This window comes from Nuphar pumila, chromosome 12, assembly GCF_984573655.1.
Source record: "Nuphar pumila chromosome 12, dmNupPumi1.hap1.1, whole genome shotgun sequence".
NCBI lineage: Eukaryota > Viridiplantae > Streptophyta > Magnoliopsida > Nymphaeales > Nymphaeaceae > Nuphar > Nuphar pumila.
In genome coordinates, this window is record NC_143260.1 from 29,984,925 (window position 1) to 30,057,013 (window position 72,089).

The following is a 72,089-nucleotide window of genomic DNA, read 5'->3' on the forward strand; positions in this document are numbered from 1 at the left end:
ATTAGGCTTTTTTTTATTTGATTAGATTTTTTTTTATTTAGTGCTTTGAATCAAATTTTTTAAGTTAGGGTTTTTTATAATTAATTTGAATAGGGTTTTATTTTATTTGATTATATTTTTTTATTTAGGGCTTTGAATCAAAAATTTTAAATTAGGGTTTTTATAGTTAATTTGATTAAATTCTTTTTGTTTGATTTTCTTTGATTAGGGCTTTGAATCAAATTTTTTAAGTTAGGTTTTTTTATAGTTAACTTGATTAGGGTTTTCTTTGATTTGATTAGATTTTTTTATTTAAGGCTTTGAATCAAAAAATTTAAATTAAGGTTTTTACAGTTAATCTGATTAAAAAAAAATTGTTGATTTTCTTTGATTAGGGCTTTGAATCAAATTTTTTAAATTAGGCTTTTTTTTAGTTAATTTCATTAGGGTTTTCTTTAATTCAATTAGAGTTTTTTTCTTGATTTTTTATGATTAGGACTTTGAATCGAGTTTTTTTAATTAAGGCTTTTTATAGTTAATTTGATTAGGGCTATTTTTTTTCTTTGATTAAGGTTTGAATTAAGTCTTTTTATAGTTAATTTGATTAGGGTTTTTCTTGTATTTTTATTAAGTTTTTTTTTCTTTGTTTAGAGTTTGAATTAAGACTTTTTTATTTAATTTTGTGGTTTATTTTTCTTATAGTTTAGAATTTTTTGGTTTATTTATGATTTATTTTCTTGCATTTTAAGGTTTTATGATTTAACTAGGTATGATAATTTGATTTTAGGGTTTGATATTTTTATGCTAAACTTTGATAATTAGATATAATATGATATTGATTAAATAATTTATATATAAAAAATATCAATGATTATTTTTTTAAAATTACTCAAATTTTAAATATTTATTAGTTTTTAGATGCAATCTGAGATCCGTATCCGGAGCTAAAATCCATAATGTGTTTGTTAAAACACTTGTATGATTGGACTGATTGTGTTATATGATTCCAAACTAAGTTATCCAACCCATTATCTATGTGTGTTCGTGTTGTCCTCACATATTGTAAAACAAACATTAGACATAAGTACAACTTGTTGTATAATCAAAACAAACATTAGCCTTAGTACAATTGTTACTTAATAGCCAATCTTGAATGAGCCATCAAACAAGCCTTAAGAGTGCGCTTGATTGTGCATCTCATGCATCCCTAGGGATGCTGTGGACGTGTGTCCAGGTAACGCACAACATGCTGTTTTGTTTGCACCGACCCACTCCCCTGAAACGGTGGGGATGATATAATTTTAAAAAATAAAATAAAATAAAATAAAATCCTATTCAGGATAAACTGTACAATGTGTCCCGAAAAGGACCACTGTCCTATTCATACTAAGCAAGTTGTTCTATTCTAACTTGAACAGGGAATCACACACTCGAAGGCACGTTTGAAAGCAAAACAAGTGCCCCCACCCGGAGAGAGGCCAAGACTTATTTGGCTAATTTAACCCCATGAATGGGTTCAACATGATCTATTTATGAGGAAATGCACTTTAGATTTGATGGTTAATTTTTGCTTAAAAATAATTTTTTATATTGAATTTTTGAAGCATTGTAAACAATTGAATTTTGTAGCCCTTATAAAATCTGCCTATACAACATGACCCGATGGTCAAAACATAATTTTGACTAAGCCTACCGATCATAACAAATAATAATAAAATATAAAGCAATGGATGGTTTCAAATGGAGGGTAAAACACGCTCGAGGGTAGAAAATATTTTCTCTTTACATATAGGCACCTAACATCATAGTGACAAATCTCGTTATATTTATAAAAATCTTGTGATAATATTGCGAGAAATTACTCGAAAGTTAAATATGATAATTTCTTGTGATCTTTTCAATTTCTCGAGTTTTTCATTAAAAACATAAATATCATGTTTTAAACATGATATTTATGTTTTTATCGACTATTTATCATGAAAAAATTGTGTAGTTTTTATTTTATATTTTCTTATAAAAAACATTTTATATATTTTAAATTTATTTTTTATTGCCAAGATTTTATCAAAAATGAGAGATTTAATAAAATTCAAATTCTTGCTAGTTTTTGGCTGCCGATATTTTAGAGTTTTTAACTTTTGTCACTATCCCTAACATATGTAATTTATGTAGGGTAATGTTTGCTATCCTTGTGAGTAAGGAACTCTCAGTGAAAAAATCTAATATTTTTATTTTTTTGGTTTTTTGCACATATTGTAACGCTTCAAAATTTTCAACTTTAAAAATATAGAATTTTAACTAAATTATTATTATTTTTTAATATCACATTAGATATAATTATATTTTAAAAATTCAAACAATCTCGACAGGTTACATAAATGAAATAATTGCTTGAGAGATAGAACCATCTTTAACTCACAAATTGAAAGAAATGATTTTCATTCCATATGTCTCACATAATTTGAAATATTAAATTATAAATCTCTAAATATCATCAAAACATCTCATTTATAATAAGACACACAAAAGTTTGTCCAAGATCATTAGGATTGTTAGAAAAGGATGGCTTATGGCCTCGCCACACATCGCGCCTTCTCACTGTATCATCATTAATCACCTGCGCCCCATGAAACAGGGTCAAAACTCTTATGAGCCAGTAAGTAAATTTATATAATATGCATCATGATAATTAATCAAACATTTATCATGAATATCATATCATGCTTCATGACAATAGTATAATTGCTGATAATTCATCATGTAAATCATAACATCATTAACAACATTATCATCATTAACATAGAATCTCAAATAAATAAAAATCATGGATAATCATGCAGAAGTAATAACTATGTTAGTCAGTTAGCAATATTAGAAACTTTAGTTTTGATAGGTTACACACCTTTGGGTACGTAGAGATAATTGTCATAATGCCAACTAGAGTATACTATGGTGTTCATTATGCAAATTATATATTTGCCATAGTACCTACTGAATGGATAAACAAACTCAAGCATGTGATTCATAACTAAGAGATTTTCGGTACAATGACACTACTACTATAGCAATTGAGGTATACCACTTTTGGGCAATCTCGACCTCCCTAACTCCGAGTGACTGGAGGTCCAATGACGCATTTGCTCCTTAATTCAAGTCGGTATGATATATAACTCAAACCTACATGCGATATCGTCACTTAGGGTTGTACCATTATACCCACTCTAAGGTGGACCATGGTGTGAATGAGTTACATAGGCGGTTTCATCTTTATTAGGATAATTAGTATTCCATGCTATCAGTTTACGAAGCAAATATGCTCAATAACCTTCATACTATTCTCATGGTAGTATATATGTCATGATATGGTTTTGCCCAACCCAATTCACGTACTCTAGCACCTTTAGCCTATATGAGCACCTCTCTAGTGAAGACAACAATAAGGATATTTAATGTGTGGATGTTTGCATACGAAATGAGACTTTCTCTCACAATGTATGATCACAACCCACCCAAGCTCACCATAGAACATTATCCAGCAATGCATTTCAACAGTTAATTTATTTTTCAAACAATATTCACACACAAGTTTAATGATGTTCATACATTCCTCAATGTGACATGTCTTAATATAATAAAGCTTAACATTTATATGCAAATAGATGTATCTCTACAACATGCGATATATATCATTTATGTGTAGGCTTTATATCTAATTAATTCGGGAGGCAACACTTTATGTTAAAAACATGAACATCATTATTACATGCTTTTATGCATTATATGCTACTTATGTGAGCTTATACAAATTCTTTGAATAAAGTATAAGCTTTATGTCATATGTATTTTTTTTTTATATTTTTTGTATTGCCTTTAAATTTCATCAACAATTTACATTTTGCATACACATGATCAATTGTTGTCATAAGGCACTCAACACTAGCATACACATTGCCTATGCATGTTACAACATATTGCATTTATGTCAAGCATAAGCATAAGTTAAGCATAGTTATTACATGTACTATGTCAAATTACATTTTACAAGTATGAGCATAGATAAACACGTTTTTTCTGTGAGCAATGTCATTGCAATTATCATAAGCATGAGCATAGACAAGTATGATCGTTCCATATGAAATATTATCTTGCATTTATCATAAACATATGTATAAATATGTTGATTCCATGTGCAATGCATTTATCATAAGTATGAGCATAGGCGAGTATGATCATTCCATATGCAATGTCATATTGCATATATCGTAAACATGTGTATAAATATATTGATTCCATGTGCAATGTTATATTGCATTGATCATACACGTATGCATAGCCAAAACAAGTTAATTATATGTGAATATCGTATTGCATTGATCATAAGAATATGCAAAAACATAGTAATTATCATAAGACAATTAAATTATCATTTTTGAACATTCATGTGCATGAGCATCCAATTCACTATGCACTCAATAAGATGATATTCCCACGTTCACGTGCAAAAACTTAGAATATGCGCATAAGAAAATCTTTACAAAGTAGTTTTCTTAGGTTTAGCATATATTATACTTAGACAAATGGGCTGGTATGTGCAACTATAGTATTTCATCCTATAAGCTATAATAAAATTCATTTTTGAACTAAATCAAATCTTCTTCTTCCTCCTGTTCTCTTTTTTTCCTTTGTTTTTCTCTTCTTTTTTTGTTGTTATGGTGCTGACGACTGGTCTCCCCAACCAACTTGGACTAGTTCTGGGTTAGATCAGTCAGCCAGGCCTGGTTCAGACCCTGGCTGGACCAAGCCACTCGGTTCAGCCAGTTTGAACCAGCCCAATGCAGACCACCCAAACCGGTCTGCTTTGTTCTGGGTTGGTCTAAGCCAACCCAATAGACCTAATCTGGTATGTGGCATGGTCCAGACATGGTCTGGACTCTGACTGGTTTAGACTGCCAAATGCATATATTTTTTTGTTTTGTTTTTGTTCTTTCATTCATTAAAACTTGTATAGTGGGGTACTTCACATTGGTAAATCATTTGGTGTTGCAAGCTTTTAAAGACCTAAGTCTCAAACAATGTAAGAAAAGACTATATGAAGTATATATATTTACATGTATGAAAATTTCTCTTTTTGAAACAAACCTCTTTTCTACCACTATCATGTGAGACCATTTTTTTTCTTTTATTTCTTTCTTCAAATGCTTATTCCTAATAATTCGATTATGACATGATTTTTTTAGGATTTGCAAAATAGCTATCAATTATGTTTTTATTCATAAATCATTTTGAACTATTTAACCATGAAGATCATTTTTCTCTTTGAGAACTTTATCATGTTTACCCAAATTTTTCAAAAATGCTACATATGTGGAAAATTTTTATATATTTACTTGTAAAAGTTTCATCAAACATGAGAATTTCATAAGTATGAAGAAAGAAACATAATTGGTGAGATAAACATTCATTATTTTAAGAATGATAAACAACTTAGACATAAAAATGTAAATCACTATTCTTGATTGAAACATAGTTTTGAAGTGATTAAACACCATTAGAGTTGGTGAACATCAATTTCAACCATGATATTTGTCAAAATCGTGTGTGAGTCAAGAGAGTATATACATAAGTGCAAAAATCATGGTTCAAACCATGAAAATTCCTTCTCCATACTCACATGTATTATGAAAAGCATGTTTGTAAGGTTGAGGAGATGGGGGGAGAGAGAGAGAGAGAAGAGTTTGAAAAAAAATTAAAATGCATAAAATATAAATAAACTTACCTCTCTTGTTGTTGCAAAATAGCTTGAACCGATTCACACTTTGATCTTCAACCAACAAGTTGTGTAGGATAAAGTTATTTAAGGGCACCCTACACTATATTCAAGTGGAAAAAGATGATAAAACTCTAAAATAGTGGGAGAGGGAGAGAGAAGAGAGAGAGAAGGCGCTTGGATCTCCTCTTCTTTTTGAGTGGTATTTATAGGCAAAGACTCATGATTACAATGAGATGTGTGGTTTAAATCATATGTAAGAAGATAGAATGTTGAAATTGGTTTAACCTTCTTTTCAAAAAAAAGTTCTCAAATATGACCATTGACTTTCATAATCATGTAAAGACTTTCACCAATTTGAAAACCTACAAAAATGTTATAGTTTTTTAGCTTTTCTAATTTTATTTTTTCTAAGATTTGTAGAGATTTTACCTTGTGATCCTTGTAGAATCCTATTGGCTATAAATACCAAGGTAATGATTAGGCCACCCCCCTCCTAGGTTAGCTTCTAGTGGGTTTCATTCCAACTAGTTCTAACTACTTTGTTACCTTTTTTATATATTTTATTATTTGTTAGTTTTACTATTTCTTGATTTACTCTTAGGAACCTTAATTTATGAATATTTCATATTAGTCCTTACTTTATTTTTAAAAATTCTAAATCATAATTTTTTTTTACTTTGGATCTTTTAGTTGGATCTGATCCAATTAGATTCGGTCCAAATTAGATCCAAACTCTACAATAACATTTTAATAGTATTTTTCTTAATTTAAATTCATAGTTTAGGTAATATTTCAAATGTAATTTATCACTTAAGGTTAATTAGACATAGTTTCTAATTAATTATGATTAATTATCAATTAAACATTGGTTTAATTATTCAGACTAATTAATACTTAAATTTCAAATTTAAAAAATATGAATAACCTTAATTAGCTAAGCTAAACATTAAATCAATATTTTCACAACTTAAATTTTTTACATTAAAATTTCTCTTTATTTTAATTGAAATTTCAGAAATTTTGTGGGTCTTGCGTGTATGACCCTCCATATGAGATTTTATTAAGTTTAGTAGAAATTGACCTTTGGATCTTGTTTTTTCTAAAGTATGTCTCATTTTATGAGGATTGAAAAATTAACGACCTAAAATATACCAAATTTTTAAACCTAAAAAAATATAGTTTTATGTCTCAATTCCTACTACTTTAACCATGTTGAACACATCCATAAGGTCAAATTTAGTCAAAACAACCTCACCTACGAGTTCCAATTAAGGAGTTCCTTTCCCACCAGCAAATGGTATCACATTTATGCATAACCTAAGGTTACCTGAAACATGTTTATCGGGAATCCGTTTATGAAATGAAAGACACAACATTTGGCAAACGCCAAAAAAAATCATGGGAATCACGTTTCTCATGCATTTCCCCCATATTTTTCATGTGTTTCCCTTTCGTGGGATACATATCTTTCATTTTTTACTTTACTAATTTATTATATTACTTTTTCTTAAAAGTTTTTCATGTTTCTCAGTTTGTTTCCTGGTTTGTTTCTCATTTTTCGTTTCACATGTGCTTGAAAAACCGCGTTTCCCTTTTTACCTTTCTCAAGATGTTTTCTGTTTCTGTTTCCCTCTATCAACATTCAAATAACCACATTAGTTGTTAAATATTTAGATAAACACCTACTTTTTAAAAAATACTGAGCGCTTGAGTTACTTTTTATATCACCTACAGTTCACTGTTTGAAAACAACACCCTTAACCATTTCATTTAAGTTATTGAATGTTACTGTTTTTTCTTAAGAAGAATAAGATTTAATAAATAGCAGCAAGAAAGAAATATACAGGTTAGCCAGAAGACAAGGAGTCATCAATAAAAAATCAGAAGCTTACAATTTATAGTATTAGATATCATCCAGGTTGAGTGACTTCCAATACACCGAGTCGCACCAAAGACCCTATCTGAATCCTTTCAATTAAACTTCCACTTGCATAAACAACAGAATTGTCTTGGCATGGCAGGTTTCTTCTTTCTCCTAAAAATTCTGTTGTTTCTTTCTTCCCAAACTCTCCACCAAGCAAGCAGATATTATAAACCACCACCTCTAGACTTTCTTCCACTTGCATGAGAACTTGGTCAACGAAGGCCCAGTTATCAATTGCATTTTAACATTCCGCCACATAAGAAAGAAAATCTCTTGAAAATAGGAGCAGAACCGGAGCAAATGATCAGCAGTTTTATTGTAATTTTTACATAGACAACATCTGTTAGCTAAATTGATTCCAATCTTCTGCAGGGCAGGCAGTACTCTTGAGTGTTTATCTTCCCGGCTGCAGAACCCAAAGCAAAAAATGACCCTCTAGGAGAAGGTCCTTTACAACAAATAGTTTTATCTACCATGTTCATTACATGCCATATATAGCAAGAAGCAGCAGAAAAACAACCATATTTGTCGATAAAATTGGACCAAGGCATCTCCTCAGTGGCAATACGCCACCACCATTTACATAACAAAGCAATATTTAGTAACGATAGCCTCTATCCACCGGGGATGAAACCAATTTCTAATTAAATAATGATTTCGAAGGAGCATGGCCATCCCAAAGAAAACATCTGAATTAACTTTTTTTTTTATTCTCTTTTCAACCTTCTTTGGTATATAAAACAAAGCCAACTGATGCAAATGCATACAATTTAATACATGCTTAATGAGAATCGCCCTCAGCCAGCTTTGATAAAAAAAGGTCTCTCCCAAGATTGTTTTTTCGAAAGCACTTTCTCCTCGAGTGAAATCCAGATTTGCATGCACAATTTTAAGGCCTAAGTGATCTATTGGAAGAAAACTTGAAACCCGACGCTCAAAAACAATTTCAGCAAAGACAATATTTTCACACAACTAACTTGCATTTGTCCTCATTAATTTGTAGGCTAGAAATTACTTCAAAAATCTGCAACAACGACCAAATTCTTGTCATTTGGGACGGAATCGCAATGCCAAAAATCAATATATCATCAGCATATTGGAGTAAACAACACCCCTCAAGGCCGGGAAGATTAAGATGATCAAGAAAATTTGGCTGCGTTGCTTTCCTGAAAAAGAGAATTAAGAGCCTCACCAACAACATTAAATAGGAGGGGCGAAAATTAAGTGCACATAAATAGGACAGCCTTGACGTAGGCCACATTCCATTTTGTAACTACAATTAAGTGCACATAAATCATTTTGGAGAGTAAAAGTAACACAATTGACCAACCAAGCAATTTCTGAAAGTTTGAGGTGTTTTTCTTTAAATATTAAAAACATGAAGCATCTAGAAGTAAACTCTCACCATACATTAGGTGTGCCTATCTCTAAATCGATGTCTCTTCCTTTTTCTTTCCCTCCCTTTTACAAGTGAAATCATACTTGACTTCCTAAAAATGTTTGGGAGCCTTTAGTATCATAGTATGAGAAAGATCTTAGGTGTATACAGAAAGCAGTTGCAACCTTTTACTAAAGTTAATGCAATGCTTTTCTCACCATGTAACTGTTGTAACTCCACTTTTTCTTTTCTAAGTTTTCCTTCACCAAGCTTTTGTGTTTTCCTGTCCCAAGGGGGTTGGCGCAGTGGGGTGTGGTCTTGGCTGCTAGACGAGCAGTCAAGGTTCGATTCATTCACATGGGCGTCACCAAGCCAACCCCTAGCATAGGCCCCCGGGGCAGGGGTCCTAGCCTCAAAGTTTTAGGTTGCTGGCATGATGACCGTAACTATGGAAGGCCGAGCCAGCGCGATCAGGTCTTCGCGGTGGGTGCGGTTTATTTGGGTTATAAATCCAAAAAAATAACTTGTGTTTCCTCATTAGTCAAATCCAAAAAAGGCCTAAATGCTTCATGTACCCTTTGGGATGTCATGTTGGAGGCCTACACGTCATACATTATACTTGCCATCTAGTTTCCTAAAAAAACTCCAATTCCTTTTCTTCTCAAAGGAGTTGAAAAGACTAGAAACGTGTGTCTTTATCTTGGTGTATTTTGCTTCTTGTGGAGGTTGAGAAAGTTAAGTTGGATTATGCTCACTTCCTCACATGGCCCACACTATCAGGGATGACCCAACACCACGGTGAGAAATATCAGCTCATATATTTTCAAATATCATGAAAAAAATGTGATATTTTGGTTACTATTTTAAACAGCCCAAATATCACACTATTTTTAAGGTAATGTGATAATATCATTTTAATGAAAATATCACAATTTCATCTCAATATTTATATTTTTAATTACCAACTATTATGCAAGAAAAAATTGGCTGTCGTATATATATATATATATATATATATATATATATATATAGAGAGAGAGAGAGAGAGAGAGAGAGAGATCAACATTACTTAAAAGTGAAACTCAACAAAGCGTTGAGTCCCACAAACACAAACACAACAACACAACATGGAAACACCATTTACACAAAAAACAGAAAAAATCGAACACAAAACAGAAAACTCATCAAAGACCACAAACATCTAGATGAGGATCGGTTGGAGGCAGGTCTTCGAGATATATACGTAAGATAGCATACACATCACCAAGACCCTATGAGTCAAACAATTAAGGTTGAACGGAACATCCCGAAAAGTAGCATCATTTTTTGCCATCCATATGAACCACCACACTGTAAATAACCAAACTCTCCAAATAGTCCACTTCTTTTCGCATCTAATTATAGTCGGGCCGAGGATAAGATCTAACGCAAAGCAGCCCTCCTGCACAACAACTGATGGAGCCCTCCAAGTTTTAGAAAACAATTCCCGAAACACTTCACAGGACCAAAAAAGATGTTGTGTGGTTTCTTCAGTCTGTCGACAAAGCACACACCAACTAGGAAACTGAAACCCCATCCTCTTGATATTGTTATGGGTTTGTATCCGATCATGAAGAATCAACCAAGTCAATACCTTGGTCCTCGGAGGTGGTCCCTTCACCCATTAAACATGTTTGGGGATCCAGCCTGGACCTGGAGGTAAAAGAGAACGGTAGACCTTGTGGACTTGGAAAACTCCCGCAATTGAGACTGCCCATTGAAGCCAAGATATGTCTACCCCCACGTCCAAATCCCTGTCAAGAAACAAGCTCAATGCCCTAAACCACATTTTTCTTAAACGCGATGTGTATGGTCCACGAGCCCCCCGATGAACAACAAGTGAATCGATTAGACCATATTTCAGTTGAAGGAAGTTTGCATATGCATCCTGTGAAGTATGAGCCAACCAACATTGATTCACAACCAATGCCACACTCCTTTTACGCAAAGCAAAAATTCCTAAGCCAGCCATAGTCCTTGGCATAACGATGGAGTCCCATCCCACCAAGTGCCTCTTATAAGGTCCATTATACCACTTCACAAAAAACTGGACATGACGCGCTTAAGTTGTTGCTCAACGTTGACTGACATGACACAAACCAACATGAAGAATTCCGGAATTGCTAACAAAACATGTATGATCAAAGTAATTATGCTTGCAAAAGACAAATATCTGGCACGCCAAGACTGGAGGTTAAGACACACCTTGTCAACAACTGGTGCACATGATGTTTTAGAGGTTGGCTTGACTTGTAGGGGTAGCCCCAAGTACTTAATCGGCAACGGCCCTAAAGCGCAGTTGAATTTTTTTTCCGTCGTGTTTTGACTGGTCGGATCGCCATTCAGAAGTGTGACCAAACACTTATTTTCATTGAGCTTCAGCCCGGACAAAGCTAAAAAAAACATGATAATAAGCTTTACGTAGATCATTTATTGCAGTGAAGCCCTTTCGAAGACTAGCATATCGTATGCATATTGTATAATATGCCCAGAAAAACCTTGGATATCCAACGATTGTATAAAGCCCCTTATATACGCACGTCTAAGAACCACTGCAAGTCCTTTTGCCACTGTATTAAACAAAAGCGGAGATAACAGACATCTCTATCGTAGGCCGCGCCGCAATGAAAACTGCTCACCCTTTATCCCGTTAATGGACACCATGACTTGTGCATTGGTAAGGAACTCTGACACCCATCTGAAAAAATGACTGTTGAATCTCATGTGATTCACCACTTGCAAAAGAAAAGGCCAGTACACAGAATCACATGCTTTATTAAAGTCAAGCTTCAACACGAAGTAAGGAGTATGACTCACGTGCAAGGAATGAATGACCTCTGAAGCCGATATATATGCTTGTTGAACTCTCCTATTTGGAATAAAAACAAACTGAAAATCAGAAAATAGATTAGATGCCACCAATTTTAGTTTTGATGCTAAGACCTTTGTGACTATATGATACAAGGCTCCCATTATGGAAATGGGACGGAAGCGCATAATATCTGTGGCGATGCTTTCTTTTGGAATAAGGGAGATCAAACTGACATGACACTGCCTAGGCAGTCTAGAGTTACGATGAAACTCATCAAACACTGTACACAAATCACTCTTCACTACTCTCCAAAAAACTTTGAAAAAATCTACAGGGAAACCATCTACTCTCGGTGCCTTCCAACCCGACAAATCTTTAATTGTGTTCATGATTTCTGCTTCTGAAAACCTACATTGCAAGGTTAAGACCTGATCTGGTTGAAGAGAAGGAAATAACTCATGCCCAATATTACCTTCAGTATTTGGCAGAATAGAATAAAGCTTCTCGAAATAGTTAGAGATCACCTTCTCATCGAACAAACATCAGACAATCAAGGAGCGTTCGATTTTGTTTAATTGAGGACATTACCTTGTACACACACGTGGTGACTTCCTCCCAGATGGTCTTCTGTTGCCTCTGACTGTCTGGAACAAGGCCTTGCTCGACATCAGCGGCCAAGTCATCCCCTCTGTGGCGTACTATCAACTGCCACCATCAGCACAATCTTCCTGCAAATGGATGATGTTCATCAATGTCAATGAGTTATTCTTCTCACCATTGTGGGCAAACCTCACTAGCTCTAGAAACATGCTTAGAGTGATGATTTTTGCCACTACCCAAGGCTGCCGAAATCACGAAGATTCAGGCGAGGGGTAGAGAAGCATCAGAGGAGGCGGGGAGGGCAGAGCAATAATAGAGTCAGGCCTAATGTCTGTCTTGTAATTATGCATAAAAACCTATAAATTAACTGAAAATTAAGTTACATTGTGCCCAATGAATTAACCATAATTAAATATTTCTTTGGTCTTGCCCAAACAGCATAACTAATCGCCATTGGTATGCATGCATGTTCAATCCATGTATGATCATACTTCCCTTATTGGACTTCCATGGAGCACTGGGAAATACAAGAACTCATCCAACTTAAACTAATTCTGGATTCGATTTCGCTACTTGAAGACTACAAACTGTACAAATAATCAGTTGACTAGGCTATGAACTTGCTGACATCAAATTCAAACAAAATAGCAGTAATCTAGTTGTTTCTTCTGAACTACTTTGTTTAAGAACAGAATTCTTCTGTTGTATTGGTGATTTCTGCCAATATGTTTTGACAATAGTGAAGGGGGCAAGGGAGGGACGAAGGAAAGGGTGTTCATAGGTTCCAGTATCAAAGAAAGGGGCGGAGTGGGCGAGCGGCGATGAAAGGGTTGAAGGGGGCGGGGAGGGCGGGAGGATCAATAGAGGGGGCATGGTGTTGACCATATTTGGCAACCTAGGTAGCCATGCACCCTCTTCATGCATGGACTCATGCGTTAAGCCAGAGAGAAGGGCCCTCTCTCTGCTTAACACATGGGTTGCCCTTATCTGGGCATATCCAAAATCAATTTAGAAATAGATTTTATAATTGTTTTCTGAAATCCAAAATGTTTAATCTTTATTTCTCACGGATATTGATTCGTATGGCTTTAATAGGGCATTTATGGGTAGGGAAACGATTACCCAAGGAGGGTGCATAAATTCCCCTAACCTGCATGCAAAAGGATCATCCGATAAAAAAGGATTAAACCCCCTTGATAGGGGGTTGTTTCCCTATTCTCTTCTCTATCCCTATCTGCACTCACTTCATCTCTCTATGCATATATTGACGATCTTACAATATCCAACAGTAGTATAAGAGCCTTACCGGTGTGCATAGAGTTTCCGACAGCAGTGCAGTCTCCTTGATACTATCGATCACTGCCCATTGCCAATTGCTCAAACTCAACCATTACAACAAAAAAAATAGCGATTAAAAGGTTGGTACCTAGTTCTTCTTGTTTGATCCTGTCATTGGAAAACCATATTCTGGTAACCGGTTTTCAGGTGCAAAGAAAAAATATATATAATATAAAAATATAGGAAACACGTGAACAAAAAACCCTTCTCGACTTCATCGAAAAAAACTAGATTCTTTCCTTGTCGAAAAAATAAAAATAAAAAATAAAAAAGTGAAAGTTTTACCTAGGATATTCAAAATCCAACACTCACCAAAAAATACCCCTAAGTTTGTCGCTCGTTAGACGATCAAGATGGCCGAGTTGGTCTAAGGTGCCAGTTTCAGGTACTGGTCCGAAAGGGCATGGGTTCAAATCCCATTCTTGAAATGAATTTTCGTCGATCCCAATTGTTTTGGGATGAAGACGTAGTTGTTGTTGTTGTTGTTGTTGTAGACGATCTTCATATCCGACGACATGTTTTTTTAGGGAAGGGCATATATGACCTCTGTCGGCCACCGATCAACTCCGACTGCCTTGAGGACGTTGTCAGGGTTACAGGAAGTGGTGGAGATAAACCCCTCCATCGGCCATCCTTCAAGACTGGACTTGCTTGCTAAGGTTTGAGAAAGGTCGAGAAATTCTTTAGATATTTTTCTTTGAGTAATTTTATGGTATTGTCCTTAATCTTTTTTATTAATTCCTTCTTGTTAAATAGAATTACATAATTGTCCTTGTACTATTATATTAATTCCTTTTTGTTAAAGAGAATTACTTGGTTACCCCTGCTCTTTCTAGTTAATTTTGCATGTGCCTCGTATTTTTCAGAATAAGGGTTTTGTTTATGAAAAATTTCGAAAACATGCTTGTTCTTTGAAAAATATCCAAAACAAGGTTGTAGTTTTTGTCTTTTTAGAACAGCCTCCAAACTTTCTAAAATTTTTAAAAACCATCAAAACTTTTGTAATTAACTTAGAAAGTACTATTTTTTTCTGTTTCAGGGTTCTATTTTGTATTTTTACTCAAAACCTATTTTGACTTTTTAGAAATTGTAGAAAAGTGGTTATTTTGTGTTGTTTGCCTCTTAGAGACTTATTTTGATAAAATAAAGTCAAAACTTGATTGTTTTTTAGATTTTTGATAAATGCATGATTAATTATTGATTAAATTCTAAAAATTTAATAGTATTGTACTCAAAATCATATTGAACACCTAATTTGTTGCACAGATTATAAGAAATATCTTTTTATGTGAAAGTTTTTTTTTTTTTTTGATATCATGGAATGCTTGATAATGAGCATGATATCTTAAACAATCATGATTAATGTTGTGCTATTTAACTTATTCTTCAATGTTGGATATTTGCTTATCATTTTTGCCAACATAAAATAAAAAAATAACTAGTAGGGTGTGCGCTACTGAATTAGCAAAAATTGATAAACTAAATGATATAAACTCACATATGGAAGAGGAGGATTCCTCTCCGCTTTAACTCTAGAAGGCATCGAGAATGTCTTAAACATAGAGATGCATGACTCTGGGGTAGTTGCAGCAGAGGAAAGTAAAAATGCATACATTAAATACAAGAAGGAAAATGTATTGGCTACTATCATGCTCACGTATATGGAAGACAAGCTCATTAGGGTATTCAAGGATTATCCCATTGCTAAATCCTTGTTTAAGGCTATATCCACTAAGTATGACACTACCTTTGAAACTCACATTTAGTTGCTCTTAGAGCAATATAATTTATGCAAAATGTAAGAGAGTGGCAATGTAGTTGATCACATGAACAAGATGCTTGTAATGTCAAAAGACTTAGCAATAGTTGAAAATATAATCTTAGATCGAATGCAAATATCAACCATCTTTAATAGCCTACCATCTTCATGGAGGATAGTTACAACTGCTCTTAGGCTAAACTCTAAGAATCTGACCCTGGAAGAACTACCCACTCAATTGAAAATTGAGAAATAATACATGCAATAAGATAAGAAGAGTGCATTACATTTCGTTAGAGATACTCTCAGTCATAGCTATAGACCTCCTAGGCGCCCCCCAATTTAACCATTTAAAATTTTTGGCAAATTTGATAAGAAAAATGGTTCAACATTCCGCAAGCCACAAGGAGCCACCTCTCAGGTCAAGTGCTTTAAGTGTAGAAAACTTGAGCACTTCAATAGGGATTGCCAAAGTTACCAAAACAAGAACAACAACAATAATAAGAACAAGAATGACAGAGAAAAAGAAGAATCATGACATAATTTGCGTGATATCAGAATGCTTGTATGTGGACAAAGAACTTTATGAATTGTGGGTGGACTCGAGAGCAATGAATCACATTGTCAAGAGCAAGAAAGGGTAGTGGAGATAATGGAACACCAACCTGAGGAACATCAGGTGTATATAAAAAATAACACCTACTTTGATGTTATGGGTGTTTGAACTTATCACATTGAATTTTTTGAAAGTAATGTCTTATTGACTGATGTCTTGTTTGTGCCATCCATGAGATAAAATCTCACTCCAGAAGCTCACAAAAATCATGATAAAGCAAAAAATCTCACTCCAGAACCCAGAAAACCAACCGAATAACTTAGAATCCCACTTACAAACCAGAACACAATGATATCGACGTGAAAATTTCCACGAAAGATTAGAAAAGAAACTCCAGAAGCTCATAGAATATCAAATTACACAGAAAAGAAGGAAATTTCACAAAAAGTTACCTCTTCTCTACTTCCTTGCTCCAGAACCTTCCGATAAACCTCCTGCTTATAGTTTCTCTGAGTTTGTTCCCTTTACAATGCAGTCACGAATTTGAGCGCCCGTCCGCCCAAGGGAAATGCGAGAAACTGGTGGTGCGCCAGCATCACCGCGTAGTCTTGAAGTCGCGCCCACAGGACGGGGCTGATCGGCAGCACCACCACCTAGATCATGCACCCGCCCTCGATGCTCATGTCTGGCTCCATCGGACGGTCCTGGAGCTCGCCGCCCTTTCCCCTCTGTATCTTCCGACGCTGCTTCGACGAGGCCACATGCGGGGAAAGGAAAAAGAGAAGAAGGAGGAGAAGAAGGGAAAGAGGCAGAGGCGGTGGTGGTTATGACGATAGCACCCGACTCCGACCGACTGCGGATGGGGAAGGGGAGGAGGCATCACGGTGGGGTAATTAGAGAGAGAGAAAGGGAGGGAGAATTTAGCGCCTTGGATGGGTAGTTTTTATCGAAAATGAGAGACGGATTTGCGACAAAATTTTTTTGTCGGAAAAGTCATCGCTACTCTCTGTCGCATCGCTACGTTGCAAGGTAGTTTGTGACGGAATTTGTCCGTTGCTAATCCATTGCTAATTAGCGATGGATTTCGCGATGCAATTTTTTCCATCGTTAATCCCGCCTTTAATTTCAATTTTAGCGACAATTGGTTTTCTCTAGCTAATCCATCACAAATATGCAATGGAATTTTTTTGTCGCAATTTTTTGTCGCTAATTCACGTTTTTCTTGTGGTGATATTTAGACATTTGAAAGAAAAACAAATTATAATTGAGTTTTTAAGTAGATAATTTAGAACTGATTGAATATTCTAATGCTATGCAGAGGTGATAGTAAATCCACTTTTGAATATGTTTTTCTCCTTGGAGGAGATGCAATTTTTTAGTTATGTAAGAAACAAAGTTATATAGCTCAGCATACCTATGAAGTTGAGTATGTTGCCTGCAATACAACTGCCACCTTTGTCATTTAGATAAGTCACTTCATCAGCGATTTAAAGCTAGATATAACTAATGGGCCAGTACCAATTTACTATGACAATCAAGCCGCTATCACTCTTATGAAGAGTGAAGCCGATAGTTCAAAAGACAAACACATAATGGTGAAATATCATTATGTTCATGACATGATTGAGAAGAATGAGATTACACTCTGAATAATTGTTTTCAAAACATGTATCCAATATAAGATTAAGATATATATAATTGAGATATCTAGCCAGATGGGTAAAATAGTAAATAAATCATAGTTAAAACTTTGGATGCTAATATAACACTTCAATAGTGAGAGGACAAATCGTGCATCATGATTTGGTTCACATGGTCAAGTGGGAGATGTTGGCCATATTTGACAACCTAGGTGGTCATGCGCCCTCTTCATGCATGGACTCATGCGTTAAGCTAGAGAGAAGGACCCTTTCTTTGTTTAACACATGGGTTGTCCTTATTTGGGAATATCTAAAATCAATTTAGAAATAGATTTTATAACTCTTTTTTGGAAAGCCAAAGGTTTAATCTTTATTTTTCATAGATATCGATCTACATGACATTAATAGGGCATTCATGGGCAAGGAAACAACTACCCAAAGGAGGTGTATAAATCCCCATGCCTTGCATACAAAGGGATCATCCAATAAAAAAAGATTAAACCCCCTTGGTAGCAAAGGGATCATCCAATAAAAAAGGATTAAACCCCTTAATAGCAGGTTGTTTCCCTATTCTCTTCTCTCTCCATCTCTTTGCACTCTCTTTATCTCCCTGCACATATCAGGTCAATCATACAATATCCAACATGAGGAAGGGGGTTTGTAGGTTTTAATATTGAAAAAGGGGGCGAAGGGGGCAAAGGACGAAGGGGGCAGGGAGGGTGGGAGGAGCGACAAAGGGAGAAGAGAGTGTTGACTGTCCAATTTTATAAAATCTGATGTCCAATGGGAGTATCATCTTCTCTCTCTCTCTCTCTCTATATATATATATATATACACACACAAAAAAAAATGATTAGTTGAGCATAGAACAATAGACAAAGAGAGAGAGAGAGTTTATCTAATGTTAATTTTTTTTTAAACTTTAGTAGCATTAAATTAATTAAAATTATGAAACATCTTTGAAGTAATTACATTTTTTCAAATAAGTAGTTGCATTTTGGTGTACAATGAGTCTTTTGTTTTATTGAGATAAAAAAAGTCAAAAGCTATTATTAATTAAAAAGGTGGAGTGAAATTAAGTAGGTTGAATTTAAAAAGTTTAAAAAGTAAACAAGGACTTTTTAGCCTCAAAATGTAATAACATTTTCAAAAGTGTCATTGCTTTTAAAGACATTTTGATCATTTCAATTTATTGATCCGAAACCCCAAGATCCAATGCCCAGTCAAGGGGGTCTTCCAAGTTAAAGTGGAGCCCTAGGAGGTGATGTGACAGGCAGATCTACATGGAGAAGAGGCAATGAACATATGTCATCTTCCTATTCAAGCTAAGGAGGAAGGTATGGGTCCCACGGTTGTAACACATGGCACATTAGAAGAGCTCCCTACAAGGAGAACAACTTTTATGAGTGAAAACACTTGACATCAAGAGGAAAAAAAATGAAGGAATGAGGCTACATGGGAGATAGCCAAAGTCAAACGACGAGGGTCCATAAGTTGGGGCATTTTTAGAACAAAGACACCAAGAATAAAGGAAAGTGAGGGGCACCACCTACTTTCCAAAAAGAGGGGTGGGACACCCCCTCTCCTTCATTCTTTCTATTTTGTGTTGGGTCCAACATTTATCTAGTTTTTATTTTATTTAAGTAGGGTTTTTAACAACTTAGTTAGATCTTTAAAATTTGGTTAGGGAGAGACCCTAGTCAGGCTAATTGACCCCCTCTTTAGTCTAGTTTTGACTATGAGTTAGGATTTTGTTTTAACAGTTAGAGGGTGTATGAGAATTTAGGTTAAATTTTATATTTTGGATTGGAGCTGGACCCAGACCCAGACCAAACACTATAAATAGAAGTCTTGGGTCACCTTTTGATAATATTGAATTTTGGATTTGGCTCTCTCTCTCTCTCTATATATATATAGATATATATATAAATGTTTTTCTCTATCTCTCTCCTTTCTTTTTTCTTTCTCTCCTCTCTCCTTTCTCTCCTTCTATGATCTCTTTCTGATTCATGTGAAGATCAGACCCCCAAGGGTTGGTCATTCACCTCCGTCAAAAGGGCCAAGCTTTCTCGATGTCTTGATTGTGTTGTCTTGCTTTCCATCGAACTCTTCAGCATTGTTGCATTGCAGATCATATGCCAGAGTTGCAGAACATGGGAGACACCATACAAACCTGCTACAGGCTTCTCAGATACTCCTAGGACTCTTTTATAGCCTTAGCTTTATTTTCTCATAATTTTGAGAACCCAAAAACCAAAACTACACCTTACTAGAAACTCGATTTGTCCATTTTGCCTAAACTGAGCTCCCTTGACCTCCTGCAGCTTATCCCTTTGTCCACCACATGTCCCAAACCTCCCTCCACGTTCCTAGACCTCTCTATAGCCCCTAGACTAGGTCCTACTAGTTTTGGACTTTGAACCACCTTTGATTTTCCAACCGAGCCCAAATATCCCATCCATTTGCAGCCCTATTCACAAGTCACCCATACAAGATGAGGGAAGCCCTTGTGGGCTTTTGTAGGCCCAGAACATGAATGCCATGATAATTTTGCAAAACTTATTTTCAGACTAGGAGTACATGGTCATTTCTTGCATGATTATGCCATGTGTACCACCAACCAGTAAATGAAAAAAGAAAAATAATGGTAGAAGCCTATAGAATGGATGACAAATGTGACCAAGTGATGAACTACTATAGATTTAAGGCCAATTATGCAACCTTAAAACAAAAACTGATGCGCACCTTTGCCTAGAGGACTCAGATCTCAAGAAAAGCTTCGAATAAAACAAAGTTTAGACTTGATTCTTATCTCAATTTTTTTTAATAGAAAGTTGTTGTTAGGTAGACCGCCCCTACCAGTTATACAACCATACCATTTAGGGTTCAAACTTGCAACATCCGAACACAAGGTTCACACTCCTGCCAGAAAAGTGGAGCCCTGTGTCAAATATATTTTTTCGGATATGAATCTTTTATGTAAAATCCAAATATGAATTCAATCTAAAACGGATCGGTTTTAGCTTGTTTTGCTCTATTTTTTTTCTGGATTCAGTATTACCACATGTATTTTGTATTTGGATCCAATCTAACATCCTCGGATTGTTTGAATTTTGGATTCACACCTAACAGGATCCAGCCCAAATCCAACCTGATTGCACCCTACTTGTGAATCTCAGTAAGTTGAAAGGATGTCACAAGTTCAAAACTCAAGGGTGTGCATCCCTTACCCCCGAGACTAAAGATGGGTGTACTCCCTATTAGGCAAGGAGAAGCTAGGGGTTTTACACTGAGCTTGCAGGTGAATAAGATGGTTTTCGTTGGCCATTGGAAAAAAAAAAACATGTATAAATGTTTTGAATGACCAACTGATATTGTGAAAAGATAAGGCAACCTTCCACATTGAACATTATTGTTAGACTCGTCACCAAGACTAATAGCTGTCATAGAATATAATATATGATATAACCAATATTTTAAATCAACTATTTTTTTAAATATTTATTAGTTGGTAAGCTACTCATAGTACACTGCAAAAGCCAATGCCTCCGTGATTTTTTGCTTTTAGGGCACATTTGAAAGCGAGAAAAACTTTGATAGGAAAAGAAAGTTTTGCCTATGAGAAGTTTTAATATGATAACTTTTCTAAATGAAAAGTTCTCTTGTTTGTGTAGCATGAGAAAAATTTGCCCGGATCATCGATGGGTGGTGGCGATGGTGGTGGATAATGTGGTGGTGATGAGACGGGTAGTGGGGAGTATAAATCACAATTTTCTCTTGGTAGAAATCACAATTTTACATCACTTTTCCTACATCTTTCTCGCTTCCAAACGTGCCCTCATGGTTAGGACTCGTGTGACAATGAGCAGGTCAATTGCATTATTATAGGTAGAGAGGATGTTGTCATTCACCTACTCGAATCAAGTACTATGATGAAGCACCTTGATGTTAGAGGCGATCTATCCACTTGATTTGAAGAATGACACTACCATCACCCGTTATCAAACATATAAGTGATTACAACATTCATCATCATGCCTTGTTTGATCTACATGTCTATAGCCTTTTAGTTATAGGTTTTTATTCTTTCTTGTTCATAGTTATAAGTCACATAATAGTTTCTCATATCTTCATTTTCATCGAAAAAAAAAAGTTGGTTTGATAAAAATAAAAAAGGCAGATATGGATGTTATTCTGAAAATATTTTAATTTTATTATTTAGATTAAAATATCAAGGAAGCACACCAATCCATCTGTAATTTAGTGGTTAGACTTTACTGCGGTGACTATTATAGGGGAGGTCATGTAGAAAAATAGTTGGATGCCGAGACGATAAAAAGCTTAATACTTCCCTTTATTACTTAATGAAAAGGTTGTATTAATCAAAACTCTAATCATGACGTCCCCTCTTTTCCAAGGAACAACAAACTATTCTATTCTTATAGAGTAAAGAGACACACTTTCACATCATTTCAGCATTTTCTTAATTTAAAATAAAATGGTTGGGAAGAGGAAAGGTTCTTTATAAATGGACTCACTGGAGACAGAGTGGGGCCTATAGCTTAGAGGGCTTGAGTACTATTTATCGATAATAATGACATATTGTATGCCTAGTCTGAATCAGCATATTTGTGTTTTGCTCCCATTCATAAATTGCATGAAACACAATTATTTTATTTAGCAAATTTTTACTTGCTATTTTTTTTCTTTTTTAAAGTTTTAAATTTATTTATTTTGTAATTTAGTTTTTGACACATTAAATAGAGGAAAATATTTCTTACTAGTTAGTAACAAATGATAAAGCAATTGATTCAGTTGCAATAAAGGTCGGAGGTCATTATATCAATAAAAAATGGCTGTGGTATGTCAACAAATTGGTTCATTATAGTACAAATTAATTTTTGAATCTTTCTACCATTCTCTCCTGCCGCCTGGAATGGCCATTCTTTCTCCAAGGACTTTGTGGGGGTCTTGGTCCTTAGCTATGGTCCAAGACCTTTGCTTGGCTTATACAGTTGCATGGTGGAACACTTAGAAAGAGAGGAAAATGTGTATGTTTTCACTACCCCTGAGTCTTTTAGGTGTCTCCTCTTAGTAGACATCTTATACCAGGTCAGGAACCGCTGGGGAATCGAAGACATGACTTGGTTACAACCTTTGTTTCGAACCAATTCTTCTGATTGTCCAGCTTTATTGATTGAGTCCTCCTCAACATAATTTCTGTACTCTTTTCTTTACTGATTAATTAATTTTTCTTTCCCCCCCAAAAAAAATCTTTCTACCTCAGCAAAAGAACCAAGGTGAGTAATCATCCTATGTTGTGGATGATATGACACTAAGTATGTCATATTGCATTTAGCTTGCATTAACATGCCTTGATATTGCCAGAGACAACTGCTTTGTAATCTCATGGTTCATATCAATTGCATTTCCAAAAATAATACCTAAAATTTACCAATGGGGGCTCCGCTTGTCTTGTAGGAGAAGTGAGTGCACGATACCTTGTGTTGGGACGTTACAGGTTCGAATCCCAATGGTATAGTTGTATAACTAGTAGGGATCTGCCTAACCCCAGCTTTCTCTGTCGAAAAAGAGAAAAAAACTAGTCATGAACGGCAGGTACCATCCTTGAAGGATAGGATTTGCAATAGCAAAAAACTAGTGCTTCTTCTCAAGAAGCTGAAAGATGAATATCTGAAATGCTTACCATGCAATAAAAATCAACAAAGGTTTACAATTTTCTGCTCCAATTCCAAGTAAAAAATAATAATGTATACAATGCCTAACATAAATGAAGGCCGCCTATGCGAGATGGAGACTGCAGAATTAAGGAACCGGCCCCAAATGTTTAGCAGTACCAAAAATGTAAAGCAGAAAGTGAAACCAACTGAAAAGGAAGCAAAAAACACACTGACAAACATTAATATGCAGCTGAGTGTACATTGATCACAGTTCCTTCTGCTACATCTGAAGATTCATTGTATGGTACAAATTAAACAGAACATAGAATTCCAGAAATCCTCCTTTCTCCAACCAAAATTTTAACTGCCTCCTCACAACCATCCCCTTCTTCACAGAAAAAATAGAAAAAAATGGAAGGTATAAATTTTTAAATCCAAGTTCTGTAGATCACAAGAAATGACATGTTTATGCACATTCTTATGTGCCAACCATAAATCAAATATATTCATATGAAGGAAACCATAGAGAACCATTATCTCATCTTCCATGAATCATAAGGTCTGACATAAATTTCCACCAAAGCATTGAGTGACGTTCATCCACAAATCACAAGATGTCCATAGAAGAGATTTTCAAGGTACCCCAACTAATAAAGAATTAGTCATCACGTAGAAGATCAGCTTGTGACCTGAATTTTCGGAATGGTGGAATGTGTTGTGATATAGCAATGAAAGCCATAAGCAATGTCAACTGCATCATATCATACAAATAACGAAACATAAGCTAAACTACTACAAACTTGTTTAGGGTAACATGCACATACACAGTAAAAAGCATACTACCAGAAGAGGTAAGGTCAAGAAACTCCAAATCGTCCATAATGCAACAGAAAACCTGTAATCACACATCTCCATGAACCTGAATGCTTGAACAAAAGAACAAAATGGCAAATTCAAGACGTTTCTTACATTGTAAAACAGAGGAGTCCAGTCATGACCACTATTTGTATAACAGTGGAGGTGGAGCCATCAAATGTTTCATCATCTTTAATCCGCCAACATGTTGTATATAAGACAATAGCACAGTTCAAAATTAGACATATAAACCCAAGGTTGAGTGCCGCCCTGCAGGAATGGTAGAAAAAATCACCATCAAGTCCACGTGGAAACATAAACCACAAACTCAATCTGTAGAAAGCTGATGAAGTCTAAGGATTCGCCAACATGTCCAATGCTTTTCGGTAATACCAACAATGCAACATGTCTGTAGGGCTAATAATTATCAGTATAACCATTTTTCCAAAACTCTACACAGATAATCGTCCTCAAGCTAAGTGACCAATAAACCATAAATATGCAACTCTTAGAAGGAAAGATGAGCTACAAAATTTTCTTGGATATTTAGGATGTCTACTGATGTTTCTTGTTCTATGTCATTACTTTAAAATTCATTCCATCATGGTTCCTTAATTCCTGAAGTACCACAGCTAGAAGAGCCCTCAGAACAGAGTTTCATGATCAGCAAGTTTGTGAGACTTGGTTACGAATTGGAAAATGCAGCTAACGTCATAAACCATAGAACTTCATCAGAGGATAGAATCTTTAACTAATGATATCCTTATTGATTGACTTCACTGCTTGACTTGTATGAATATATCTCCTGGTAGACACTCAAGAGTGAACCAATTCTATGGCAATTCTATGGTTTAAAAATACATGAACGTTTCGCCAAAGAAGAAAACCATATTCATAGTTTCTCAGATATTTTCAAATTATTGTGACACTATAAATATCTTAATGTTGTAAATACATGAAGAAATTATTTAAATGGAAAAGCATCATTTTTTTTAAATATCAGCAGTTTTCAGATGTGTCATGATAATATTATGGCACGTTCACAATACTTATCATTTGTCTTTTTTCTTAAATTTGGAAGTGATTTTCTCAATTTTTTTTGTTAATCATTTAAAGACTTCCTATGGAAGCTATACATCTTCTTAGACAACGTATTGAGAGAAATAGAGAGAGGAACAAAGATTTGCATATGGTTTTTATTGATTTGGAGAAGGCTTACGATAGAGTACCTAGGGACGTTCTCTGGTGGGCAATGATGAAGAAAGGTGTTTCTCTCAAGTACATTAGTATAATTAAAGATATGTATGAAGGAGTAGTAACCAATGTCCGCACTTGTGGAGGGGTGACAACCAATTTTCCTATAACGGTTGGGTTACATCAAGGATCTGCTTTAAGCCCTTTCCTATTTGCTATAGTGATGGATGAGCTTACGAGATCAATTCAAGAAAATGTGCCGTGGTGTATGTTGTTTGCTGATGATATTGTTTTGATTGATGAGTCTAGAGCTGGGGTTAATGCTAAGTTAGAATTATGGAGACAGACATTGGAAGCAAGAGGTTTTAAGTTGAGTAAGAGTAAGACAGAATACATGGAATGTCGATTTAGTAAGCAACGAGATAGAGATGGGAGTGTAGTGAAGCTTGGTGAGCAAGAAATACCGGTGGATGATTCTTTCAAATATTTGGGATCTATCATTCAAAAGTATGGAGAAATTGATGGAGATGTAAATCATAGGATAAAGGTTGGGTGGATGAAATGGAAGAGTGCAACTGGAGTGTTGTGCGATCGTAGAATGCCATTGCGGTTGAAGGGAAAGTTTTATAGGACGACTATTAGGCCCGCTTTACTATATGGTACAGAATGTTGGGCTGCCAAGAGACATCATATTCAAAAAATGAGTGTAGTTGAGATGCGTATGCTGAGATGGATATGTGGAAATACAATAAAAGATAAGATTCAGAACGAGGAGATACGTAAGAAGGTAGGCGTTGCACCCATTGAAAATAAGATGAGAGAGAATCGTTTACGGTGGTTTGGACATATTCGACTTAGGCCTAATGATGCTCCAGTTAGAAGGATGGAGAAATGGGAAAATATATTAGTTAAAAGAGGTCGGGGTAGGCCTAGGAAGACATGGATGGAGGTGATAGGAAAGGATATGAATGCTTTGAACCTCACCGAGGACATGGCATTGGATAGAAATGAATGGAGGAGAAGGATTCATGTGGAAGACCCAGAATGATTTTCTTTGTTGGTTCATATCGCCAACCCCAATTGTTTTGGGATGAAGGCGTAGTTGTTGTTGTTGTATTTAAAGACTTCCCACCTTTTCTTTGTGTTGTTGCAAAAGCTTTTACCAATTATATATCTTTTATTTTTCAAAATTAACAATTTTTTTACAGGATTTCTAGAAAAATCAAGAATATCATAAGATTTGCCTCACTAAGATATTGTCAGGACAGAACTTTGTGAATATGATGAAATTTAGATAAGTTTTCTGAATGCAAGTCTGCTAGGAGAACCATTTTCCAGCTCAAATACAACAGTCATTTTATATTGAGCCAATATGAGTGAAGCTCTTGTCCAACTAGAGATTGTTAGATTAGGATCTAGGGAAGCTGAACTGTATAATTGGTGATTCTTCACTGGTTGTCGAGGACTTAGTGAGAAATAAATGGTAAATATTTCTTTATGGATTAGCTTGTAGTTGTGTGAAAATCACTAGGTGTGGACAGAAATTTCGGTAAAAAATTCTAGAAACTGCACTATGGGACATTGGAAAAACTTTAATCTACTAACGAACTGGTTTTTGTTAGCAATACCTAGGTGGACATCCAATGTTAGCTTGGACTGGTTTAAATTTTCGATTTACAAATAGGTATCATGTAAATAGCACAAGTTAGCTCCAATGATATGAATTAAAATGAGACAATTAGCATCATCCCAAAGCATTCTATACAAATGGAAAATGAACTTTAAAGTCAAGTTTAATGCTCTAAATCATAGCTCCAGATGAATTTTGGAAGAGAGTATCCAAGGCATGAACTAGCGTGTTTTTGAAGCAGCACAAAAGCTCAAGAAAATTTATAACCATCCTTCACTCACTCGCGACAGTTGCAACACTTTCCTGTGCTTCTATTTCATCACCAAGAAAGCTTATCCAGAGCTTCTTTTCCATTTCCTAGCCACTCCCAAATGCTTCTAGTTCTACATGAAGCTCACATTCACTTTCATGCCTTAACTTGGGCAGACCTTATTAAATTATCTCCCATTTTGCTTATAACTAGTTGCTTTTTATTTTTTCATGCTTTCAAGATGAAAGTTTAAATTGATGTCTTCAAACCTTTTCAAAGGATTTAAAATGAAATGGAATGCAAGTGTTTATTTTAGTTTCACACTTCCTATTCTAGCAACTATGGCCTAGATTTCATTGTCATATACCTCCAACCAAATAGGTGTTAACATCCTCAGCACAAAATGAAACATATACAATGATAACTGGGGCCCATTGGATTCAAAAGTGCTATACTTTTGATTAGTGAAAGTAAGTGTAAGTGTATGCATATGGATGTGTGGGAGAGAGAGAGAGAGATATTATATTATATAGTCGCAAGAATATTATGATGCATCCACCTCTATTTTTGCTAGATTTTCTCAAATTACATAGTAATAGATGAAAATAAAAAAATAGACATCTATATAAAAGGGATCCATCTGTTCATCTATCAAATGTCTTTGTTTCATCTCTATCTGTCAGGTCTGACCATATCCAGAAGATAGTAAAATAGACTGCATGATAAGGTATAACACATCCTGCTTGCCCCACACATGCACACAAACTCAGAGTGTGAGCACGATATGAGATACTTGATTATAAAGGACCATTAATACACTCTTGGTTTCTGACAAGGCAAAAGAGATACATGAATACATACATACATATATGTATGTATAAAGAACACGTTTTGAACATGATATGAAATGCTTGATTGATGTAGGACCATTAATAGACTATATTGATTTCTGGCAACGCAAAAGTGCTGGTATGGGGTTGGTGCCACTAATAGAGTGAATTGCTACACCATTTTCACTAAATTGTTTATCAGGAGCTCCTGCACATCCTTGGATGCTTGCTTCCCAGAAACCACTTCCGGGGTAGGAAGCTAGGTGCGTCCATAATGTGCTTCACAAGTCATGGGAAGCATACCTCCAAACGCATGGAAATCATAATATCTGCATGCAGAAAATTATACTCTGAAAAAAAAAGTCCACGTGCTTCAAAATATGGGGTTATGATTGCTGTAGAAATGGAACCTAATTTGTCCAATTTCAACCAAGCTTTAAGGAAAAATACTGACTCATTTCTTGTGATTTGTTTAAAAACAAAAATTATGTTCTTGACTTTTATGAACTTGAACATATTTTAAAAATAAGTTTGGGTAGAACATTAGTCATTTTCTTCCTAACATAAGAAGAATATGTATACATTGTGCATGTGCTTCATAGATTTTATATTAACTTTCTTCTTCTTTTTGGAAGAAGATTCCGTGTTAACTATCATCCTTTACTTATTATTATAGATGATTCTTAACAGTTTTCATATCAATCTAAGATGTGTATAATATTTATTTGTTTGCTGCTATATAACAATAGCCAATTTTGTAATTTTTGGAAAAAAAACTTCTATAGTAGGATCCATCAGCATTGCTTTACTAACGTAATCTTTTTTCAGAACCAATAATTTAGGCAGTATCGGATTGTAATGGTAATATAATGTGATGTAATTGTAACTCTTTTCACTTTCAGTATAACAACATTCTAGTTCGTTTCTTAAATTCTTGGTATTCCCTTGCTGCTTCCCACTTCACGTGAATCTAAAAAGATTGCTTCTCATTCTTGCTTCCTACATCACTTCTCAATTCTATTTTCTTCCTTGGCAACCTTGGCTTAGATCTTGCTATAGCTGAAACATAGGGTAATCACTGGCAACCTTTATACACTACAGGGATCATGTTGAGATGCTGCTAGCTCCAAGAAAAGGAGTAACAGCTCCCGACATTTGAGGCACGATTAGTGCCATCCCTTGTCCCACACTTCCACCTGGTCAATTGATAAACAAAACCCTCTAACCAAGATAAGAAGAGCATGGAGAAGACTGAACTATGAATGGTCCCTATTTTCATACAAAGACATGCAATGGATAGTATTATTCTTGGCGCTTCAGCCCAACCAATAAACTGTAAATGAATGCAGAAACATTTACAGGAAAGTACTAAACCAGTAATTAGTAATTAAACAAAATCAGACACCACAAGGAAGACGACTTTAGGTTACCAAATTGTTCAAAAGTTCAAACGAAACCTCTTACCAGCTTTCGGCCTATACTGTAAAAACTGCTCAAAATCCTCATGTAAATTACAAACGGCAATGAAATCCAAAGAACATTTCCCTATTCAAAAGAAACATTTCCATACTGAAAACGTTTATGAAGATACAAACTCTTATTCAATTCAAGAAGTAGTCAAAACCCATCATCCAGAAACTTACTTAAAAACTCCTCAACATTGAAAACGGGCAAAACCAATCATCACAGATAGTCATTTAAACCCTACACCCGCCCATACCTTATCCGAAAATCATAGAAAGGACGACAAAGAAGCAAACCAACATTCAAAATTCAACACTAATTGCGAAAAACAAGCAGACCAAAGACGGCAAGGGTGAAAGAGGCAGGCCCCCAACCTCTTGATTCGGGCGTCCCAAAGCAACAAGGAGACGAAGTTCGAGCGACCATCTCCGTAGTAGACGATGAAGGCGGAGGAGAGGACCCAGAAGACGATTTCCAACACGCCGGAGACGCCGACCATGTGGCTCTGAGGGCGAGGAGCGTACACCACCTGCGAGGAGGCGTCGTCCTCGAGATCCTCCCCGCTGGAGGCGTACCCACTGTTGCTGTGGCGTTGCCGAACGTTCGGACCAGTGCCTCCGGACAATCTCATGCCCATCTCTCACCTACCCATCAACCGAAAACCGTCCAAAAAACGAAACGAAAGTCTTCCCTTCCGCAACCTCTCGCTCTCTCTGAAGATGGGAATCGGAATTCTCTCCTCTCCCGTGCAGGTGATAGGAGGGCAAACGAGAAAAGGAAGGAGAACCCCGTTGAGGGGAAGGATTCGAGATTGGTTTGCAAGGGGGATTCCTCGGCCGACAATAGAAGGAAAGAATCGGATAATCGTGAAGGAAATTGCAGAGAGAGAGAGAAAAGGAAATCGTTGGAATTTCACTCAAACGGTTGAAATAGATATATCAAATGTATATAGCCCGGGGGAGGGGGGAGGGCATGTCATGTCTGGTCACGTCGACATGACTGTCCTATCTAGTTAGAAACGCGTTACAAACCGCTGGATCCCAGCGTTATCTGACTCAATATGGTCTCTTGAATACTCATAAAAAGTTACTAAGTATGCTTCAATTGATATGTCACAAAGAAACGGTAGACCCAATTTGAGTTCTGACACGCAAGCTTGAAATTTTTTGAAACTGACACAAAATCACTGAATTTTTATTTTAATCCAAAAAAGTATTTTCATACTTTAAAATATGAAATATATTTTATTAAAAAGTATTAAAAATGATTAAAAAATATTAGGCTAATATCCGTGTTTTCGAGACGTATGCAAGCATGAACCATGCCACCCATGACACGCACTTTAAATGGCGTGTCATTGTGACATATTCTTTTTTGTTACGGACTATATCTTAGATTGTAGTCTTTTATATAGAAACATAAATTTTGAGTCATGACATTTTGCTGAATTTTAAGTCTACGTTTTTTTAAATTTCTAGAAAACCTGCTTATATATATATATCATAATCATGCCATTCAAAGCTCTTTTTCTATTAAGCAGACTATACAGGACCAAATATCTATCCAAATAACAAAATAGTGTTTCTTAATTATGATGAGAGGAGGGCGGGGTTCTAGCTTTCAAGTTTTATGCCGCTGTGGCAGGTCTTCATGCTATAAAAAATTATGATGTGTGAGCAAATATTTTCTCCTGAAATTTAACAAGTTACTGCAAAAGTTGATACTCCAACGAGTCCAACCAATAAAATTCCTTGTGGTGGTGGAGGGGGTGGTAAGCACTAGGGGTGGCAAAACCTGACACGACCCGTCAACCCGACCCGCCAACCCGCCTCTTAGGCGGGTTCGGGTTGGGCTTAAGCCAACCCGTTTAGTAAACGGGTCGACCCGCCTAACCCGTTTATTAAACGGGTCGGGTTGGGGGTATGCCAACCCGCCAACCTGGCTGACCCGTTTAATAAACGGGTTAGGCAGGCGGGTCAACCCACCAACCCGTCTACCAACCCGCCAACCCGAACCGTCAACCCGACCCGCCAACCCGTTGACCTGCCAACCCGACCTGCCAACCTGACCCGCGAACCTGAGAACCCGTTTACCCGACCCAACCCATTTATTAAATGGGTTGGCGGGTCGTGTCGGGTTACCCGTTTATTAAACAGGCTGGGTTCGTGTTTGCCACAGCCGACCCATTTAATAAACGGGTCGGGTTCGGGTTGAGGTATGCTTACCCGCCAACCCATCGGGTCGACCCGCCAACCCGACACGATTGCCACTCCTAAGCACTAAGGGCCAAAGGCATGTGGGTCCTAAAAAATGTAAACCATAAGAGCTGATGAGCAGCCTGTACCATTGATCTGCTTTTGAAAGCCAACTACAGCCTTCGGATTAGAGCAAACAGGCCCAGTTTTTTAACTTTTAACTGCTTTTGAATGCAACTTTTATTGATCGTTTTGTTTCCTTATTTATAAAAAAAGGGTGTAATGTTTGCTACACCAGTGGGTAGGGGTGTTCAATGGGCTGGGCGTCCTGTGTTAGCTAAGGGGCTGAAACCCGGTCTGATATATACATGGGCCGGGCTATCAGCCTCAATGAGCTTGAACCACCTAATTAATTTTTTAGTAGCTGGTTGCATAGTAACTTGGTAACTACTACTATTTTACCTAATTAGTTGTATTGGTTATTTGAAAAATAGAAAGATAATTAGAAAGGTGTATTAATTTTTCATTTAATTCATTACTTTTGGTATTATATGAATTAATTTGTGAACTTTACTTGAAAATAACCTATAAATGGGTTTGGGTCGGGCTGTACCAAGCTGTTGAATGTTGATTCATTGGGTCAATGGGCTGGGTCATGGGATGTTCTTCAAACCCAAGCCAGTTAAGAACCGGACCAAAACCCGGCCCATTAATAAATGGGTCAGGCCATCTCTGGGTCAGGTCACACTTAAAACCCAATGGGTCAAGCTCTAAATTGGCCTGGGCCGGACCTATGCCCACCCTACTCGTGGGTAAGGAACCTTTAATTTTTTTTTCAGTTTTTTTGTGTGATTTATGTATTAAGTTTATAGAAACTGGCCTTTGGATCATGTACAATATACCAAATTTCAAACCTCAAAAAAACATATTTGACTATGCTAAACACATCTATGACAACAGATTTGGTCAAAACTACTTCTCAATATGAGCTCTAAAAAATTATGACCCGAGGGAGTCTGCCTAACCCTAGCTTGCCTTTCAAAAAAAGCTTGGCAAGCAAGGTAGTTTTTTTACTATTATCCAAAAACAATATATATTTTATTACTTCTTACCTTGGTTGAAGATTCACGAACAACTCTTGTTCAAAAGAGTTTTGTCTTAATAAACTTTTGAGTCAAACAAAATTTAACCATGTTAAGATTAGGTATAGTACCGTTTGATCCTATCCAAAAAGAAGTCTTCAACTTGATTTCAGCCGGAAACCATATGATGAGAAAAAACAGCTCTAGCAACCCAAATATAACTTTCCTGATCTGCATATTTTATTTGAAGTCAAGCTTTACAACATAAGTGGCACAGCCTGGTGCCTTCGAGATATATTAATAATACAATATATATATATATATATATATATATATATATATATATATATATATATATATATATATATATATATAAGGATAGTATTTATTCCATGATATCATAATAAGTAGAAAACACCTGTTTTTTTTACATTTTGTTCATTGTTTTGGTAGATCAGTCACTACAAATATGATCCACGATGTTTGACAGCAAACAGGTTTCCAATCATGTGATTTCTATGTATTAAGCAATTTTTTTGACAACTTGGGAAATCAATAGCTCACATGTTAAAAATTTTCACAACTCAAGAAATCATTTTTATGTAAAAACTGATCCAAGTGTGATGTCCAGCAACCAGACCATGTTGGACACATCATGAGGCTAAATTGAGCCAGAGATAGCTCCTAGCCATGCTCTATAGATATATGAGCTTGTCTAACATGAATGTAAAAAACCTTTAAGTTTGTACCATATATATATAGGGCAAGATTTGGTTAGGTCATTATGATATCTGAATGAGTTTTCTTAGCAATTTATTGTTGTTATTTTATGAAATTAATCTCATAGATGTGATCTACGTCATGTGTTTTTTCATGGTTTTTAAGTTCAAAAATTCTAAAATTTTGGCTAAGTACTTTACTGAATACGATAAATATCATGAAAAACATCCTCAATTATAGGTGATTTCAGTTGGGTTTGGGCGTGGCACAAGGCCCACTGACAAGACCTAGTTGAGACTATTAATATTTGTAAAACTTTTTATTTTTAACCTTTAAATTTAAGCAAAAATTAAACAAAAATTGAGTGAAATTTAGGCAAAATTCGAAGGCAAAAATCAGGTAAGTATTTTGTTATACACCTCTCATAATTTTGAGAATATTAGTATTTCTTTTTTTTTGAAATCGGGTTATGGTTGGCTCGAAAATCATATTTTTTCAAAAATGACTCGCCTCTATTTTAATCGCTTTCGGTATTGAATTGGATCAGATCGAATCTGTTTGATCCAAGTTGATATGGATCTTGACCCAGTCTAGGACCTATATTAACTAGGATTTGGTCCAGGTTGTGATTCATATGAATTTTGGATATGAATTTAAATCTTGGATCTAAATCTTGATCCAAAATCCAAATATAACCAATTTAAAACTTTAAAATAAATTTAAAGATTAAATTGAGTAAGAATTCTACTATGAGAGGACTTCCAGAGGGGGGCGACACCCTTTGAAATATTCTTAAAATTAATTATTTACTAATTAATATTAAATAATTAATTAAATATATTAATTAATTAAATTTCAAAATTTTATTTATTGAATAAGGTGGAGTTCTACCTAGAGTAGAACTCTACCTAGATAGATCTTCTAAAGGGGGTGTCACCCTCTAGATAAACCTCTAATAAAACAAAAAAAAGAGATAAGATAATAAGGAGAGGTTAGAGAAAGATAGAGTTGTGCATTTGGGAAAACTCTATCCTCTATAGGATAGAGATCTCCAGAGGGGGTGTCACCCTCTAGAGGAGCCTTTTAGAGATAAGATTAAAAAAAAGAATTATAAGGGGTTTAACTCGTCTCTCTGGATTTCATTTTTTAGAGAGAGAAAGATGAAAAAGAAAAAAGAAAAAGAGAGAAAAAAGAGAAGAGAGAGGAAAAGAGAGGAGGAGGAAGAAGAAGAAGAAGAAGAAGAGGTGAAAGTGCACTAGGATCGAGGCAACAAGCACTAGAGGGGGGTGAATAGTGCTTTTAAAAATTTCTGCAGAATATTGAAGGATTTTGCAAATTGAAAAGCAAAACACACAAAGAATACAAGATTTTATTCTGGTTCAGTCTATCCCGACCTACATCCAGTCCCAAAGCAAAACCCGCTTGAGATTTCCACTATCAACCTTGTAAACTACAAGATCACACAGACCAAAACCGGTCCCACTTTCAGTAACAATCCTACTGAAAGCAAACAACTCCTTTACACCAATGAGTCCTTCTTTTTACAGAAAATAAGTAACAACTTACAATACAACCTATGAGCCTTTCTTTTGAATGCAAATGAGATGCAATTGGCTTTTGAGGTTGTTGAAATACTCTACTCACGAATTCACTATCTCTCAAAGTGATTTGAGTGAAAAACTGAAGTGAAAATATCAAGTGAGTGAGAAAACAAATACTTGAATGAATAGGAGTGAAAAGCAATAAGTAAATGATTCAAATCTATTGAATTCTTGTTGTAATGAGTGTAAAATGCACTCATATTTATAGTTAAAGTTTTCCATACGTTGAGAGTATGAAAGGGTGTCAAAACTGTCCATTTTGAACGATCAAAACGTTTGAAAAACAAAAAGACACGCCTTTTTGAAGTTTCAGAAAAACGACAAAATTAGTCGACTGAAACATCAGTTAGTCGACTAATAGTTAGTTATTAGTAGACTGACAGTTATCGTCGATCGACTGATCTGTTAATCGAGCCGTTTGAAAATCTGAACTTTTGAAACTTAGTCGACTTGAGAAAAATTAGTCGACTGATAATATCATCAATAGACTGAAAAACCTTTCAGTCGACTGCTGCTAAAATCTTCAGAAAAACAAACATTCTGTTCGGTCGACTGATAAAAAGCATTAGTCGACTACTGCTAAATTTACAGAAAACACATGTTCTGTTCAGTCGACTGATAAAACTATTAGTCGACTGCTGCTAATTTTTCAGAAAACAGACATTATGTCCAGTCGACTGATAAAACCTTTGGTCGACTAATTTGACAAAAATGATGTTTTTAGAAAATATGGCGCGAAAGGATTAGTCGACTGGTAAGTCTATTGGTCGACTAATAAACATGAAAATTTAAGAAAAAAGTTTTCTGAAAAGATTTTCAAGAGTGTTTCTTTTAGAAAAGTTTTTCTAAAGACTTTTAAGGTGAAATGCAACCTAAATATGCACTCTAAGTGAGGCTCTTACAAGAATCTAAGACTTTTAATGAATTAAACAATTGCACACTAGTCTTTAAAGATTCTTCATCGAATTCTTCAATTTCTTCATAGCCTTAGCTGAAAATGCAGTTGATTCCACTTGCTCATCATCAAAACCTTGTACTTGAAGTATTATGTATAACTTCATTGTCGTAACAAGAGGAAGGATGAATTGATCTGTCATTTCCACCCTATATCTGACAATTTTTCTGATCTATTTTTATTTCCAAACTAAGGTACGGGTTTCTCTTTAAGTTTTTTAGGTAGAAATCTAATTCATGTATGGGTTGATGAAAAAGAAGAAATTTGATTGTGAAACAACATATATTTAGATATATGTACTGTTGATTAATGTATTCGTATCATTTTTCATATATGTATCGATTTTCCTATGTGCTAAATCTAAAAATATATGTAAATATATTTTCAGATTTGTCGATACTTATGATTCTTGTGTTTTATATGAAAAAAATAATAAAGGAAGTATGTAGATATGTTTTGATATTTTTGTTCATGATAATGTGCTTGAAATCTATTATTACCGAGTATGTTTTTACTGAATGTATATATATATATATAAGCTTTGGCCTTGTCGATTTTAACATAGGCTTGTTTCTATTCTTCATGTTCAAAAAAAGAAAAAAAAATGTATCCAGCTATGTTAGAAACCTTGTGCATGTCGAGCTGTGCATGTGAAAAGATTTGGTCAAATATGTTAGCAGCATGTGTCGACAAATATGGACAGGTCTGCTAACTGTTTGTGTCGACAAAATTGGTCCAGATCTGCTGACCCAAATGTAGCGTTAGTGCAGACCAATTAGGCCTGTTGAAATTCTATTTTTTTAAGAAGATATCAACCTATTTTTAGGTTGATCTTGTTGACTATGTTGAGCATATTTTTGGTCATGATAAACTCCATTTCATGTCATAAAAATCAGTTTTGACACTTATATGTAAACTATTATGATAGTTACTTTTTTGACTAAAAATCAGGTAGGTGAAACCATACCATGGACTGTTATTAAATTAATTTTAGTGTGATCAGACCTGCTGCAAAAAATTCTCTTTTTGTTATGTTGTTTTAGACTCACCCATATATGTTATTCTTGATGCTTATCAGATCTACCTTATGTTGTTAATTTGATGACTGTTTTCAGATTTAACAACATATTAATTTGATTTTTAACATTAGATTTAACAATATATTGTATTTGATAGTTGTAATTAGATTTAAATATACCATTATTGGACGACTATTATCAGATTTCAAATTGGACTTTTGAGAACTGATATCAAATTGATTTTTTGAGTGCCAACCTGATCAATTTTGCTGACTTCTAGTGAGTGCAAATCTGATCAGATTTGCAGTGCATTGCTTGAGTGTGAACCTGATCAGTTTTGTCAACTCTCAGTGAGTGCAAATATGATCAGATTTGCATTGCATTGCATTGCATTGCATTGCATTGCTTGAGTGCAAACCTAATCAGTTTTACTGACTCCCAGTGAGTGCAAATCTGATCAGTGCATTGCTTGAGTGCAAACCTGATCAGTTTTGCTGACTCCCAATGAGTGTAAATCTGATCAGATTTGCAGTGTTTTGCTTTATTTTAAACTTAATCAGTGCTCACTCCTAGTGAGTGCAAATCTGATTAGATTTGCAGTATTTTGCTTGAGTGCAAACCTGATCAGTTTTGCCAATTTCCAGTGAGTGCAAATCTGATCAGATTTGCAGTGCTTTTCTTGAGTGCAAACTTGATCAATTTTTCTACCTCCCAGTGAGTGCAAATCTGGTCAGATTTGCAGTGCTTTGCTTGTGTGTAAACCTGATCAGTTTTGTTGACCCTCAATGAGTGCAAAACTGATCAGATTTGCATTGTTTTGATATTTGTAAATCTGGCCAGACTTGTCAAGTCTCTTATATATGCAAATCTGGTCTAGATCTATTGGAAAGATGATTGTTTGAATTGTGAATTCAATCTGCCTTGTGGTTGACTCGATTAGTAATTCTCGCACAATTGAAATCATGCATGAATATGATCACGTTTGAAATTGATGTATACATTTTTCTAAAATGATACATAAACATGATTTGGATTTATTTGACTTGCTATTGCACATGTCATACACATTGAAAATTCTAAAATTTATTTTGATGTTTGCATAATGATCATGTGCATGTTTGAGAGCTTATGCATAAAATTGGATCATGTTAATGTATGTTGCAAGCATTTGTTTGCATGAGGATGCAAATTATTGTATATGTGCATTTTTGTTGCGTGCGATCGAATATGCATTGTAGACATGTTTTGAACAAGTGTATGCATGTTCACTAAAAATTTTGCATAAGATGCATATATCACTTGAGATGCTTTTATGGTCAAATGTGAACCACTTTAGACCATGTGGGCCCAGAGCATGTGTTGCTCTAAAATTTGTTGTTATACATTGAAAAATTCTTTTTGGAATTATTGACTTTCCAATTTAATTGCACTATTAAAATGTGATGGGCTAGGGCCTGAGTTGGGTTTTGCATGTTGATTTGCAAAACAGTTCTTATGTTAAGAACTTGAAATTATTTAAAAAGATAAAAAAGACCAAACACTATAATTAATTCTTCCTGGATGTCTCTTCCACTGTGTGAGAATCTTGGATGGAGATTTTGGGAAAACTGTGAGGATACTAAAACTTCATGTGCGATTGTTTTCCTAAACCTGATGTGGTGGTTTACCTCCCGACCACGGTTTTAGAGTGATTTCAGCCACTTTGCCTGGGGGTGGTGTTGTTGACACAATTATTGTTATTGGTATACTAAGAAAGTGACATCAGTGGATGTTGATTTTCTTGATGTCCTGACATTAGATATTGATTTCTAATATTTCGATCGATGATGCTGATTCCTGATATCAATTGAGGAACAAGTGTGAAACAGAATAATAAATTATAAATTGTGTATTAAGCTGCAACTGGGAACCTAACTTGGACTTCGGGAATTGTTGTACTCGTTTTGAGTATTCGCGAGTTTAATAAAAAGTAGAACTAAATTTATGTATATTTAATAGGGACATGCATGCAAAAGAAACTCTGATAATAACTTAGTAAGTTATTCATCCATGTGCATTGAATCATGTATCCTTATTGTTCTGCATTAGTTCATGCATTAATACTTATTCTGTCTCGTATGAAAATTGTTATTGCATGGTTCTTGTTTTAAATGCTTGAATGGTAAATTGATTATGAAATTGTTGTTATATTCCTCTGAATTTATGCATGAATTTGGTTTATGCTCTTTTCTTTTTGTTTGGATTTTTAGAGGTATTCATACAAAGAACTCTAATTCTTACCCTGTATTTCAAAATATTTTTTAGGACCGAGAGATTAGTGATGGGGTGGCTAGCAACATAAAGCCTGCAAGTTTGCGTGATATGTTCTGATGTTCTTGACAGAGTGGCTCTGTGTTACAGACTATTTATTTTTGTTTTTATGACATTCATTATATTGGTTAATAAAATTGATTATTCCTTCGATTGATTCAATGCACTATCTCTTGTGGTTTGGTAGTTATTAAATCTGTGAGACCCCAGATCCTTGGGTTTGGTTTTTATAATTGTTTAAAAAAAAAGCTACTTTTCATAAGGATAAGTTGGGGTCGTTACATCTATATAGTTTGGTTAGAAGGAAGTGGCTCTTAATCATCCAATTATAACACATGGGTAGAATTTTATGATGCATCAAAGACCAATAACCCACAATATGCAATGTTTCCTTGTTTCAAGCAGGGAAGAATTTTGTGAGCCATATTTTCTCAACTTATAAAATCATGTTTTTTAGTTGAAAAATCACAATACATGAGCTAATCCTTGGCATTTGGACCATGTTAATTGCATCTGTGAGGTTCAATTGGGTGAACACTGCAAACATATATGATTTTCAGCTCATTCTGATGGTTAGGTCACCAAGACTAAATATTACCTCATTATATATAGTTCCTAAGTAGTTTATGTCCTAAACTTTGCTAAACACTTTTAAAAAGCATAGTTATATGTGTCTTGCTTAATTCTCATATGTGGATGCATTCATCATAGCTTATTCACTAAAAGTTATTTATTAGTGTAGACACCCAATTTTTCATGAATGCCCAAAAACCCAGTAAGTCCATTTTTCTTACCTTGGGATGACGCACCTGAGATATTAACCAAACCCTAGGTCCTCCGGTTTAGACCCCTTGTCCCTTGGGACAGACTGTTTTGCCCTAGGACAGGGCGTTCTGGCCAATACCATGTATGGGACGACACAGACTATGTTGCCCCCATCTTCCTGTCTTGGACAACCAAGTCCTCTGTCTATATTGTCTTGTCTGTCCTTTCCTACCCATCTATTCTGACTATCCCAGATGCATTATCCTGTCTACCCCTCTTGTCCCGGGTTGGGCTTGGACAACATAGTTGTGTCATCCTATTCTTGGGGACGACACAACTATGGTGTTGTCCTAACCCTGGGATGATGTACTATGGTTTAGTTCTGCCTCTGGGACGGCACAACATTGTGTCATCCTGACCCTGGGATGGCACAACATTGTGTCATTTTGTCCCCTAACATGACCAACTTGGGCCTGATCTGTTTTTGGTGTATTTGGGTTGACAAAGCTCTTTTGTCGTCCATGTTTTGGGATGGAAGAACAAGTTTTGCCTATCCTTTCAAATCTCGAGTTTGGTTTGGGAAGGCATTACAAGAATGTCGTCCAGCTTTATGGATGGCACACCTAGTGTCGTCCAGGTTTGGGGATGGCAAAATGTCTTTGCCTTCCGGTCGGTGGATGGAAAAATTCTTTTGTTGTCCGGTACTTTGGATATGCAGATAAGTCACTTGGCTTATCCCTATCTTATTTTTAACTGTCTCTTTCGTCTCTTTCTGCATGTTTCTGAGAATTGGGGGATTGTCCCGAATAAGTCTTATCCCTACTTGAGGATAAACTTGGACCCATTTGGGTTGGATATGGACTGAAAAGAATCATGTAATCTATATCCTATTCAAAATTTTATAAATAGGGACTCACCCCTAGAGTCTGGTCATCTAGAAATTTCATACCTAAGTGTTGGCCCAAAGAAAAAGCCTACCCAAGCCCTGCTTACACTCTGTCCCAAAGTCATCAGAGAACCATTGTACCTACGCAAACGTGCTGACAAACAAAAAGGAGCGTCAAAGCTAAATGAACCTTTGAGTCCAAAAAAAGTACTTTTTAGATCTTTAATTTGATTATTTCATATTTATTTATTCTTTTGATTAGTGCTTATACACATTTTCATTATATTCACATACCTGAATCCGCAGTGGTATGATTCAAGCTATGAAGATCGAAAAACCTATTTTGACTTTACCTTTCTCTCGGGCAAAGGACGATCAAGACAAGCAAACAATATCCCCACATATTCCAAAAAGGATTTCGCGAATCTAGGTAAGTTATTTTTGCCAACATCACAATTTTTTATCAATAGTTTTTAGTGATCACGATGGGATGCCATATTTTTTTTTTCGTAGCTAGAATTGCATTGTGGGAAGATTTTGAGCTCTAACGAGCCCAAAATCTCTATTTTTGGGTTTGTCTCTATTTGGATGACAAAACCATCTTTTGTCGTTCTCAGACCTTCTATCGTCCATCGCGGTGTTGTCCGACCCTATTTTGTCATCCGACATATTGTCATTCAACCTATTTTGCCATTTGTAGACTCTGTTATCCATTGAGTCTGCCATATGTTTCCCACCGTATGTAGGTCCCTGTCTACAGACTCTGACTTCTATTGTCTGTAAACCCACATGTATGTAGGATTCGTCATTCGACAATATTTTGTCGTTCACAAACCCACGTGTTTGCAAGATTCATCATTTGGGAAGGTTTTGTCATCTAGCTTCTATCGTCTACAGACCCACACATCTGCAGAACTCATTGTTCGACAATTTTTTGTCGTTCGACTCTGTCATCTGCAGACCCACGTGTCTGTAAGACTCGTCATCCAGCAAAGTTTTGTTGACCAGCTTCTACCATCCGCAGACCCACGTGTCTGTAGGACTTGCCATCTGACAAAGTTTTGTCGTTTGGCCTCTGTCGTCCGCAGACCCATGTGTCTACAAGACTCGTCATTCGATAAAGTTTTGTCATCCAGCTTATGTCATCTGTATACCTGAAGTCTACAACATTTTCTAGTTTTGTCGTCCCCATACCCACGTGTCTATGGGATTCATCGTTTGGCAAACTCTATCATCCAGGCCCTCAACTTTCTATATCTCTACCATCGTAGGTAGTGCCGTCTGACCCATTTTTGTCATCCATTAATTTGTAACCCCTTTCTGCAGACTATGTCATTTGTAGGCACCTTGTTTGCAGACCTTGTCGTCTGTAAAAACCGTATTTATAGACTTTGTTGTCTGGTAGCTTTGTCATCTGATAGCTTTGTCATCCAATAGCTTTTGTCATTTAGTAGCCTTGTTGTCCCGTAACTTTTGCCATTATTGCCTCTGCATGACCATTAGATTTTATTTTCTCATAGATCTTATTCTATTTTAAAGTTATTTTTCTTTTAAGTTTTCTTCTAACTCGAATATAGGTTCTTTTGTGTTAGATTCATGCATAAACATCAGGTTTAGGCCTATCATGTCTTAAAAACCATTGATGGAGATTTTCATGTCACACAGAATACAACCTTCAACAAGTTAGGGTTTGTTTGGGACCTTATTTAGATCTTTTTTATATGTTCTTGTTTTTTTCTCTTTGGAAAAGAGCCTTTTTTTTACTGAAAGATTAAAAAAAATCTTGTGGCATCATTTAGATCTTCGAATCCCCCAATAGTACTCTTAAGTTGTTAACTTGGGTATATCGATGGTGGTGTCATTGGATTCAAATAATTTATATCAATACCCTTAAGTTGTTAGCTTGGGTATATTGGTGTAGACCCGGGAGGGAACCTTGAACCCTAGAACCCAAAGAGACATTATAGATTCGTGAATACATCTTTCGAGGAGAATTAGGGTACCCGTTAATTTTAAAAATCTCTTGTTACTTGTTTTGATGTGTGTAAACCAATTGCTTGAGGTATAATGAATACCCGATCAAAAACCTAAAAACTCCAAGTCCAATCCATCCCAAAGGAACCACCTCTAGATAATCCCACATACGGAATGCCGCCCCATATAATGCAAAACAGCATATTCGATGAGGATCCAGAAGAGATGATCTATACTAACAATCTTGATGAGTCTATGGATGACCAGAAAAAGGAAAAGTCTCTGATGTTTTTTTAGTTCAGCTTACATCGGTACCCTCATCGATTTCGTAAAGTGCCCCCATGCGGGTTATGAGATAGGTTATTCTAGCATAGATGAATTTATCAAAAGATGAATATCAGAAACCTTGCATTTCAAAGCTTAGTACGAAGAAAGGCACCCTTATCAGACTCGTAAAAGTCTTCATGCACGTTACGAGATGGACAACTCTAGCACAGGTGAGTCCACTAGGAGGCAAACCCCTAGGGCTTCGCTTTTCAATGCTCGATCCAAAGAAAGGGATGTGTTAGCACAAGCCTGATAGAATATGGAGAGAATCGATGAGAAATGAGAGATATTCAAAAGAGGTTAGAACAAGAGCAGGTATGAGCCCACCGAAGGGTTAGAAAAGTTCAAGTGTTCGAATATAAAGAGGCACATATCAATAGGAGAGATAGAAGAACCCAAGAATCAAAATATGAGAGTAGATATAGCCAGTACAGTGATTCCCATGTGTCTGACTTAGAGAGAAAAATTCATAGACTCTGGTTGACTTGCTCAGTTCAGACCACGTCTTCAAAATCGAACAGGAAAATCAAGTCTCTAGAAAACATTGTCTGAAACCTCAGTGGCAGAATGAAATACATGGATATGGATAAAAAAGAGTACTCTATAGATGATTTCTTTCCCAAAGGGTGCGATGGGGACGATGAGAACATTCCGCCCAAGTTCTTAAAGTTTAGTGGGAAGGAGGATCAAAGAACACACATAACCTTGTTCATGGCAAGTGTAGTGAAATATTGAAATAAGGATAGGAGGTTGATCAACTGGTTCTCCAAGAGTCTAGAGGAAGAATCTCTGGAATGGTTTGCCACCTTGAACCTCCAACGAGTCAGAAAATTCAAGAAGATCATGAATATGTTCATGAATTGTTTTTGCTTCAAACTCTCAATCATTAGTCAATTTTATAACCTGAAGGAGAAGAAAAAGGAAGGCACAAGTTCATCAACAGATGGTGGTCCATGGCCAATAGGATAAAGAAACTGATCTCAAACTTGCATGCTTTAATGATTGTCATGGATAACTTCTCTCAACCTTTAAGGAGCCTGATTAGTGTGGCTCAGGTTGAAATTCATTAAGAAGGCTACTGCCTTTGAGGTAGGCATCAAGAAAGGAGTATATAATAGGTTTTTGAAGAGAAGCAAAGATAACAACGTATACAAGAACTCAGAATCATCTAAAGGTCAGGTCAACACAGTGCAGGTAACAGGGCAAAAGACCAAGAAAAATAATATCAAAGGGAAAAATTCAGATAACCAAAGGGTCTTCCCAAAGAAGCTGAACAAGAATGGATATGAAGGCAATCCCAAGTGGACCAGAGACCGAAAATTCACCAAATTCGAATAGCCTTAGTCATAGGTCCTATATCTATTGTTATAAGATGGCCAAGTCAAGTTACTTGATGTGTCAGATCCGCCATAGATGAAGGGCAAAGATCTAGCCAAATACTACAGATATCACAGAAGTGTGGGACACGATACTGAGGATTGCTTTATCCTAATGCATATCATTCAAGACCACGTATATAGTAGAGAGCTGCTGGTGAATGAAGAACAGTCAGAGTCAAACAATAATGACTGCGCCACAGAAAAAATGGTTTGAGCTTGTGAAATGAGCAAAAAATGGTTCTTGGGGAAAGGTGTGACACAAGGTTCATCTGTCAATATAGTAATTTGTGTTTCATGAGCCCTCACCTACAACAATTGTTGTTGTCTGACGCTTCTAGTACCCCAGATATGTTATCAAGGAGGAAGAAGGGTACAAGGAAGAAGAATTTCATAAGAGAACTAAGAAACCATAAGAGAGTCCCCTCAGATAAGTGTGATTCGTTTGGAGATTTTAGACAACAATCATACCAAGGTTCCTCCTCTAATGTCCATAACAGAAAAGCACAACCTCCCTGTATAGTCTCTATTACCCAAATCTGAGGGGCAGACTAACGTACCAATAGTTTAGCTAAAGGAAGAAATGATCCCATCATTTAGCCCGTTTGTAAATGTGGCATCATCTAGATTGGACCAAGTGTAAGTTATAGACCATTCCAAAATGCCTAGAGCTTTTACGAACAAGCGTAGAATAGACGACTCTTACCTCAAGAGTCATCCATTATACCAGCATGTGCAAAGATATGGTAATGGATGTAGAATCACTTTTCACATAGGGTATCAACCATTTGAGGGACTGACAAAAAGAAAACATGCATGAGAGAGCTATTCCCAACAGTGCCAAAAGTAGGGACTCAAGGTTTAGGGTACAAGGGGCTTGAACAAAAAAGGGTCATAAAAGAAAAACTCTCATGGGTTCTAAAATATCATTTCAGAAAGGAGTAAACCATTATCAGCTCAGTAGAGAAGTCTGTTACAAGAGATGACATAGGATTGACACTTCCATTGCATTAACTCATCCTGAGCTCATGAAGGTCAAAGAGCAATTCAATCCCTTACATCTCTCTTTTTGAAAAGGACCAGCGTGCTCAGAAAAAGGCAACCACAAGTCAGGGCAAAGTCATAATGGTATGAATGAAAAATGACATCTTGCACAGGTCACCATCCCACGACCCCAGGTAAGCCTTCAAAACTTGGATTTTGTAAAATAGTCTTTTAAAAAACCAAAAAATTTAAAAAAATAAGAAATCCTAAAATAATAGAAAAGGTTTGAAAATAAAAAAAATGAAATATTTCAAAAAGAAAATGGAAAAATCCAAAAAATAGTCAAAAATATTTTCTCCTCTCATGGTCTAAACTATCATCTTCATTGCAGGAGCAAGTTATTCCTATTGACAAGACTAAGAAAGCTTTTTTCAAATGCTTCTTTTGCTTTCAGAACATTATCAATTATGTCTTTTTGTTAAAATCATGTGAGGGCATGTCAAAGGAGTATGAACTTATCAAAAACTCAGGAATAGGACATTGTAAAGTCATCCAAAGTTAAAATCTCTTAAGCCAGAAGGAACCTCTACTAGTCAAGCATATGAATTATAAATTGGCCCAACCTCATTCAACGAGACTCAAATGGTGTTGAAAGCCTAGTTTACCTCTGGACACTGGCCTAACCTCGTTTGGTAGAAACTATAGCAGTCTCCACATCCCAATTGTCCTTAAACTGGTTTGACCTCATTCGGCATGACCCCGTATGGTCTTGACAATTAAGTTCACCTTGACTCCAACAATCATAGAAAGAAGATATAACTTCATCATGATGTAAGGCATAACATTAAAAAATCATTAAAGGTCAAGGATATTGTCCCCAAATGGATCTAGCTCTATTCAAAATAGTCATTCCCTAAAGTATGTCCCTGCACCTAAGAGTCTACCACATAAGGCCTCTAAGTCTTAAGAAAAGATAAGCAAGTGACACAGTGATGTTAAGGCATTTTAATCCAATGATTCTAGTATGTGAATCTATAAGGATGAATTATAAGGGCATGTGATCATTATCAATGCATAAGTATAGAGACTTTCAAAATCCATTTAGGCAATCGACTCTCCAAGAAAAGGGTTGGGTGTTGAATACTTTCAATGCAAATCTTCTTCATAGGTTGCCCCCCCTAAGGACTCTTTTTCTTTTATCTTGATAGAGAAAAACATTTAAAAGCATGTGAAAAAGAGAAAAAGAGAGAAAAAAGAAAAAAGTAAAGCACAAAAAATAATTCATTTAGGATGACACCTACTATGAGCCCATGGCGAGGTGGCAGGCTCTTGTCATGAGGTTGTCTTAAGGTTAGAGGTTAAAATAGAAAAGTGTGAGCTAGGAGAAAATCAATACTTACCCCTAGATCTATGGCATGGTAGCAGGCTCCAATCATATGATCCTCAGAGTTAGAGGTTGGATAGATAGTGGCAACCCTCCTAGAATTGGTGTTTGTATTACCCATGGTTATCAAACCTCAGGTCAAAGGAAGTGAGAAATAAGCTCCTTCCGAGTTGAAAAAAAAAGACTCTATGAAACTTAGGGCTAAGAGGTGTACTTGAATGCATTTTTATTAAGCCCTAATCCTTCATAGTTCAAGCCTTAGTGTAGACCATTAGACTAAACAGAAATGCCTTGAGACCTAATTTCATGTCCATATAACTAGTCACTTGAAGTTAAGGCAAAATTAGAGAAAAAAATATTAGTGAAGATGAGTGTCGCTATCTTAAACCAACTTGAGAGGAAGGAAGTTTAAAGTCTAGGAATCTTAAATGCAGAAATGAACTTGTTAGCAAGGTTCTAATTTTTTGAAAAAAGACAAAAAATACATAACCTTATATGATCAATCATTCATAGTTGTCATAGGCTACCCACTCTTCTACAAATGCACTAGTCTCACTGAATATCATAAAAGTTCCTTAATGCACCAAAGACTCTAGTCATAGGGATCATGAGTTTGAGGAGTACACAAAAATATGTGCTAATTCATTCAGTGACACCAGACCAAAATATGTCTGATTCCTCTTACTGGGGCAGAAAATCTTATTTTTAAATTGATCATTCTAGAAAGAGCACATTAGTCCTAAGGTCTTACTGGAGAAACTCTACCTTATCCATGAACTCACAAAAAGTATAGGACTCTTGGTGCTTGCCCCTATAAATTAAAAAAAAAATCATCAAAAGGCATCAAAAATCAAAATGAGCCTAAAAGGCATGAAAGAGAGCTACATACCTCTTATGCTTCCCTTGCCTGAAGCCCAACAATTTCTTCCTCTACTACAAATAGAGTGGTTTTTTAAATCAATCCGACCTCATTCGATGAGACCCAAATGGTCTTGAAAGCCTTGTTTGCCTCTTGACATTGACCTCATTCAGCGAGACCACCAAATGGTCTCGACAATCCAGTTGTTCCTGCATTGGCACCGACCTCGCTTAACAAAAATACCAAATGGTCTTGGCAATCCAGTGATCTTTAGATTGATATGACCTCGCTCAATGAGACCCATAACAGACTTAACAACTCAACTCTTCCCTTTGAATGTTGGCACTGACCTCATTTGGTGAGACCAAGCATGGTCTCGGCAACCTAGTTTTCCTCACAAAATATTAGTCAAACCTCATTCGGTAGGACCCAAAAGGTCCTCAAAACTCAGTGGTTTTCAAACTAGTCCTACCTCATTCAGCGGGACTTAGCACGATCCCAACAACCCAGTTTACTTATAAAAAACATTGGCTTGACCTCGTTCGGTGAGACCCAAACGGTCATCAAAACCTAGTGGTTTTCAAAACTGGCCCGACCTCATTCGGCGAGATCGATCATGGTCTCTACAACCCAATTTTTCTCTAAAAACACTAGCTTGACTTTGTTCGGCAAGACTATGCACTCTCTCGATAACCCAGTGTTCCAAAATTTGGGTATGTCTATTTATTTGACATAAATCAAATCATTATCAATTAATGACAAAGAGGGGAATTTGTAGACACCCAATTTTTTATGAATGTCCAAAAAACCCCATTAAGTCACTTCTACCTTAGGACAATGCACTTGAGATATTGACCAGACCCCAAGTCCTCTGGTTTAGATCTCTTGTCCTTTTGGATAAATTGTCTTGCCCTAGGATAGGGTGTTCTGTCCAATTCTAGGTATGGGACGATATAGACTATGTTGTCCCTATCTTCCTATCTCGGACAATCAAGTACTCTGTAAGTATTGTCCTATCTATCTTTTGCCACACATTTGTCCCCACTATCCCAAGGTACATTATCCTATCTACCCTTCTTGTCCTAGGTTGGGCTTGGATGACATAGTTGTGTCATCCTACTATTGGGGATGGCACAATTATGGTGTTGTCTTGACCCTAGGATGACACAATATGATGTTGGATTGCCCCTGGGACATCATAACACTCTGTCATCCTGGCCCTGGGATGGCACAACATTGTGTCGTCCTGACCCTGGGATGACACAATAATATGTCATCCTATCCCCCGTTTTGCCGATCCTGGGCCTGACTCATTTTGGGTCTATTTGGGATGGCAGAGCCCTTTTGTCATCCTTGTTCTATGACAGTAGAAAGTTTTGGCATCCATGTTCTGGAATGGTAGAATAAGTTATCCCCCATCCTTTCAAATCCTAAGTTTGGTCTAGGACGACATTATAGGAATGATGTCCAGCTTTGGGGATGACACACCTAGTGTCATCTAGGTTTTAGGATGACAAAATGGCTTTGTTGTCCAATAGGTGTACGACAAAAGTCTTTTGCCATCTGGTACTCTGGATATGCGAATAAGTTATTTGGCTTTCCGTATCTTATCCTTAATCGTCCCTTCCCTTCTTTCTGTGTGTTTCTAAACAATGGAGGATTGTCTCAGATAAGTCTTATCCCCACTTATGGATAGACTTGGACCCCTTTTGGTTGGATTTGTATCCAAAAAAATCCAGTGATCCATATCTTATTTGAAATTCTATAAATAAGGGCCCAACCCTAGAGTCTGGTCATCTAAAAATCTCATACCTAAGTGTTAGCTCAGAAAAAATCCTACGCAAGTCTTGCCTGCACTCTGTTCTAAAGCCATCAAAGAACCATTGTACCTACGCGGAGGTGCTGACCGACGAAAAGGAGTATAAAAGCTAAACGGACCCTCAAGTCCAAAAAAGGTATTTTTTAGATCTCTAATCTGTTTATTTCAATTTTATGTATTCTTTTGATTGGTGCTTATATACGTTTTCATTGTATTCACATACATGAATGCGCAGTTGTGCGATTCGAGCTACGAAGATTGAAAAACCTATTTTGACTTTACCTTTTCCTCGAGCAAAAGATGGTCAAGACTTGCAAACTGCATCCCATACATTTCAAAAAGGATTTTGGGAATCCAAGTAAGTTATTATTCTCAACATCACACATTTTTATCAACAATTACAAATCGATTCAATAAGAAACCTTAATTTTTATTACACCAAGTCTTGGTGCAATATGAACCATTGATTTTTAATTTCTTCAAATGCATATTTAAACATAAAATGTCTTATCCGTTACATGTTTTTCTACTAAGTAAGCTATAAAGAATACATGTATAAGCTTAGATGAAGCAACCGCCCCAACTTTGTCCTGAGATAAGACTATTTAGGAGCTTTTTTTTCTCTCTTTATAGGGTAAATATTGAATGCTAATGAAAGTAAGAAACTAATTTGGCGATCACTTTTTTCTTCAAATTTTTTATTTTTTTAGTTTAAAAGATAAAGATGTGAAGTGCATGTTTTGTTTACTAGGAAATTGTTTTTTATCATGTGATCATGATAAATAATTATGTTTTTAAAGGGGGTTTAAAAATCAACGGCTTAGAATCTGCCAAAATTTTATAACTCAAAGAATCAAATTCTTACATCAGAAAAGCATGATCCAAGGCTTGATCTTTAGCAAACAAACCATGTTGAACACATCTTTATGGTTACATTGAGTCAATACAACTTGCACCTATGAATTTAAGCTCATTAGTTCCTTACCTTCATTAGTAGCAAATATTCTTTCATATATATAGTTTGTTAAAATCAATTGTAAATACAGTTGACTTAGCAAACTTTTTTTTTCTTAATCACATTTAACATTGTAGTTGCGATCTACATGTTTTATTGAGTGACAACCGTCGTTTGGATCATTGAAATTTGACCTGTGTATAAAGGTTTTTCTAGTGATCCAAAAATCAATGGCTATGAACGAATCAATTATTTTCAACCCAAAAAAGCATGATCGAAGAGTTGATTCCCACTAAATCAACCTTGCTGAACACATCTACCGAGCTAGATGAGTCAAAACAATTTGCATTTTGAGATTCCAAAAAGTATAAAAATCTACAATGGATTGTAGCAACACACACGAATAAGCATAACAGTGGATGGCCAATTGTCGGACCACGATTGAACGTGCCTTGCACTTGCAAGTTGATGTGACACAAAAAGGAGTATTTAGCGGCAGTCACGCTAAAGGCGTTTTTCTTTTTTTTTTTAAAGAGATTGCACGCGCTTCGTATGAAGTCCACCTGGTGTGTTATGGACGTGCACGAAGAACTCTACAAGTGATGATATGCACTCTACAAAGAATAAGATGTGATGTCCCACGCTGGATGCTTGCTGGTCGTGAGTGCCACGCAGTTATCCCCTGGAACAAGCCAAATCTGAGTGGCTTGCCACCTTGTCAGTTGAGTTGTCAAAGGCCCACGCACTCTTCCTGTGCAGTTTATTGAATACAAGGAAAATGTGATTAGATGACGTGTTCTTTTTTTTGGCTTTCACTTGGGGAAAATATCATTTTTTGCTATGGACTTCCATGTACAACAAGGCCAAGCTCTCTCTCTCTCTCTCTCTCTCTCTCTCTATATATATATATATATATATATATATATATATATATATATATATACATATATATATATATATATATATAATGTGCTCCTCCTGCCCACCATCTTGTTTTGCCACCTAAAAAAATATAGTTTTGGGGATTTTTTCTCACATCTAACACGGTAGATGTGATTTATTGGTTTTGTTTAGTGGGAACCGGCATTTGAATCACGGGAATCTGACCTGTATACAGGTTTTTCCGATGATCCAAAATCATTGGCTATGAAGGTGCCAGTTTTTTTCTGCTCATCAAATTATGTTTTTTCGTCGAAAAAACATGATCAAAGAGTCAATTCCCACTAAATCGAGCATGCTAAACACATCGAACGGTTCAGATCTATGATAAAACACTTCAAAACTATGGGGCAAAACAAAAAATTGGGCTTGAGAAGTGAACATATTAGGCCTCATTTCTCGTTCTGCCCCATAGGTTTTAAGTGTTTTATGATAGATCTGAACCATTAGATGTGTTGAGCATGATCAATTTAGTGGGAATCGACTCTTGGATCATGTTTTTTCAACAAAAAAATTATGTTTTTATAAGCCGCAGAAAAACTGACACCTTGATAGCCATTGACTTTGGATCACCAAAAAAACCTGTATGCAGGTCAGATTTCGGCGATCCAGAAGCCGGTTCCCACTAAACAAAACCTATAGATCACATCTACAGTGTTAGATGTGAGAAAAAATACTTAAAACTATGATTTTTGAAAGGGTCTAACGAGACCTAATGAAAAAAGGGGCCAAGGAAAGTATATATATATATATATATATATATATATATATATATATATATATATATAAGAAATGGATGCCTAAATTGTCCAATGCAAATTGGACAATTCTAAACCGCTGATCGCACACTCGATCAATGTTTTTCTTTTTTCTTTTCTTTTTTTACATTTGGCATGCAATAATATATATATAAGGGGTAGGTGTCTGACTCTTTTTTGTGCCTACCAATCTTTGGAAAGATTGTTTCTATTTTTCTAAAATCTGACCATAGAGATGTGATATACATGTCGACTTTTGCTTCCTCCGCTTCCAACATCAAGTTAGGTTTTTATAAGATTAAAAAATCAATGGTCTACAATTTTAAAAAATAATCAATGCTTAAAAAGTCATTTTTTTCTTAAAAAAATATGATCCAAGTGTGATTTCTCACATAAACAATAACCCATTCTGATCGCGCGCTCGATCAATGTTTTTCTTTTTCATTTTTTACATTTGTCATGCAATGGTATGTTAAACGTTGTCTTTTTTTCCCATAAAAATGTGATGTGGATGCTTGGTTTTATACGGACCAGCATAAGCAGAACTTTCTATGGCTTGAAAATCAATGGGTCGAAATTTTCATAAATATTTAAGCACTCAAAATTCATATTTTTCATCAAAAAAATATCATCTCATAGTCGATTCCTAACAAATGAACCAAGTTGAACATATTTTCAGTCAAATTTGGATACCAGATCATCCATAGGTAGTAAAAATAGAGAGAGGTGGAAATTTGATGGAGAATGGTGGAAATCCCACACACTAGCAGAGGTGGTAGATCGGGCCTGAACTGGCAAGCGGCCTGCCGGTTCAGGCCCATTAATGGTCAATTCATGAACCGGACCAGTTGAGACGAACCGATTCATTGAACCAGACCAGTTGAGACAAACCGATTCATTGAACCGGTCCATTTGTGAGAAGTCCAAACCACACCAGCCCAGTGGAATCGGCACGGTTGGGCCGGGCTTAGGCGGGCTGGTTCACGGGTTGAACCGACAAAATTGAAAAAAAAAATCAAAAAATTTGAAAACAATAAAAATGAACACCGTGATTTTACGTGGAAAACCCCAAAGGGAAAAAACCATGGGACCAAAGTCCGAAATTTCACTATGAAAAAAAAAATTACAAGTAGATTACAAATTAAAATTAGAAAGAAAAAAATCTAAAACTATAAACATTACAACTAAAAATAAAATTAAGACTACTTGTCTTCTTCTTCATATGGACTTGAACTTAAACCATCCTTTGCTTTCTCTTCTCCGCGACAAGCCAATCTTTATAGCATACACACATTTCTAATGCATCAGAGGTAAGTCAACTTCCTTTTTCCTCAAGAATCCTATTACCTGAACTAAAAGTAGATTCCGATGGAACTGTGAACACCGGAGGGGTTAGTAGATCACGTGCCATTGTGGCAAGAATAGGATATGTTTTTTGATGTTCTTTCAATAATTTCTAAAATATCAAAATTTTCTATTTCTTCATTAGTCATAAAACTAACATAATCTTGTTTGTAAATAAAAATTAAGCTCACTAAAAGATGATTGTGTGTGTTTTTTTTTATTTTTTTGTTATAATTGCTAATGCTAAATTTTTACTACTACGTGGTTGATCAATTATGTTAGATTGTTTTTTACTACCAAATTTTATCTCATATAAAGTATATGTATCTCTTAATAAAGTTATAGCTTATTTTATTTTTTCAATTTCAATGATTTTTAGTGTCATATTTTCTTTAAAAGTTTGTAAAAGAGCATCTAATCAATTTTCTTTAATTCTTGGATCCATAATTGTAGCTAAATAATATAAAAGTGAAATCTTTTTCCAATATTTTAAAATTTTCATTTCCATAAGATTAATAAGATTTGTAGAAATAAGATTTTTTTATATTCTATATAATATATACTAATATTTACAATTTGAATGAGAATTAAATGAGAAGTAGGATAATAACAATCGAAAAATATATTGGTAAGACAATAAAATACTTCTAAAAAATCACAAAGTGTTGATGCTTGAATCCAATTTTCATTAGTTAAAATATCATGTGGCATTCTTTCATTATAAAAATACTAATGGCATCTTTATAATCTAAACAAGATCTTAACATATCAAATGTAGAATTTCATCTAGTTACAACATTTGTTTTAAATTTTCTATATTTTTCACAACTTTCTATATATAATTGTTTAAACTCTTGTTCTCTAGCTTGGTGTGATCTAATATATACAATAGCATTTTTTATTTTTGAAACATAAAATTCTAGTATTTATAAACCATCTTGAACACATAAATTTAAAATATGGCATGCACATCTTAAATGAAAATTTTGACCAACTAAAATAGTGTTTAGTCTTGATTTTAATAAATCAATTGCTAAAGTATTATTACTAGCATTATCAAAACTAATAGATATTATTTTATTTTAAATATTATATTCATTTATAGTATTTAAAACATGATAAGTAATGTCATGGGCAGTGAGTGAATATTCTATTTGTTTAAAATTATTGTTTTTTTTTTTTGCAAATGCCAATCACTATCAATATAGTGTGCACTAACATAAATAAAACTATAACTATATGTAGATGTCCATATATTAGATGTAAGAGATATTGCACAAGACAATGAAGTTAGTGTAGCTATTAAATTTTTCTTAGATTCATTATATAATTTAACTAATTTAGTACGCATAGTACTTCTAGGAATTTTAGTATACGAAGGTTCAAAATAATCTTTTACCATATATTCAAAATTTTCAGATTCACATATTTAAATGGTAATTCATCTTGAATTATCTATTTTCCTATATTATCCATAGCTCTTTCCTTAGAAAAAGAAAAATTAGCTAATTCACCACTAGTGGTAGCTATTTGTGTTTCGGTGCCTTCTCTAATAGGATGTTTATTTTTAATGTGACGGGTAAGTGTGCCTAAACCGGCTCCTATTGGATGGCTATATGTGTCACCACATTCATTACATATAGCTTTTCTTTGATCATTTATTGTTTCAATTCTAAAATATTTCCAAACTTGTGAGATTTTTCTCCTAGTGCTAGTTGTGGGAGTAGATGCGAGCGAAAAGAGATTTGTTGGTAATTGGGTGTCTTTTATTTGGTTGGAGCTAGTAAACTCATCAATATAAGGAAATTTGATCATTTTTTAAAATAATTAAATATAAAAATTTAGAAAGTAGTGGTTTTATATTTTTTAAAAATAAATAATATACTATAGTGGCTATTGAATTAGTAGCGTGTAGTGACCTTTTTTAAAGAAATGTAGAAGAGAGAGATCGTGCTTAAAAAAACAGAAAGGTAGAAGAAGAAGAAAAATAAAATTAACAATAAATTTAAATTACCTCAAACTTCAAAATTTGAAGCTTTTTAAAAATAATATTTTGAGCACTTCTTCTTCTTGAAAGTTATAGAGAGAGATTTGGCACTTGTATAGAGAACTTGTAGAGAGAGTAGTGAGAGAACGAAAGTTTTAGAAAGAAAAAAGGTAGAAAAAATGTAAAGGGTGAGGGTATTTATAGATTTTTCAAACTTTTATTTTTTTTAAAAATATCCTTACAATATAGTTGTTGGAAAGGTTAAAAATGTTTTTGGGGTGTTTTAAGCTCATTTGACCAAAAAACCCCTCAAACTAGCTATTTATAGTTGTTGAGGATTTTTTTTGAAAAAAATCAAAACTAGCCATTTTATAATCAATATGGTTCACTGAACGAGTTGTTAGACGGGTTGAGGCGAGTTTGCAGGTTGGTCCAGTCTGGTTCACGGGTTAAATGGGTTCAGGTCGTAACAAGTTTTTGGGTCGGGGGGTGAAACCAGCATGGCCCACTACACGGTTCATGAGTTGGGCTTGTATCGTTACTGTAGTTCTTGGTTAATGTTCCAACGAGTCGATTCTGGTCTGATTAATGGGTTAAACCAGCCCATTAGCCACCTCTACACACTAGGGTGAGAATGGCCAAAGAGACTTTGAAATCTTTTTATGTAACATACAGAAATTACTAATATTTAATAAATTTTGAAAATCAAGTCTTTATTAATACTAAACTAGTTTGGATATGATTTGAAGTCTAAAAATCTTGATTTGATTAATTATTGGATTCAAACAATGATCTGAACTTATATATAAACTTTTGACGGATCCAAACAGAGAGCTTTTCAAAATCCACAATTCAGGGATATATTCATAAATAATTAAATTATCAAGGACAAAATGATAAATTTTCACTCTAGTGGCATATTCAGGTAAATTCCTCAACTATAAATGGGTAAAAAGGTAATTTTTATAGCAAGGGTATTTTTAAAAAAATAATAAAATTATTAGGGGTAAAATGGTAATTTACCATCTTAATGGCAAGTTCAAGTAAATTTATAAACCATTAAAGGGTAAAGTAGTAATTTTCTATACCCAAGTGGTATTTTGGTTATATGGGATCTAGATAAGGGTAATTTAGGTATAAAATTTGAGTATTAAAGTATAATTTAATATTTTAATATTATTTAATAGATAGGACATGGTTTTCATGTCTTTGAAAACTATAGGAGAACATGGTTTTCCAAAACCATGTTACATGGGTGTCAAAATTTTAGAGAGAGTTGACACTCTCCCACTCTCTCTAGTTGACGCGTGGCAAGGGAGAGGGTGAGTCACCCTCTCCCCTCTCAAAAATTTGATACACATGGGGGAGTGTGGGCCCCACAAGGGGGATGCCACCTCCTTAAGAGGCTATAAATAGCCCCCCATCCCCTTTCTCTCTCTACAACTTTTTTCTCTCTCATTTTCTCTCTCTAGCTCTCTCTCTCATAAATCCTTTTTCTAACCCTAGCCATTTTCTCTAGAAATTTTAACCCTCTTATTCCTTTCCTTAACCATTAAAATTTCTTTTTAGATTTAAATTGAGGCAATTGTGCCAAAATTTAATCCAACCTCGACTCTATACACGAGAGGTTCTATTAAAAATTTTATAAATATTTTTAAACATTCAGAACTACTATAGCAGTAGTTCTAACAAATTTTTTATAAATATTTTTAAAATTTTGAATTATTATAACAACCGTTCTGGCAAAAATCTTACAAACATTTCTGAAATTTTGAATTATTTTAGCAGAAGTCATGTCAAAAGTTTTGTAAATATTTCATAAAATTCAAACTTCTATAAAGGAAATTCTATCAAAAATTTTCTAAACCTTTTTTAAATATTCGAATCATTTTTTTAAACCTTTATTAAAAAAAAATTGACGCAAAGTCATGTCAAAAATTTTATAAGTCAAATTCGAGTTCAAGACCTTTTCGAATATTTGAGTTATTAAAGAGAAAACTTTGTAAAAAAATTATAAAAAAAAATTAAGAATATTTTAAAATAGTTTTTTAGATTTTTTAGAGGTTTTTAAAAGGATCTTCTTTAGTTTATATAGGGCAGGTACTGCCCAAAATTTAGTAGAAAAACATAATCTTATATGATGAAAATTCCTACCAGAATACTACCAATAGTGATCTTTTTGTCCTACCTTGATATACTGGTTCTACGTAAACATCAAAGTGAGTTATTATACCAAAAGCTTATAATTTAAAATATTAAATATATTCTAAATACTTGTTTCAAAATTGTATATGTGAATTATGTTAGCATGAATAGTTGCATACTCTGATCCATGTTCGGATGCTTTGAACTATGTTTATATACATTAAATTATGTTTGCATGCATCAATTCAGATTAGTATACATACCTTGATCCATATTCACATACTTTGAACCATGTTTACATACATTAAATCATGTTTGCATGTATCAATTCAGGTTAGTATGCCTTGAATTTATGTTATAAAGATTTTTGTTGAATAATAAGATTAAGGTTTAACGAAACCCTACAGGCTTTAAATTAAAATGCCTGAAATTATTGTTTATGAAGTGAATTATTTTGGTTAGGCTATGGCCAAGGTTCGAGTAACATTTGTTGTCATGAAGCATGTTGATGAATGCATAGCATGTGATTATTGTTGAAAAATATCATTATACTGAAAATTTTCTTATATACAAGTTGTTAAATGAATCATTTTTACACATAAACTTAAAATGATTTTTTGTCTTCATAGGCGAAGTGCCTGTATATACAAAGCAACATTGAACAGGTTGAAAAACCTAATGAAAAAATATGGCATAATATTGTTGTGACTTACCTTGGAGAAGGTAGGTGGTACAAGCCTCGAGTGACATGTTAAAATGTTTCTAAGAGCGATTGATTTTCATCGGTCTTCAGTCACTCACAGGTTTTAGAGACTGAAGTAAGTGATCGCTCCAACTTCTGCAGAAATTTCAGGATGCATCTGAATCAATGTTTAAGTGGCCATTTGGGAAATCCTCTCGGTTGCAAATCATTCTCCTTGAGATCTGTACACTAGTCATTTTGGGTAATTAAAATATACATGACATAATAAACTCCCAAATAGTCTCAGCTATGGCCTGCGAGTACTCGCAGATTAATAAATATCAAATCAAAAGCTCCAATATTTGAATAATTACTTATAAAAAGGTGAACAATGTCAATATTATTAAATACATAAATTATTATTTGTATTAAATGCATGAGTGATTATTTTCATCATACTAAATATATGAGTTGTCATTTGCTGAAATTATATACTTTATATAGTCTGAATTTGAATTGTATAAGTACAGTTAAATCATAATTTCTGAATATGTTTTGATATTTTAAATTACCTGGAATTGATATTTACTTACCAAGCTATCACAAGTCTAACTCTGTGTTATGAAAAAATACAAGTTTAGGTACAGGACATCTTGCACGATAGTGGACTCTGGATGGGAGTGGCATCGAAGAATCAAGATTTTTAAGATCCTAAAAAAACTTTAAGATTTTTATTTTTCAATCGTAAATGTTTAATTTTCCAAACATTGTAAATGATTTTATAAATAATGCATGTTTGAATTAAATTAGGTCTTGATTTATATTGTAGTTCTTAGAATGTAACTCAATCGAGGTTTTAAAGCAAAGTTTGAAATCATTTTCGTTGTTTATTTTAAAATAATATATATATTCAAAGGTTAAAAATCTTGGGGTGTAATATCTTACGTTCAATAATTGATGTTACAAATGAGAAGGCATTAGTTTATTTATAAGCTAAATTGCTCACATACAATTAGGGGTGTCAACGGGTCAGGTTTGGTTCGGACCCAGGTGGAACCAGACCTGGCTTCGATTTTTGGGTATGGTATTGGGTCTGAACCCAGATATAATCAGACTCACCATAAGAGAACTCATACACAGACCCAATAGGAACTACATGAACCAAACCCGGGTCATACCTGATAAAATGATATTTTTTTATCATTTTTACATTAGAAAGTTGCAGGTCTTAATTGAAACTTGGGTTGGGTCCAGGTCTGGTATAAAATTTCACAAATTATACCCAGATCCATGTATTAATCGGATCTTTAGGTCCGAACCCAAGTCTTAATTGAGTCGTCTTATTTATCACCATACACAAAGCCTATAGGGTTTGGTATAAACCCATTTTTTGTTAGGTTACCATTAAGGCCCTTTAAAAATCATAGTTTTAGGTGTTTTATGTTAGATCTGAATTGTTAGATGTATTTTACATTGTTTATTTAATACAAAGCAAGCTTTGTTTTGAATTGATTTGATGTAAATATATAAATATTTTATCACCAATTTTTAGTAAAATATCAACCATTGAATTTTTTTACCTCTTTAAAATACATATCTTAGCACAAAGATGCTTAATGAAAAAAGTATTTTCTATTTAATAAACAATGATAAAACACATCTAACCGTTCAAATCTAGCATTAAACACTTAAAACTGTGATTTTTGAAGGGTCAGGTGACATAACAAAAAAGGAGCAGCACAATCGCCATTCTAATATATATATATATATATATATATATATATATATATATATATATATATGGGTAAGGGGTAGGTTCCTATGCTTTTTTTGTGCCTATTGCATGCCTACCGGGCTTTGAAAAGATTGTTTTTATTTTTTCTAAAATCTGACCATACATATGTGATCTACATGCTTGATTTTGTGGGAATCGACTTTGGATCCTCCGATTTTAACACAAGTTAGGTTTTTATAGGATTAAAAAATCAAAGGTCTATAATTTTAAAAAATAATCAATGCTTAAAAATCATTTTTTTCTCAAAAAAACATGATCCAAGTGTGATTTCCTATTAAAATTGATCTTGCAGAACAGATCTGTAGGGTCAGATTTTTAAAAAACAACCCGAAATGAAAACCCCCTGTCCAAGCTCTGGGTCAGGCACCTACCCTTTTTCCCTTTTTGATATATATATATATATATATATATATATATATATATATATATATATATATATATATATATATATATATATATATATATATTCAGCCTAGCCCGTGCCATATAACCCGATTAGGCTCACTGGGCCAACGGGTGGGTTGGGGTCGGGGGTTTCCCAATGGGCTGGCACAAACTGGGCTTTGACCGGGCCGGGCTGTCCCGTTGCTCACCCCTATTGACAACAATGTCAATTTAAAAAAAAAGCTGTGAACAACCCAATTTTTGGAACCAAAGTGATAGTGCCTGCAAAGCCCCAAAGTGGTAAGACGATTTTATAGAATAGAATAGAGAAGTGCATATCAAATGCACATAAAATGGCATTCAATCATTGGCATCAGAATTTCCAAGCCTGGTTAATATATGATATAGACCTAAGGTCCTAAACCATGAGTGATTTCTTCTATGAAACTAGGGATGCCAATGGATTGGATTGGGTCACACTGGACCCGTTGATGTCCCTACTTTAGCCTAAGTGGTTACAGGAAAAGTTGCCTATCTCAAATTGAAATGCATAATTCCGGGTCCAGCCAAGATAGAAGCAAGTCTAAGTCAATATGTTGAATGTTGAACAGCAACGCTATCCTTGGGTTCTTTTTGAGTCTATACAGACCAAATTCTCTCTCTCTCTCTCTCGTCCTTCACGTACTCCTCCTGTATGTCTATGAACTCCAGCTACCGCTGCAGCGCCTTCAGCCACGCGTACAGATCGTCGTCCTCTGCAGAATCCCTCGACTGATGGTGGTGGTTCTGGCCGGCCCCAGCCGGCGACTCCGACATCAATGGCCGGGGTCCAACATCATCGCCGAGGCAGCCATCTTCTTCTTTCTCTTCTCTTTCTCCGGTGGGTCTCAGAGATCGGAAAGGGTTGCTTCTCTTTGAACTGCCCGATGATAAACAGCACCCCCAAGACGGCCACGCGGTCGCCGGCCATCACCAGCTATGGCCGCTTGCTACAGCAGAGGGGGGGCGGAGTTAACGGTGCAGGAGATCCGTTAGGAGACTTTTTTTTTTAACCCAGCCAAGGCGCGTGTCGCGTTCATACGATCTTTTCTCTCCTGTTTGGAGAGCCATTGTTGGGAAGGGTGATGAGATGACAGGAGTGACCAAATCGGTGGATTTGGCAACATCATTGCAAGGACGCTATTTAAATCCTCCGTTTTTTTAATGATGGGGATTTCATGAATCCCGATGCAGCTCACAACTACATCTCCCCTCCCAAAACAGGGAAACGATGGGGATTTCATGAATCCCCCCATCACCGGTCTCAACTCTCAAACCGAGCCTAAAAGATCTTGAGATCTGAGATCTTCGGATCTTTAGTATGAGGTACCATCATCAACTCAAGGGTAAAATGATTCAGAACCACTTTCAAAATTGCTTGACATTCAGAATCAAAAGGCATCTCATGTGATTTCGAATCTCATTTACTTTCTCACAGCTTGGCTTTTTATATTAGGCTGCTTATGATCCAACCGAACGTGCCTTAAGATACGAGTTCAAATGCAGACCTGAGGCTCCAACAATGGATGCATGCCCATTGGATGCATACGCACGAGAGAGAGAGAGAGAGAGAGAGAGAGAGAGAGAGAAATATCAAATTGGAACATATCAGGGAGGAGAAGCTAACTTGAGACTTATCCACTATAAGCCAGATTATTTTACATTCCCATACAAAACTTTGCTACAATTTCAGCAGAGCCATCCTACTCCCACCTAAAACTGATCTTTCAAATAATGATACTTCAGCATTTGCCAATTACACTTAAGTGAAAAATACAAAGTGGAAATGCTGTAACTGCCTCCCCAACTCCTCAAATGTCTTCTCAGTTCCTTTCTCCCAAACAATTTAACTTCAATGTCTACCTCAACTGTTTGCTTCCAAACAGAGCCTTATCTCATGCTGCTCCTCAACTTGCCAATATACAGCACACAGATTGCTGTCATGAAGCTCCAGTGCTGCTACACAGACCAACAAGGTCCATCAAAACTCCATACAGTTCCTGAAGGGACAAATGCCCCAAGAACCGCTTGTTGTCGGACTCCCCATTGCTGATAAAATCAGTCTGCATCTGCACTTCTTCCATCATCAAGTCTTGAACAAGCCACCATGTTAAGCAATGGTATTCATCGTCGGGATCTAAATGTGCCAATAAGCTTAATTTATCACCGTGCACCAGCTCGAAAGACATGCTCAACAAGTCTCGTGTTACCTTCATCCCTACAATCAGCGCTTCCTCGAAAAGCCACTTCACGACTTGGCTGGCAATCTGTTCAGCATCATATGGAAATCAGTTCATTTTTATTCTGAATAAACAAGATGTGGTTACTATCTGAAAGGTTTATGAAGGCTTTATATTTAACCTGTTGGAGCAGTACAAGTGAGAGATTTGTTAAATCACATTCATAACGGTTTATGGTTGAGTTTATTTCCACTGAACCACCTACAAACAGACCAACAACATTTGGGGCGCCTTCTCCCCCAACTATTATGCATTCTTCATTGACTACCACCTTATTGTGGAATCTTGACATGATTCTGTCCCTCATAACATCCACACTAGACGGCTTGGCTTGACGACTAAGATGCAGATCCAGGATAGATCGTGGAACATCCACAAAGATCGACCACGAAGAAGTGCGAGAATGCCAAGTAGGATGAGATATCAACCGAAGATAGGGGACTTTTGCTACCTGTCAACATCATGAACAATCTTTGTTAGTTGTACTGAAATCTTTATTTAAAGAGTTGGACACAAAATAACTGAAGTTTGTACCAGATTTTCAAGCTTGGATAGGACTTTATAGGAAAATATGCGGTGGGAAAGAGTCATGCAGAAATGACTCAGGAGACCATCCCCCCCACCTGCAGGCTGGACAGCATTTTGCAGCCTTCCAGAACTTTTCTTCTCCTTTGCTCTAAGAAGTGTAGTTTCGTGGACTAGCTGTTGCAAATAAATCTCAAAACTGAGTGGATTAGGAAGTCTCAGTATATCTTTTTTAAGATAATCTTGTTTCTTTATTGCAACTATTGCTCCCTCCATTGGCATTGTGCCACCTTCCCTGCCTTGCAGAGTATCCCCAACAATTTTACCAGCTTGGCCAGAAGGCAAGAGACGCAAGAAGACTGAAGCATCTTGACCTATGCTCAAGAGTACAAAGTTTTCACGCATTCCTGCTACATACACCCCAGGATTTTGGCATAGAGCCTCACGGTTAACCAATTCAAACACCTGAGCTACCATGTGACAGTTAGCATATAATAATTGGATGCAAAAAAGAACAGACAAACAAGTAAGCTACTTATTTAAAGAGATCAAACTATACCAGTTCATCAAAGATAGCCAAATGAATGTCACGGAGAACAGAGTGTGTTTGCCTAACACTTGTATTGACATCTTCATCATTAATGACTTCCTCCTCTCTCCCAAGAGAAACATCATCTGAGCAATCTGTCTTGTTTGTGCTGAGCTGTCTCCGCTTATAGGTTGCTTTACCACCAAGAAAACCAAGCTGAACCATGTAGCAAGATTTTGAAGGGACATGAACACTCAGCATTCCTGCTGGTTCATGATCAATGTGAACCATAGATGCAGAAGATGGACGAAAAGAAATTGCTGGATCAGATACTGAGTTATCAGCCAAATCAATTGTGAAACCCTCACTGCCTGCTGTGCTCGCAAGTGCACGCTGACGCTTTACTTTCCAGTTCTGCTGCAATCTATTCAGGTAGAGTGAAAGGACAGTAAGCATTCCATAAGAGCAAACCCAAATAAAAGGCTTGCAATACCAACCTGCTTAACGCACCATAGAATCTTGCCTCCCTTGCCACATGCTGTTCCAATGCTTTGGCGGATTGCTTCAGATATTTCCCTAAATGCTGCAAGATGAGTTGCACAAATGCTAAAGATGGTGATTCATCAACCAGTCATGACCAAGTCAATGACCTTAATTCATTCATATGTTTTGTTTCCCTAGAATCAACAGCCAATAATTATGAAGTTCAAACGGAGATATCCAATGGAATTATATGCCAGCAGAAGTATCTGAGATGTTACACAACACTGCAGACACCAGTTCAGGTAATAAAAGTCACGTAACAAAAGTGCTCTTCTTACCAAAAAACTGCTTTCTATAAAGCACAAAAGTTTGAGCAACTTTAATACATAAACTGACTGGAACGGAAGATATTTTTGGGAAATGGACGGCTCTGAAAAAGGCACTTTCATTGCTTCTTAGTACTATTTTCTTTTTTCAAAGTCAGCATCTATCCCACAAAGGCAGCATGTTGTTTATCCAGAATACGAAGTTCAGTCCCTTTCCTTCAGAAGAAGAAAGAGAGATTAGATTAATGTAGTAGATCTACAAATTTAAGGGCAGAAGAAGAGTGATCCAACTTCATTCTAGTTTTTTCAACTCCTCAAAGATTGGGTTTTTATTAATTACGCCCTAATCTGACAATTGCAAAGCTTGGTTTATGCTTGAGGCAGACTATGGATTTAAGGAAGGGCACATGAAACGTTAAGGGGTTACATCTACATTCTACATTAGAATCCTTCTAATCAAGATTTAATATTTTATTGTTTTCAGGTTTTCAAGATCACTAATGTTTGGCATTTTAGAGTTCTTTTTAATCTAATATTCTAATTTGACTACACAACTTATGAAAAGATTTAGCTTATCTTCTCAGAAAATAATGGCATTGAAAGCAAACGGAAAACTTAAAAATGGCATGGCATGGCGATTTATAAACAGATTGACTATCAGCATATTTTTCATACCATAGACACAAACATTGGCAACAGTTCAAATTTATCATGAAAAGAAGCATGATAAATTCACTCGCCAATATTTATACAATTAAAATGCTATGTATAACTGTTTAGTTATACACTGCCGGTCCCAAGCCCGGATAAAGGAGGAGGGTTGCGGTAGGCCAGTGACAGCCATCATAAAAACTTAGTCATACCCTGTGAATATGAACCAATATGGGAATTTCGTTGGGGCGTTCCCTAATGAGCGACGTGTTGTACTGTATAGGCCCGGAGGCAGTGATAAATGGGCAAGGGTTGCTAGGTCGTCGCCCGGAAGCGACGCGTCACACCGGTGCCCGGGTGTGGTGTCAAATAGGCAAGGGTTCCCTCACTTTGTTGGACGGGTGGGGGTAAAGAAGTTAGTCCAAGACCATAAAATTAGGTTAGCCACTTGGAACATAGGGTCTTTAACTGGTAAGTTGGTAGAGTTGGTAGATGTTATGTGTAGGAGAAAGATTGATATTTTATGTCTACAAGAGACCAAATGGGTAGGTGAGAAAGCAAAAGTGATAGAACCTTGGGGATATAAGATTTGGTATACAGGAATAAATAGGAATTGGAATGGAGTAGGGATTGTTATGAGTCGTGAGTTTATAGATAATGTAGTTGAGGTCCGTAGGAAGGGTGATAGGATTTTACTTATTAAATTAGTATTAGGTACAAATATTATTAATATTATTAGTGTTTATGCTCCTCAAGTAGGTTTAGATGATTCCATTAAGCGTCAATTTTGGGAAGATTTAGATGGAGTAGTACAAGGGATATCTTATGGAGAAAGGCTTTTTATCGACGGTGACCTTAATGGGCATGTAGGCATTAGTAGGGATGGTTTTGAGAGTATCCATGGAGGCTATGGTATAGGAGAAAGAAACGAAAGTGGAGAAAGGATTTTAGATTTTGGTTTGTCCTATGATATGATCTTAGCAAACACTTGGTTTAGGAAGAGGGAGTCTCACCTAGTAACATTTAAAAGTAGGGTTAATACGAGTCAAATAGATTTTTTTCTACTTAGAAAGAGAGATAGGGGTTGTTGCATCGATTGTAAGGTTATACCGGGAGAAAGTGTAGCTACACAACATAGAGTCTTAATTTTAGATCTTAGAATTAAACAATGCCGCAAAAGAGAGACATAGGATAGATCATAGAATTAAGTGGCGGGCACTGAAAGGAGCTAAACAAGGAATGTTTGTAGAGCAGGTAGTTAAGGAAGTTGATTGGTGTCTCGAGGAGGATTCAAAATCAATGTGGAATAAGATAACGGGTGGCATGAGAAAGGTGGCTAAGGAGGTATTGGGTGAGTCTAAAGGCGGTGCACCGCTAGGTAAGGATACATTATGGTGGAATGAGGATGTCAAATTAGCTATTAAGGTTAAAATAGAGTGTTATAGAAATCTAAGTAAGAGTCGTGATAATGAGAATTTGGAGAAATATATGATAGTAAAGAAGGAAGTTAAAAAAGTAGTTTGAAACGCGAGAGATAAGGTATATAAGGAGGTTTATGACAAGTTGGATACCAAAGAGGGCGAGAAGGATATTTATAGGCTTGCAAAGATGAGAGATAGGAAATCGAGGAATCTGGGTATGGTTAGATGTATCAAAGATGAAACGCAAAGGGTTTTAGTCAAAGATGAGGAGATTAAGGAGAGATGTAAAGATTATTTTGATAAACTATTTAATGGAAGTCATGCTCAGGATCTTGGAGACTTCTTCATTCCTTTTCATGAGATGAATCGTGACTTCATGCGCAAGATTCAAAAGAAAGAAATTGCAGAGGCTTTAAAGAAAATGAAATCAAGAAGGGCAGTTGGCCCAGATGGTATACCTATCGAGGCTTGGAAATGCTTGGGAGAGAAAGGTTTAGAATGGTTGACAAATCTTTTTAACAAGATTTGGCGAACAAATAAGATGCCTAATGAGTGGAGGAAGAGTACTTTAGTGCCTCTATATAAGAATAAGGGTGATATACAAGATTGCACAAACTATCGTGGTATAAAACTCATGAGTCATACTATGAAACTTTGAGAGAGGGTGATTGAGTCTAGGTTAAGAAAGGTTGTCAAGATATCGGACAATCAATTTGGTTTTATGCCTGGAAGATCAACTATGAAAGCTATACATCTTCTTAGACAACTTATTGAGAGAAATAGAGAGAGGAACAAAGATTTGCATATGGTTTTAATTGATTTGGAGAAGGCATACGATAGAGTACCTAGGGACGTTCTCTGGTGGACAATGATGAAGAAAGGTGTTTCTCTCAAGTACATTAGTATAATTAAAGATATGTATGAAGGAGTAGTAACCAATGTCCGCACTTGTGGAGGGGTGACAACCAATTTTTCTATAACGGTTGGGTTACATCAAGGATCTGCTTTAAGCCCTTTCCTATTTGCTAGAGTGATGGATGAGCTTACAAGATCAATTCAAGAAAATGTGCCGTGGTGTATGTTGTTTGCTGATGATATTGTTTTGATTGATGAGTCTAGAGCTGGGGTTAATGCTAAGTTAGAATTATGGAGGCAGACATTGGAAGCAAGAGGTTTTAAGTTGAGTAAGAGTAAGACAGAATATATGGAATGTCGGTTTAGTAAGCAACGAAGTAGTAATGGGAGTGTAGTGAAGCTTGGTGAGCAATAAATACCGGTGGATGATTGTTTCAAATATTTGGGATCTATCATTCAAAAGTATGGAGAAATTGATGGAGATGTAAATCATAGGATAAAGGTTGGGTGGATGAAATGGAAAACTGCAACTGGAGTGTTGTGCGATCGTACAATGCCATTGCAGTTGAAGGGAAAGTTTTATAGGACGATTATTACGCCTGCTTTACTATATGGTACGGAATGTTGGGCTGCCAAGAGACATCATATTCAAAAAATGAGTATAGCTGAGATGCGGATGCTTAGATGGATGTGTGGAAATACAATAAAAGATAAGATTCGGAACAAGGAGATACGTAAGAAGGTAGGCATTGCACCCATTGAAAATAAGATGAGAGAGAATCGTTTACGATGGTTTGGACATATTCGGCGAAGGCCTAATGATGCTCCAGTTAGAAGGATGGAGAAATGGAAAAATATATTAGTTAAAAGAGGTCGGGGTAGGCCTAGGAAGACATGGATGGAGATGATAGAATGCTTTGAACCTCACTGAGGACATGGCATTGGATAGAAATGATTGGAGGAGAAGGATTCATGTGGAAGACCCAAAATGATTTTCTTTTTCGGTTCATATCGCCGACCCCAATTGTTTTAGGATGAAGGCATAGTTGTTGTTGTTGTTGTAAAATGCTATGTGCTCGACATATCATTATATTTAAGTTTGACATTTTTATCATGACATTTTTATAAAGTCATGATAAAATTGATCATATCCCAAAACTCTAAAGGGCAATATTGTATCATAGCCAAACTTTGATTTTTTTTTTTTAATTTCTTCATCCTACTCATTCTTCGGAGTGAAATAGGTGAATGGACAGAAAGTTCAACATCTATGGCAAGTGGTCAAGATACGAAGTTATGGACTCAAGAACAGGCCACGCTACAGCAGTCAGGATGCATGTAGGAGAGGCCAGCCAGAGAACCAAACAACTATATCCCTCTATAGATACCAGCCAACCATGCATCCACATTAAACGGAAAACAGAACTATCATAAGATAGAGAAGGAAAACAAACATGTTTATCCAATGGATTCCTACTACTATGGCAAGCACATCAAAAAACAAGAAAATAGACTCACCTGAAAGCACTGCAACTTGGTTGACAATGAGACAGATAGGTCTGACAGCAATTCATTTGGTAATGGTTTTGGCTTTGTCATCCCTGCAACTGCTACTGCATCATTTGCCTCAACCTGTTATAGTGTTATTAGCCATTAAAGAATTTAATGGATCAAAATTCTGCTCAAATCAGAACCTAAGAAACCTGTAGCCAAATGATCAACTGTTAAGTGTCAGGAAGAAAGGCTGGAGTATCACAATGGGGGAATGTGCTTGAGTTTTTGAAGAAAATTACTAAATGATATGCAATAATGCTCTGCTAAAATTGATGATGCTTGCCATGCAAAAAACTAGTTGCTTTCCAATAAAAATCTTGGTCTACATTTAGGACATCAGAGAAACTTATCAAGGTACTCTCTCGATCTGAAACCTGCTCAAAAATCTATTTATTATAGTGCAGACAAGCAAATACTTGTGCGTGAAAATGGTGACATAAAAGACTAACCACTTATCTTCATAAATTTAGTCTGCCAATATGTTGTTCTACGTTATCCTCCAGAAAAATAAAAAATTTCTTATTTTATGCAGTCCAGCTGAGAAAGGTTAAGTTTTAATCTACTTTATATCATAGACACCACCGATCTCGCTGATCTTTTGAAAATATCAGCATTTTCAGCTTGGCCGATAATAAAGGGAAAATATCGTGATATTTTCACATTATAGTCAAAATGAATATATCTCAATGTAATCACGATATTTTGAGATTTAAAAAAATAAAATTCTTATCTTTGTATATTTTAAGTTCAGGTTTTATATTTTTTGGTTTCTTTTGTATTTTAAAAACTTTTAAAATTTGTTTCTTTACATTTTTTGAAAGAAAAACAATAGAAAACTTATCATTTTCCTATATTTGTTATTATTATTTATATTTTTCAATTTTTAAGGCTTCCGAGATTTTCCCGAGAAAAATCACTTTTTGAAAATATATCCGAGAAAAACCCTCACCAAGAAATTACCTTGAACGATACGTGTGACTATGATTTATATATCACAACGAACAATGGTCCTCATCCACTAAATGAAAGCATGAAAAACAAAATAATTTATCTACTTCTTTCCCACCATAAGGATCCTACGTTCTATGAAAAATGCAGGTTTACATGATTTCAGCAACGCATTAGTTCAATGTACATAAGTGTAACGCCTACCAGGTGGGATTAAATCCCACCTAGTTCGGTTAAAAAGGTGGAGAGGGCAGGACCTCTCTCTCTCCCTCCTATTAAATGGGTAATGGGAGAGAGGAAGGGGCCATGCCTCCTCCAAGTAAAGGGAGTAACCCCTCTCTCTCCCACGTATGGGTAGTGGGGAGAGAGGGGGGAGCTCCTCTTAATGAGGAGAGAGGATGGGAGAGGGGTAACTCTCCTCACCCATGGCTTATAAAAGCCATGGGCCCTCTCTCTCTTTCTCAATCTCATTTTCGTGAGAAAGAGAGAGACATTGAGAGAAAGAGGGAAGAGGAGGAGAGGAGAAGAAGAAGGGGCGGCGAGGAGCACGTCACCGCCAGCTGAAAGAGGTAAGTCGGTTTTCTTTCTCTTTTAGAAAAAAAAATTGGCAACCACACGGTTGTCGGCGATGATGGTGTCAAAGAGGAAAGAGGGGCAGGGACAGGGAGTCGATCTTGTCTGTGCCGCCCTTATTGAGGAGGTGCAGAGGGGTGTTCCCTTTGTCCTCACAGTCGGCTACCAATAGGTTGTCGATGCTTGGAAAAGAACCGGCAACCACGAGGGTTGCCGGCTCGGTACAAAAAAAAAAGGAGGGGACAGGGATCGAACCTGTCCCAGCCACCCTCAACAATGAGGCACAAGAGGGGATCTCCCCTCTGCCCTCACTGCTGGCAACGAAGTTGCCGGCGGCCTATTGTTGCGAAAAAAAAAAAAAACACGGAAGGTGAAGGGGGGCGGACTGCCGCAGACAATTGTTGTTATCGGCAATGTCGTCGCGTTCACAATGGGAGGCGGGGGTTGCCCTGCCTCAACCGCCGGCAACCGTATGGTTCTCGGAGGCCATTGTAATAGAGAGAGAGGGGGAGACCGAGAGTTCCTACTCTCTCTCTCTCAAAGCCAAAATAACGTACCACCTCGACCCAGACGCGTCTGATCGAAATGGGCGCATGTCTTTGATAGCATGCCCAACCCAGCCTGGGTAACCAGACCAAGTTGGGTCTGAGAAAAAAAAAGTTTGGGACCAACTCGATCAGGGATACAAACCGGACCGAGTCAGTCAGCCAGACCGAGTCAAGTCGGTATTAACCCAGACTGACTTGGTCTGGGCGTGCCCCTCACCAAGTCAGAAAGAGTCGGTTAGCTGACTCGGTCTGGACTCTGGATGTAGTCCAGACTGAGCCAGGCAAAAACAAATAATAATAATATATACCAGACCGAGTCACGTTTTCTATTAACAGACTGACTCAGCCTAGACCAGGTCGGCCATGATTTTAGAAAAAATAAAAATAAAATAAAAATAATAAAAATACATATATATATATATTGAACAGTGCAAAAATTGAGATAGTGAATGT

General features: G+C 35.9%; 2 protein-coding genes and 1 non-coding gene across 3 annotated transcripts in view; 1 reads left to right on the top strand and 2 right to left on the bottom strand.

Annotated features, from left to right (window-relative positions):
- The first annotated feature begins 14,187 nt into the window (after positions 1-14,187).
- Positions 14,188-14,268, top strand: TRNAL-CAG (transfer RNA leucine (anticodon CAG)). Its single transcript has one exon. It is a non-coding gene; the product is annotated as a tRNA-Leu (tRNA).
- A 9,268-nt stretch (positions 14,269-23,536) lies between these two features.
- LOC149820484 (uncharacterized) lies at positions 23,537-30,589 on the bottom strand. Its single transcript, XM_089982812.1, has 4 exons — positions 30,074-30,589; positions 24,446-24,601; positions 24,320-24,371; positions 23,537-24,227 (listed from the first exon to the last, which is right to left on the bottom strand). Exons 1-4 carry the CDS (start codon positions 30,334-30,336, stop codon positions 24,135-24,137), a joined length of 564 nt encoding a protein of 187 aa, XP_089838938.1. The 5' UTR covers positions 30,337-30,589; the 3' UTR covers positions 23,537-24,134.
- A 32,033-nt stretch (positions 30,590-62,622) lies between these two features.
- The window catches only part of LOC149820485 (mediator of RNA polymerase II transcription subunit 17-like), a 12,418-nt gene continuing 2,951 nt past the window's right edge, over positions 62,623-72,089 (bottom strand). Inside the window, exons 3-8 of the mRNA XM_089982230.1 lie at positions 69,532-69,645; positions 64,775-64,860; positions 64,308-64,701; positions 63,758-64,213; positions 63,345-63,674; positions 62,623-63,250 (exon numbers count right to left, since the gene is read on the bottom strand). Coding sequence (XP_089838356.1) covers positions 62,924-63,250; positions 63,345-63,674; positions 63,758-64,213; positions 64,308-64,701; positions 64,775-64,860; positions 69,532-69,645 — 1,707 coding nt within the window. The 3' untranslated portion in view covers positions 62,623-62,923. The remainder of the gene's footprint in view (positions 63,251-63,344; positions 63,675-63,757; positions 64,214-64,307; positions 64,702-64,774; positions 64,861-69,531; positions 69,646-72,089) is intronic.

Coding starts and splice junctions, on each gene's coding strand:
- LOC149820484 (XM_089982812.1), bottom strand. CDS start 30,336: ATGGGCATGAGATTGTCCGGAGGCACTGGTCCGAACGTTCGGCAACGC. Junction 24,602..30,073: donor TGGGACGCCCGAATCAAGAG/GTTGGGGGCCTG, acceptor CCATTCCTGCAG/GGCGGCACTCAACCTTGGGT. Junction 24,372..24,445: donor GGACTCCTCTGTTTTACAAT/GTAAGAAACGTC, acceptor GTGTGATTACAG/GTTTTCTGTTGCATTATGGA.